Source organism: Trifolium pratense, linkage group LG7, assembly GCF_020283565.1.
Source record: "Trifolium pratense cultivar HEN17-A07 linkage group LG7, ARS_RC_1.1, whole genome shotgun sequence".
Taxonomy (NCBI): domain Eukaryota; kingdom Viridiplantae; phylum Streptophyta; class Magnoliopsida; order Fabales; family Fabaceae; genus Trifolium; species Trifolium pratense.
This window is the reverse complement of record NC_060065.1, coordinates 7,082,797-7,153,384: the sequence shown is the minus strand read 5'-3', so window position 1 is coordinate 7,153,384 and position 70,588 is coordinate 7,082,797. Positions and strand designations below refer to the sequence as shown.

The 70,588-nt window shown below is 33.0% G+C and overlaps 10 protein-coding genes across 11 annotated transcripts in view; 3 read left to right on the top strand and 7 right to left on the bottom strand.

Annotated features, from left to right (window-relative positions):
- Nucleotides 1-2,449, bottom strand: part of LOC123894250 (ruvB-like protein 1) — a 5,481-nt gene extending 3,032 nt beyond the window's left edge. Inside the window, exons 1-5 of one of the 2 annotated variants that reach the window (XM_045944195.1) lie at nt 1,432-2,449; nt 901-1,033; nt 499-687; nt 287-418; nt 29-178 (exon numbers count right to left, since the gene is read on the bottom strand). In XM_045944195.1, the coding sequence (XP_045800151.1) occupies nt 29-178; nt 287-418; nt 499-687; nt 901-990 (561 nt within the window). In that variant the 5' untranslated portion in view covers nt 991-1,033; nt 1,432-2,449. The remainder of the gene's footprint in view (nt 1-28; nt 179-286; nt 419-498; nt 688-900; nt 1,034-1,431) is intronic. The other variant, XM_045944194.1, reaches the window with a different exon arrangement.
- An 8,191-nt stretch (nt 2,450-10,640) lies between these two features.
- On the bottom strand, nt 10,641-15,435 carry LOC123895756 (transcription factor ICE1-like). The gene is made up of 4 exons (XM_045946246.1): nt 14,425-15,435; nt 13,777-13,977; nt 11,806-11,976; nt 10,641-10,724 (listed from the first exon to the last, which is right to left on the bottom strand). Exons 1-4 carry the CDS (start codon nt 15,433-15,435, stop codon nt 10,641-10,643), a joined length of 1,467 nt encoding a protein of 488 aa, XP_045802202.1.
- A 2,680-nt stretch (nt 15,436-18,115) lies between these two features.
- LOC123894249 (vacuolar-processing enzyme-like) lies at nt 18,116-23,089 on the bottom strand. The gene is made up of 9 exons (XM_045944193.1): nt 22,662-23,089; nt 22,154-22,318; nt 21,923-22,079; nt 20,764-20,849; nt 20,477-20,676; nt 20,082-20,130; nt 19,723-19,932; nt 18,747-18,953; nt 18,116-18,514 (listed from the first exon to the last, which is right to left on the bottom strand). Exons 1-9 carry the CDS (start codon nt 22,857-22,859, stop codon nt 18,332-18,334), a joined length of 1,455 nt encoding a protein of 484 aa, XP_045800149.1. The 5' UTR covers nt 22,860-23,089; the 3' UTR covers nt 18,116-18,331.
- An 11,103-nt stretch (nt 23,090-34,192) lies between these two features.
- Nucleotides 34,193-36,673, bottom strand: LOC123895755. Its single transcript, XM_045946245.1, has 6 exons — nt 36,172-36,673; nt 35,861-36,041; nt 35,470-35,740; nt 35,272-35,374; nt 34,988-35,176; nt 34,193-34,854 (listed from the first exon to the last, which is right to left on the bottom strand). The coding sequence occupies exons 1-6, from the start codon at nt 36,619-36,621 to the stop codon at nt 34,615-34,617; spliced, it is 1,434 nt and encodes a 477-aa protein (XP_045802201.1). The 5' UTR covers nt 36,622-36,673; the 3' UTR covers nt 34,193-34,614.
- A 403-nt stretch (nt 36,674-37,076) lies between these two features.
- Nucleotides 37,077-41,238, top strand: LOC123894248. Its single transcript, XM_045944192.1, has 5 exons — nt 37,077-37,228; nt 37,393-37,660; nt 38,067-38,172; nt 40,130-40,273; nt 40,624-41,238. Exons 2-5 carry the CDS (start codon nt 37,410-37,412, stop codon nt 40,885-40,887), a joined length of 765 nt encoding a protein of 254 aa, XP_045800148.1. The 5' UTR covers nt 37,077-37,228; nt 37,393-37,409; the 3' UTR covers nt 40,888-41,238.
- Nucleotides 41,239-42,128: 890 nt separating this feature from the next.
- On the bottom strand, nt 42,129-44,213 carry LOC123894247. Its single transcript, XM_045944191.1, has 3 exons — nt 43,820-44,213; nt 42,860-43,018; nt 42,129-42,710 (listed from the first exon to the last, which is right to left on the bottom strand). Exons 1-3 carry the CDS (start codon nt 44,093-44,095, stop codon nt 42,348-42,350), a joined length of 798 nt encoding a protein of 265 aa, XP_045800147.1. The 5' UTR covers nt 44,096-44,213; the 3' UTR covers nt 42,129-42,347.
- Nucleotides 44,214-45,890: 1,677 nt separating this feature from the next.
- Nucleotides 45,891-51,931, top strand: LOC123894246 (ferrochelatase-2, chloroplastic). Its single transcript, XM_045944190.1, has 10 exons — nt 45,891-46,429; nt 46,565-46,660; nt 47,098-47,392; nt 48,380-48,523; nt 48,883-48,984; nt 50,262-50,365; nt 50,453-50,579; nt 50,746-50,898; nt 51,054-51,154; nt 51,253-51,931. Exons 2-10 carry the CDS (start codon nt 46,596-46,598, stop codon nt 51,566-51,568), a joined length of 1,407 nt encoding a protein of 468 aa, XP_045800146.1. The 5' UTR covers nt 45,891-46,429; nt 46,565-46,595; the 3' UTR covers nt 51,569-51,931.
- A 984-nt stretch (nt 51,932-52,915) lies between these two features.
- On the bottom strand, nt 52,916-57,135 carry LOC123894245 (far upstream element-binding protein 2-like). The gene is made up of 5 exons (XM_045944188.1): nt 56,517-57,135; nt 55,872-55,961; nt 55,709-55,780; nt 55,428-55,547; nt 52,916-54,146 (listed from the first exon to the last, which is right to left on the bottom strand). The coding sequence occupies exons 1-5, from the start codon at nt 56,979-56,981 to the stop codon at nt 53,103-53,105; spliced, it is 1,791 nt and encodes a 596-aa protein (XP_045800144.1). The 5' UTR covers nt 56,982-57,135; the 3' UTR covers nt 52,916-53,102.
- Nucleotides 57,136-61,730: 4,595 nt separating this feature from the next.
- Nucleotides 61,731-65,154, bottom strand: LOC123894244 (NADH dehydrogenase [ubiquinone] iron-sulfur protein 7, mitochondrial). The gene is made up of 2 exons (XM_045944187.1): nt 64,652-65,154; nt 61,731-62,217 (listed from the first exon to the last, which is right to left on the bottom strand). Exons 1-2 carry the CDS (start codon nt 65,044-65,046, stop codon nt 61,983-61,985), a joined length of 630 nt encoding a protein of 209 aa, XP_045800143.1. The 5' UTR covers nt 65,047-65,154; the 3' UTR covers nt 61,731-61,982.
- Nucleotides 65,155-67,987: 2,833 nt separating this feature from the next.
- On the top strand, nt 67,988-69,587 carry LOC123894243 (transcription factor KUA1-like). The gene is made up of 3 exons (XM_045944186.1): nt 67,988-68,354; nt 68,561-68,760; nt 69,060-69,587. The coding sequence occupies exons 1-3, from the start codon at nt 68,078-68,080 to the stop codon at nt 69,372-69,374; spliced, it is 792 nt and encodes a 263-aa protein (XP_045800142.1). The 5' UTR covers nt 67,988-68,077; the 3' UTR covers nt 69,375-69,587.
- The last annotated feature ends 1,001 nt before the right edge of the window (nt 69,588-70,588 follow it).

The following is a 70,588-nucleotide window of genomic DNA, read 5'->3' as shown; positions in this document are numbered from 1 at the left end:
GGAAATGAAAGAAAATAAGAAACCACACCTTTTCCTTAATCAAGGCATCATATATCGTTGGGTCCAACTTTAGTTGCTTAGTTCCTTTCACTGTCTTCAATCCAATTATCACATGGCTGATGCTTTTACCATAACCTCCTGTTATACTCTCAGTTTCTTCGGGAGAGAGCTCAGTCACCTTGCATATGAACAAAAATCAAAAAAATTGATACAAAATATATGTAAAAGAAGACAAAGTGATCAACAAACCATCCCAATTTTAACAAGGGAATCACAACGAACTCACCTCGCCTTCATATACTTCTTTGTTTTCCTTAATACGTAGACCAATAGCCCGTCGAAAATTTTCCATAAGAACCTCAGTCTTCTTTACTTCTGTTGAGTATACTTCCGAACCAACCATTGGGCAGAATGGAACCTACAAAGTGGTATAAATAAATCTTATAGCTACACCGTGACAAAAGAATATAAATATAAGAATGATTTCCAGTATGAAACCTTGGTCCCAAGCTCCTGACATATCCCAAGTGCTAATGCAGTCTTTCCGGTTCCAGGTGGCCCGGCGAGAAGGAGTGCCTTGCCGGCCATCTTCTTCTGCCGTATCATATCAACGACAAGGCCACACGCTTCTCTTGCCTCAGCTTGTCCCACAAACCCAGAAGCAAAAGGCAGTGGTTTTCCAGTGACCTGAACAGTAACCAAACCAAAAATAAAATATAGTAGCTAACTTAAAATTGAAGCATCCAAAACATTTGAGCATAACAAAACTTTGATGTTGTTGGGCAATAAGCAAAAGGGTTTGGTTTCACCCACAACAAGCAAGCTGTGCCCATTAAGGTTCAAATTTAGCGATTATTTTCACAGACAAAATAACTTGCTAAGTTGAGGAAGAGAACAAACCTCAAGACCTAGGCCTTTTATGTGTGTGTGGGTAGCAACACGCTGTTTCTTCGTCGTCGACTGAACCTCTTCTATTTTCATCTTCTCCATCTCTCTCTAGATAAGGTTTTCAGTTTTCAATTTGTAATGGAGACTGAAAGGAGACGGACTCAAAGAATTAGGAGTGACAGCCACATGACCCATATTGTATTCATAAAATTCATACCATACCTTAGAAAATCCCCAAAATAAATCACAATACAAATTTAACATAATTTCACAACAATAAAATACATACCATGAGATACATTCAGCAAACATAATTATACTCATCACAAAGAATTCATACATTATACATACAAATGCGAATTTGTGTTACAGAAAATTCATTACAGTAATAATACATAATAATCAAATAAAGTATGAATAACCCTAAATATTGGAAACAGAGAAACCTAAAAAAACAATTGAAACTAGCAACCATTTGCTTAAAACTAGATAGAAAATTAAATTTTATGAAAGAAAAGCAAGGTTGTTGAAAGTGAATCTTACCACTCGTGGTGGCCGGAACCGCCTTGTCTTATGGCGGTAGCGGCTAGGTTTTAGGGTAGAGAGAAAGAAGGAACTGTTCTGAGTTCAGAGAGAGAGATGGAACGAGAAAGAAAGAAGAGAGGGTGTAAGTTTTGTTGTGGGTCTGCGTATGTGATTAAAAGGAAGGTGTTGTGTAATAGAGGGTTGAGATTGATCCAATTCTATAAGACTTTATCACGTCCATTGAATCAAAATGGTCAAAGAAGAATTTTAAAAACTCTCTACAAATTGTGCGGATTCTAGGGTGGGTAAGTGGATTAGGTCTCCCACCGTGGGCAAGCTGTCTGAACCGTTGGATGAAAAATAATACCATGCACCATCAGTACCATATTTTTTTTTCTCTCTCTCTCCCCATCATCTACTGGCTTTGTAACTCTATTTTCTTTCATCTCTCCATTCAATTGTTTTTGTTCACAGATTAATTAAACACAAAATTCACAACTACTTCTATAATTTGCTATTTCTTATGAAAACTTCAATCTTCAGCACAGGTAAAGCTAACATATACAAGACCAATTTTTACCAAATAAAAAATACAAGACCAAAGTCAAATACAAAGCTTCACAAAACAAATACAGGAAATAAATAAAAATGGCACCCCAAAAGAAACTAAAACACCCAACATCATGAAAAGCACCAAGACAAAGATGATTCCAAAGCTAAAACAAAACACAAAACATTAGTCTTTAAAGCAACACACCACCCATAAACAAGATAGGTTCTTTAGTTGATTTTGTGTTGGAATCAATAGGCCTTAAATTGATTTTGTTCTTCGATTGTTTAATTGGATTTTTCTATATTCACTTATGAGTATTTTATATGGATGTATAGATATAGTGATTGGTTTTATATATATATCCTTGGTTTGAAATTTGAATAAAATTAATAAGAGATTAATTTGGGAGGTTTGTGTATTATTATTTATTTATAGAAAATAAAGAGAGTGTGGATGTGAGTAGAAGAAAGGAAGCAAGATACAAGAACAAGAAATGCAGACGGATGAGAGAAATGATGGGAAGAGAAAGAGAGAAAAGCATAAGGTACAGATGGTGCATGGTATTATTCTTCATCCAACGGTTCAGGCAGCTTGCCCACAGTGGGATACCTAATCCACTCACCCACCCTAGAATCCGCCATAATAATAGGCTAAGGCTAGCGTGAGAGACCAAGTGGTATCTGTCACTAGTGAGAAAGTGACTTTAAACCCTTGGATGTGATAAACCGCTGTGATTGTGTACATGGATGGAGAGAGAAAAATTCGTGCTATTATAGCAGGTGAATAATACTATTACTTATTTATATCTTAAAATTTTTTTATGCATATCTTAATTTATTTTTTTGACAAATATCTTAAACTTTTTTAAACTTTGATTTATTTACGAATATAAAAAAAAAGTTAGTATTATTTTTTCTCTTTAGAATATATTGTTCATAAGCTATGACACCGACACCTCTATAAATAGTGCACAGAGCCTCCTAAAACTCGGAGATCTACTTAGGCACATATCAAACATATCTACAAGCGTTAAAGATGTGTCGAAACAACAATATTGATTAATGAGGATTGAAGACATTACATTTTGATTACCATATTTTTAGTTTTTTCGATAGTAGATCATATCTTGTTTTATAACTTTTTCTAAGAAATAACTTGCTCAAATTTGATTTACATGTATACATTTTGATCATCAATTTATGTTTTATAAATATGTAGCAGTGTCTTATCTTTTTTACATTAGCGGTGTGCAGTGTCATGTGTCCATGGTTCATAGTTCATAACTCAAAAACAACACAATAGCTTGAGTTGGTATTTTTTTTTTTTGACAAACTGAGTTGATATTTTTGAATCTGTGTTTCATGTGATTTTGTAGGTTCCGCCACCGACCACCGTCAACTTTAACATGGTCGTCAATGTCAATTTCATCAGGTTTCGTCGACGCCGTCAACATCGAACGATGGAGGCTCACACTAGAACAAGACAACGCTCTCCCCACTTCATTCGATCTCGCCACTGTAGCTACTGCCCTTGCTGCCGACGAAGTTGCGGTGGTTGAATAGAAGAGAATATTTGTTCGAATAATGCTAGCAACACACTCTTTAACAAACACACTCCAACACACTCGCTTTTATTGGTTGAAATTCACATGGGTCCCATAAAAAAATGTAGACCCATATATTGGTTAAAGAGTGTGTTGCTAGCACTCCTCATATTTGTTCTTATTGAAGAACCAGATCAAAGGTGTTTGAGATTGGGACCATAGATCAAGGGATTGGTCAAAATTATGGATTAGGGTTTAGAATTGGGTTAGAGAGTGGAGTTGCATGGCGAGGAAGAAGCGCAATGAATATATAGAAGTAGAGATAAGGAAAGGAATAAGAAAGATGAGTTTTTTTGAGAAAGAAGAACATTTTCTGTACCAAAAGAAAAGGAAGAAACTAATTCTACGGTAAAAAAGAGTTTGAGATATAAATAAATAATAGTATTATTCACCTGCTATAATAGCAGGGATTTTTCTCTCTCCATGTACACAATCACAGCGGTTTATCACATCCAAGGGTTTAAAGTCACTTTCTCACTGGTGAGATATACCACTTGGTCTCTCACACTAGCATCAATAATAACCCTATGAAAGTTAAAATTCAAAGAATGATTATTTTTTAGAAGTGTTATACAAACACAATAATTTGACAAGTACGAGTTTGGGTTCCATATCAGTACAACACATGTGGAAATATGTACTTTGTTATGTGTGGTCCCATAGATTTTCTTTAAAATAGTGAATATGTGTTTTATATTTGTCAAATTATTGTGTTTGTAGAGCTGTAAAAAATGGTCGGGTTATCGGGCCGGCCCATTAGCCCTATCATTTTACACGGGCCGAGCTTCATAAAAAGGGGGCCGAGCCTTATCGGGCCGGACCTTATCGGGTCAGGCTTTTTCATGGGCCATCATGGGCCGGCCCATAGGCTTTTGGGTCGGCCCCTTAAAGAATTAAAAAAATTATTTTAAAAAATTTTATAATCTTTTTATTGTTATATTTTGGTCCTATTTTTATGCATAAATTCATATATAATTTTTTTTATTATTTTTGTTGTTTTATTGTTATTATTTGTGTTTTGTTCCTATCTATAATCTGTTTTATTCCTATTTTAAAGCATATCATCTTTTTATTTTTATTTTAAATTTTTTTTTTGTGCAATTACAACGAAGAATATAAAATAAATATTCTTTCTATATTTTTGTTTTTTTTTAATTTAAATTACAATGGATGAATGAAAGATATAAAATTTGAAATTTTTTTTTTTGTAATAATAATAATATGACAAAAAAACTTATTGGATTAGAATGAGATTATTTGTTAGAGATTTGTTAGTTTGTTTGATGAGGATAAAGAGAAGGTATTGTTGTTTGAGAGATTATGTGAGAAAATATAGGGATACGAATTATTGAAGATTTAGTTGAGAAATATAACATAAATTTAGTAGAATGTTTTTTTTTTCAAAAAAAAAAAAAAACTATGAAAATTATTGTGTCAGCCCATCGGGCCATGTAGGCTTTTTCTTATCGGGTCGGGCTAAGCGGGCCGGGCCATGAAGTTAACGGATCGGGCTGGGCCGACCCCTTTATTTGACCGGGCCGCTTCAGGCCGGGCCAGGCCGGCCCCTTTGATGGCTCTATAGTGTTTGTATTATCTTTTTATCAAAAAAATATACTCCATTTAAACCAATGAAAAATTTTCATTTAACCACATCATCAACTACTTATATCCAAATAAATTATTACTATTTTGTGCGTTTTATTATTTTGGGTTCAAAATAATTAGTATTTTTGCTAATAATTTTTTGTTCAATCATTGTGCATATAGAGAGTTGATCAATTGTCGAAACTATTTACTAATGATTTTTGTATATTAAAAAAAGTTATTTGAAACATGATACGTGAACTTTTGTAAAATATAAGGGACTAAAATTTAATAGATGTAGGGACTCATCAAAGTCTTTTTTTTTTCTCTACAATAGGGAGGGTTTCATCGCTACACTTTCACCAATCTTATAATTTAGATTGATCTTATAAGTAACTCGCGGCTTCGTAAAAAATAAGTAATATTACTACCAAAAAAATGTAAATTTAGAATATTTTGTATTTAAATAAAAACACAAGTCCATTTTTAAGCACAAAATTTTCTCATTTAACTCTCTTGAAAATCAACAACATTACGTAAACAAGTATTATGAACATTTGTCACAAAATAGTTGTACAAATATCATTGTTCATGAAAAGATTGAGTGTTTAGAAATTTATTCAATTGTTGAAATTTCCATTCCTTGGTTATGGACCAAAATTTTCTGCATAATCAATGCACAAGTACCTAAGTTTATACATAAGTGATTGCTGCAACATTATAGAACTGGTTGGAGAAGCACAGCGGAATGAGGTTGCCACTAAATAAGTTTGTACTTGAACTTTAATAGACCAGTTATTAAGGTTTTTAATGATTATCTATAAGTAGATTAATAAAATCTAAATAATCGAGAAGATTAGAGGAGATTTAGGGTCTGTTTCTTATAGATTTTTTCAAAATAAATTCTTGCAGTTGCAGTGTTAAATCTTTTATATTATCTTTTATATTATAAGCTTGTATACACAAGCAAACTCTAAACCCTAATTTGTTTTCCATGTTTTCCCTCCATTTTATCTTGCAATTTTTATTAAAAAATAATACAATTTTGTCTTGACTAGGATTCAAACCCGTAACCCTTCAATGCAAGGCAATATTTCCAACCATTATGGCAACTATACCAATTATGATTAAAATTATGTGCAATAATTGATAAGCACCATCAATTTTAAAAGTATATCATATCAAAATTATTGTTGACTATATTATTCATCGCGAAATATTTTTATGTCTTTCCTGATCAATGATTTTTTTTCTACCGGATCATAAATTTAGAGAATAATTATCATGTAAGATTTGGAAAGTTATTATCACGTGTAATTTGAAAAGTTATTATCAAACTCAATTCTACTAAATCAATTTTTTTGCAATACAACCAAACACAACCATAGTCATGTCACTAATCACATTCATTATTTTGTTTTTAATATTGCAGATTTAATATTAACCGATGATCAATTGATATAATATGCACTAGCAGACCAATTGTGATTTAAATTATGTCCACAAAGTGTTAAGCTCCATCAACTTTCATAGGAAAGATTTCATACGACAATTAAGCACCATCAATTTTCATTGCACAATTTAAACAATTAAAAACCGATAATCTCTTATATTATAAGCTTGCTAACATAAGTTAACCCTAAACCAAAAAATTTTCCCCTCATTTTCTCTTTGTTTTTATTGCAGCTTTATATTAAAAATATACAGATTTGTCATCGAACCTGCATCTCTTACTTACAATAAAACATTTTAACCGCTAAAACATGTGCTTCAATTATGAAAGAATTTAGGAATCCTAATATGTTAACCCTGTTTTCAATAAATTTGAACGGCGGAATTAATCACAATTTTTATTTATTTATGGATGTCTACTTAAGTTTATGTTCTTGATTACGTCTTTAATTTTTTTTTAACCTTTAATTATCATCAATTTTTGAACCTTTAGTTATCAGCAATTTTTTTTTAATAAGTAAACAAAACGATGGGGTTCAAAAATTATTTAAAAAATATATAAAATATAAAATAAGCACATAAACAAATATAGAATAATTAGTCCATGAAATTCCCTATACTCTTATTGAAAATGCTCTTAGAATTTTTGTATTTTATTTTTTATTATTACATATTACACCTAATTAGACCCATGCACCGCATGGGTCAAAGTTCTAGTAAGCTTGTATACAGAAGCAAACTCTAAACCCTAATTTGTTTTCCCAGTTTTCCCTCCATTTTATCTTGCAATTTTTATTAAAAAATAATACAATTTTGTCTTGACTAAGATTCGAACCCGCAACCTTTTAATGCAAGGCAATATTTTCAACCACTATGGCAAGTATACCAATTGTGATTAAAATTATGTGCAATAATTGATAAACATCATCAATTTTAAAAGTATATCATATCAAAATTATTTTTTGACGCAAATCATGTCAAAATTATTGTTGACTATATTATTCATCACGAAATATTTTTATGTCTTTCCTGATCAATGATTTTTTTTCTACCGGATCATAAATTTAGAGAATAATTATCATGTGAGATTTGGAAAGTTATTATCATGTGTGTTTTGGAAAGTTATTATCAAACTCAATTCTGCTAAATCAATTTTTTTTCCAATACAATCAAACACAACCATAGTCATGTCAAATCACATTCATTATTTTGATTTTAACAATGCAGATTTAATATTAACCGATGATCAATTGATACAATATGCACTAGCAGATATTGAGATGATGTTACGTAGTTGTGTGAAGAGTTTAAAAGATTATCCCCCAATGCTTAGAGCAGACACATCATTAGTTCCTGATATACAAAATAGTTTAATACACGACGAATTGAATTATAACAGACAATCATTAGTCGAGGAACATGTTAGATTGATGTCAACTATGACTTCAGAGCAACGTAAGTATATGACACAATCATGATAAGAGTTAACGAAAACAAACCTGATGTGTTTTTTCTTTATGGTTATGGCGGTACATGGAAGACATTTATCTAGAGGGCCATGTCAGCCGCATAACGCTCAAAAGGTGAGATAGTTTTAACAGTTGCCTCAAGTGGGATCGCTGCATTGCTTATACCTGGCGGTAGAACAACACATTCAAGGTTTTGTATTCTTCTAAGCATTACACTCAAAAGGTGAGATAATTTTAACAGTTGCCTCAAGTGGGATCGCTGCATTGCTTATACCTGGTGGTAGAACAACACATTCAAGGTTTTGTATTCCTCTAAATGTTGATGAGTTTTCAACATGTACCATAGTTCCTAAAAGCCCTTTGGCGCTATTAATACAAAAAGCAAAACTCATTATATGGGATGAAGCACCAATGATGCACAAACACTATTTCGAAGCTGTTGGTCGAACTTTAAAATATATTCTTAAGTCTGTTGATGAAAAAAATAAACACATTTCCTTCGGTGGAAAAGTTGTTGTTTTTGGCGAAGATTTTAGACAAATTCTACCAATAATACCAAAAGGTACAGGGCCAGAAGTTGTTCATGCTACTATTAATTCTTCGGTTCTTTGGAATTTTTGTGAAGTTTTAACATTGAGTAAAAACATGAGGCTTCTCGGTGGTGCTTCGAGTGCAGACGTTGAACAAAGACGATTGTTTTCTGAATGGGTTTTGGGTGTTGGCGATGGAGAAATTGGAGATGACAACGACGATGATTTAAAACTTGACATTCCATCAGATTTATTGATTCCAAATTCAGGTGATCCTCTTGCTTTTATCGTTGAAAGCACATATCCCCAACTTTTACAAAACATGAACGATATAATGTATTTCCAAAATAGAGCTATACTAGCTCCTAAAAATTTAATAGTCGACAAAATAAATTATTATATGTTGGATTTAATTCCTGGTGAAGAAAAAAATATATTTGAGTTATGATACTCCACTCACACAAAATGTAGACGATCAAACAGTGGATGATGTTCATACTCCCGAATTTTTGAACACGATTTCTACATCGGGACTTCCAAATCACAAGTTGAGACTTAAAGTTGGAGTGTCAGTTATGCTATTAAGGAATTTGAATCAAAAATTAGGATTATGCAAAGGAACAAGACTTTCATACCTAGATTTTCTCTCACACCATCTGACGTGAGAATTCCTTTTAAATTTCAACGGAGACAATTTTCTATAATGATTTATTTTGCAATGACTATTAATAAGAGTCATGGACAATTTTTAAAGCATGTTGGGATATATCTTTCGTCGCCAGTGTTTTCACATTGTCAGTTGTATGTTGCAATTTCAAGAGTTACTTTTAGAAAATGATTAAAAATATTGATCATCGATGACGACAGTGAAGATACGACTAAGACTTCGAATGTGATCTATAAGGAAGTCTTCCGTAATATAACATAATTTTCTTTGTATGAATATTTATCCAAAATTATTGTTGAACTATCGTTTAATGTTACTCAACTTTTTTCATATACCTTACATTATTGGAATTATCATATCTTATTTAATCATTATATATATATATATATATATATATATATATATATATTATAGCTAATCAGACCCGTGCACCGCACGGGTCGATGTTCTAGTAATTTTGAGTAAAACAAATTTACAAATAAATTTTTTATAAAAGCTTCAAATGAAAATTTGGTTTGAATAGTTATTCTTAAAATGTTATTTTAGGTATTTGATCATTTTATTGAAACTTTTTTTGGATATCAAAATTTCGAAAAATCATTTAATTTTGAAGCTATTTCAAATAGATTTTCATAAAATTCATTTTTGAAATACAATTTTTTCAAAAAATTATGATTTTGACTATATTTTGAACTTCAATAATGTGGGTTTATGTTATATGATGTCAAAATTAGTGTTTGAATTTAGAAAAAACTAATATAAAAAAACTTGTAATATTTTGAAAAACAATTTTAGAAAATCCATTTTCAAAAATATAAAGAAAAAATCCATTTTCTCAAAGCTGAAACAAACAGGCCGATATCCATCCGACATTAGTGGAGACAAAGTATTCATGAGTAAATATTGAACTTTATTGACACAACCAATAATAGAATAGAAAAATGAGTTTAAGGGTAAGATGGTTGAGGACTTGAGGTAGAACACCTAAAAGTAAAACCATATAAAACTTAAGGAAGTGGAATAACATGATGCTATTAGATTAGATCTTGTGATGGCTTTATGTTTCTGTTTGTAAATTCATGATAATGAAGTTGCTGAATGAATTGTTTCCTATATGAATCTTCGTACTGGAATTTATACTTGAATCTAACGTATTCTACTAATTTAAATGAATGAATATCTTTTATTAGTAAAAAAAAAAATTTGCACGATGTCTAAAGTAAAAGGCATACAAGCATCAAGCATACATGTAACAACAACTCAATGGTCTAGAGATAGTTAATTTCCATACAAAATAATAAGAATCAATAACATTTTCAAACCGCATGTTACATCAACTACAATTGTTCATTTGTAATAATAACTTCACTCACATCATGCCATGGAAACTCAATGTGTTCAACAATACTGCTTTAATTTGCTCAGGAAGCACTTTCTGGCCTTCTCTGTATTGCTGGAAAGAAATGAAAAACCAAAATCAATATAGAAAAACTTAGGATGACAATGAAGAGTTAATAATCTCAGCTAGCACCAATTTCAAGATCAAATATTTGCTATTAACAACCAATATAGAAATCTCATAAGACATTCAACATATTGCTTATTATTTTGCTTAGAAAGAAAAAGGCATAGATGATTTCACTTTTTTTTCATATATATTTTTTAAATATTGTCTCATTAAAATTTGAGGTTCTCTCTGACAAAGTGATTAGACTTGAGTGATTAATAAACTCCACTCAAAGATGGATCGTTCACCTGGGTTCGATTCTTGGGTGGAATAATTATTAGTCAAATTTTATTTATTTTTTCGGTCGAACTTCAAATTATTAGAATCTCATTCTCTTATAAACTGAAAGAGTAGAAAGAAAAGAAGAAGAAGAAAAAAGAGGTTCTCTCCCCTTTAAAAGAGAATGATTTCATATAGAAAGTAAAAAGACTCAATAATAATAAAAATAACAGGACGAATATAAAGAATGACAACAACGTGCCTATGAGCATAGTTCAATTGACAAGGATATTGCAAATTATTGTATGACCGATGTTCGCACCCTGATACTTCCACTTATTCATCTTTAAAAATAAAATTTTAATCACTAGCCTACTTAAAAAAATGACAACAACAACCGTTAAACTTACAAACCTAATGATAAAAAATTATTCGAATAACTCACAATAAAAAAAATTACCACTTGATAGTCAATATTGACAACCACATATATAGGATCATTTAATTTAACAAAATACTGAAGTTACTTGGTAGTTGGTACACATGTGAACTAAATCATTCTTGGCTATAATTAGTTAAGTTATATAAGTTGTCAAAAAAAGAAGTTAAGTTATATAAAAAACAAGAAGTTAAGCTATACATCATACAATATTCAGTACATTTTCCTCGATCATGAGCACATATTGGCATATGAAATGAACTTTGAAAGAATAATTAATGGCAAGTATAAAATAAATACGGAGTAACAAGGGTATATAAATATGGAAAAAGATTATATAAAGCTTGTCAATGAAAAATAAATATATACCTTGGCTTTGAACACATCTATAGAAAAACCATTGAAACAATTTATGACAGCTTGATGCACATCCAGTCCGAGGTTATCCAATGTCATCATAGTCAAATGCAAAATTCCTGATTTGTGGGTGCAAGACACATGGATGTCGACAGTTCCCCCTTCCCTTTCCCTAACCTCTACCTGCGAATTTCGTAAAAACTTAAATTAAAAGTCATTCTTACTGGCACTCTCAACACTAGTTAAGAAAACAAAAAACTAAAATTTTACATTGAAAAGAAAATAGATTGTAATAGTTTAACATCGTCTTGTACCGACTAAAACAACATGGTTTGCAAACAACAAGCTAATACGATAATTAATTTATTGGGCAATCTAATTCATGTAATTTTCAACTTATAACAAGTCAAAAACTACAGACTATGAGTCATTTTGAATTGATTTTGAAATTTCTAGCACACAGTAGACATATGTTGAGCAAAGTGTGTCAACACTTGTCCGCACACTTGTCTTAACAGAAAGAACAATAAAGCAAGGCATTAAAAACAGATACTGAAAACATAAACAACACACAGAATTGTTAACTCAATTCAGCATAACAGCCTACTATGGGAGCATACCAAGCCAGGGATAAAGTCCACTAAATAGTATCAATTCGAAGACCACACAGCAAACTCCTCATTTACGATCTTCTCACTTAATCACTACCCATGCTATACTTTCTACCTAAGACTCACCTAGGTATGAGGTCCTCCTCAACTCCCTCTTCAATCACAGATAGCGATTGGATCAACAGAACAATTCTGAACAAACAGTATGGTGGAGACACACTCCTTTAAACCACATTCTACTCTCGCTTAAAAGCTCTTGAGCAAATCACAAATACAACTCAATAAACACAGACCTAATCTTGCATCGATGAGACACAAGAAATGCTCATAATTAACAATGAATAGACTAAATCCTAATTGACACTTTGACAAATACGGCTTCAGTCAACATATACCACTATTAAAACAGACCATCTCTGTGCTTTGATAAACAGAGGCAGCACCTAGAGAGGTATACAAGGTAAAACACAAGGTTTTACAAAGACACGAAACCCTAAAAGACTACATCTTTGATATTCTGTTTTGATTCCAGTTTCGGTGAGTAAAATAGGGTTAGCACCACCCTTTATATAGCAGAACCTTCGTGGGCCTTGAATCATTAATCTTCTGCTCCAAGAAAACCTTCAGAGGTTATATTATAAAATTAAATCTTTGATTCCTTAATTTTATATATTACTTGAGGTCCAAGTAACCTAATACAACCGCCTTCTGGAGACTAATAAACCACGTGTGCCTTTTTGTATAAGTAAGCACGAAACAATTCTTCAAGCAAATCTTCGAAAAGATTGCATATAAAAATATAACGCTAGTTGGCGCGCAGTCAGACTACACAGGTGTAGTTCCATATGTATGTACATTTGTCTCAACACTTGATGTATGCACATATGTCTCAACACTTGGCTAAAATATGTTTTTGCAAAATGTAGCCAATATACAAAAAACCCAACAGACTTATTTTAAGATCTTAATAATTTATTTATTTTTTGGTACATAGACCAAATTGCAAAACCATCATAAACTCACACATACAAGTGAGGGAGCCGGGATTGAATCTCAACCATGATGTCCGACCTAACAATTTCGACAATTTTTTACCAGTTGAAATATGACTTGTGGACGAATTTATTGGGTCAATCTAATTCATGTAATTTTCCACTATCGAAAATTGCATACTAAATGAGTTAGCTATCCTAAATGAATATGAAAAGAAGAAACCTAGAAGTCTAGAAATAACTCAAATGTTAAAAACAACACTGAATTTCCAATAGTTCAAATCAATATGGAAGGTATTTTGGTCCTTAGCACATCAATTAATAAACAAATTCAATACCTTTGTTGATAGTTCAAATCAACACTATGAGTAAACAAATACCTTTGTTGATTGGTTTTTAGGGCTTGACACATTGCTATGACACAATTCCTCTTTCAGTGGAACAAGAAGAGTTGGTATGGTGGGTGTCACATTGAACAATCCAGGTGAGCTTGGCTCTAATTCACTTTGAAGATTATTAATTTTTTGTTGTAACTCTTTTAAGTAGTCAGCAGCATCTCCAAGTATTGAAGCTTTATCCATCTATTGAAATAAAATGAAAAAACATAAACTTGTATTATCTCATACATGTATATGTCTCATAAGAGAAACTAAAAAACACATGTTAAAGTTTAGATTCATAAGATGGTTAACATTATAATTAGGGTTCCAACAACAATCTAGGTTGTGACAACAATCCAAGATCCTTGTATCAATATTGGAACATGATAATCTATAATATTCAAGATTGTAATGTAACTTTTATTTAAAATTTAGCCGTAATAAAATAATATACAAAAATTATAATAATGATAATAAACTCGAAACCAAATAGTGCTTAGATGAGATGGTGTAAGTCTCTTCTAGTTTAACTAAGGTCATGGTTTCGATCCCTGACTTTTCAGGGGGAGGATACCTCATTTACGTAAAAAAAATAAAACTCAGGGAGAGGATACCTCATTTACAAAAAAAAACAAAAAATTATAATACCTTGCTTATATTTGGCACAATAGATCGAAGCATGTGCATCCTATCACAGAGTTTCTTCCTTCTCCGTCTCTCAGCCATGAGACTTTTTGTTGTCCTTTCCTTCTTCTTATTCTTCTTCTTCACTTTTCGCTCCCATTCATCATCACGATGATTTTCATCACCATCATCATTATTAAACACAATGTTATTATTATTATTGTTGCCTCCATCGTTGTTATTTGCATTATAATCATTTCTACCATTATTCTCCATATTCGCAACATCAACCACCTCATTAGATTCATAATTCAATCCTCCCTCAACCACCTCATTTCCCTCTTTCTCCCTCATCTTCCCAAACTCCTTCAGCCATGTTGAGGCAAATTGCGAAATCGGCAATGATTCAAACTTATTTGTCTTTCCTATGTCAGAACATATCTCATTCGTGGATGGCACAAAATTTGCTGAAAAATCATTGAGAGGCCTCGAGATCTCAGCCTTACTAAAAAACGACGAATTTGAAGGCCCTGGACCACCAAAGGAACTTTCTCCTTCTAAACCTATTGAGCCAAATCCAACAGCATGAGTCATAGGAAACTTGGCTAATGAGTTGGTTTGGGTTGATAAGTCTATTTGCTTCCTATGAAATGGAGTTAGCAAACCACTTTGGGATTCCAAATTGAAAACACTACCAAATGGATTTTTGTTGTCATTGTTGTTGACAGTGGTGGTGGTGGTGGTGCTGATGTCGATATTGTCGTTGGTATTAAGTAAATGGGATAAGTTGGATTTAGGTTGTGATAACAAAGAGGAGGAACCCAAAGGTTGCATAAGACCAAATGTGTTTGGATCTAATGGACAAACATTGTTTTGTTGTTGGGTGTGATTTTGAAGATTTGGTATATTGTTCATGTACCAATCAACTTCCAAACCATTGTTGTTGGCACTAGTTGTATTGGTCCATGTTGCATTGGTTGTGTGTTGCTCTTCTTCCATTTGTTGTTCCAACCAATGTAACACGTCTTTGTCCATTGAAAAACATATAGGGTGATTTGATTGTTTTGGTTAAGGTAAATGAGAAAATGTTAGAGAGTTTTTTAATTTATTTTTTCTCAAAAACGAGTATTATTGTGATTGTGAGTGAAAAAGTCAAATTTTTTTAAATATGAGTCAAAATATTATTATGTGACAAAACAAAAGGGTGTGAGATGCGTGTGTAGGAGAGTTGTACAACGGAGTGTGCTCTCTTTTTCTTCATTTTTGTGGATATGTTCGATTACGTTACTACTTTACAATCATAATATTCACAAGAATATGACCTTTATGGTGTGAAAATATAATGATTACAAAATTCATGATTACTAAATTCACGTTTGATTCTATTATATTTCATATTCATATTATTAAGACAATACATGCATTTTTTATTTTATTTTATTTTTACTTCTAATGATTATTATTGGTATCATAATTTAAAAGTTTATATTAGCGAAATAAAAAATGAGTATAGCATTTTATTCTAATGAATAAAATTTACTAAATAAAAAAAAATAAAAATGCGTAAACTAATATATTATACATTATAAATCTCAGTATACTAACTCCATACCAACTTATAGTTGTGCATACTATACCAACTTTAGGTATAATATTTTTCTTCTAATTTTATTCTCCATGTAAATTATTTTTTACAAATACATATAATATAGAATTGAAGAGGCCACTTATTAGTAGTATATAAAACTTCTTTTAAGAAAATTTATAGGAAATGCTCTTAGTGATATTGAAAATATATCGGTGTTAAATATGAATTAGTAAAAAAGTCTTAAATATGAAAAATTAATGTTACAATTTTTATTTTGACTCAATTCTTTTTGACAATTATATATGTTGACTCAAAAATCAATGCTACATTAAAAAGATAAAATAATACTCTATATTATTTTGACAACTATTTTGACTCAAAAATCAATGTTACATTAAAAATATATAATAATACTCCATACTTTTTATTTTCAAAAGCATGAGTCAATATGAAACAAATCCATTTAGAATGAAATATAAGTAAAAATAAAAATTGACTCTAACTTTTTTGCTTATATTGCATTAGAGAGTATTGTTCAACTTTCATTTATAATTATTTTGACTCAAAAATGAATGTTACATTAAAAAGATAAAATAATCTTCATATTCTCTTTATTTTTGTTGCTTTCTAAAGCACAAGTCAGTTTGAAACAATTTGACTTATTGAATCTTTGGCTTATTTTTAAAATTTGAAGTTGAGTTTACTCAGCCTTACAAAATGGTTTGTAAGATAGAGATTATCTCTACTTTATAAATTTATATTCATGTTATCTCACATTCGATTCGATGTGAGACTTCTTTAACATGCTTCATTACGTTCAACATTGTTGAGCTTGGTGCGCGCGCAAATGTAAACGGTAGGTGACCCAATAGCGAAAATTTGATAATGTGGCCAACGAGTCTTGCAGAGACATTGATATTATTTTAGAATTGAGAGTTGTGTCTAACTCAACCCTACAAGATCGGCTTGTAAAGTTGATATTGTGTCTACTTTATAAACTATTATTCAGACCTTGCATTCTAGAGGGAGTATTGTTTAACGGTTGAGGACAATGTTAGTTAAACTAGTAAAGAGTTGGTTAAAAAATTAACAAGAAATTGTCTCATATCCCATAAATATGTGTCAGCTTGTAATGGAGTCCATAAGAAAAAAATTGTTAGTGTTTCCGTATTAACTCTGGTGATTTCTCAGAGCTCAATTCAACTCACCAAATATGTTTTCTATTATAAAAAAAAAAAAAGAAAAAGAAAGAAAACAAAAAGTGAACAATTAGCAATAGAACGATATATGTATAATTTAAAACAGGTAATTTGGATTTCAGGAAGATAACCTAAAACCCAATAAACCACTTACAACTTACAAGAAAAACAAGTACATCAATGTGGATTAATCCGTTGTAAAATGGAGAAAATGATTGATATTTTGATCGTGTTTATAATTGATATTTTAAGAAAAGTAATTTTAATTATAGTAAAGAAATACAATTCTTTTTTTGTTTTTCTTATAAAAAATATATCAAAAAATTAATCTCTAAATCATTGAGTATAAAAAATTCTCATTTTTTTCATAATCTGCAACAAATGGTCATGAAGATGACTGTGCTTAATATACTTACTAGATTCGAAGGATTTCAAGTCGACCTGCACCAGATAAGTGCAAGAGTGGATTGTCTCTCGTGGATGTGTCTCACTGTCTCTGGTGCCCCTCAAGTGCAATCTCAGTCAATATCAGGAAAGAGTTTGCGTAAAAATTATTATAATAAAAAACAAATAAAGTGTAACAAAAAAACAAATAAAGAAAAGATAATGGGATTTTAATGGTGAGATCTCTCACCGCGCCCTTCCACTGAAAATCCACACCGTAGAAAATCCTTTCTCATATAAAGGTTATCAGAAAAACAAACAGTAATAACCGGTAGAACCTCAAAACCAGTAGAACCTCAAAACCAGTAGAACCTAAAAAGCATAAAATTAAATGTCAAAATACATTTCTACCAAAAATTCACTATACAGGATCAGGTTACTATAAATAAAAATTCACTATACAGGATCAGGTTACTATAAATAAAGCAGGATGGTCATACAAACATGACCTCATACGGTGTCACATTAGACGTTGCCAGGTCCCTTATGGTGCAATAAATCCATCTTTCAGTAAAAATGCAAAAGTTACAGCATCTGTTTTAATTCACATAATCACAAGGTCCCTCAAGCATCCCATTTGTATTTACAGAGGTGTGCAACAAATCATGACCATGTACAATCATGACCATGTACATTATATTATACATTACATTACATATATAACAATTATAAAGCATAATCATCAATATGGAACGCAGAATTATGCGCTAAAACCACTGCGCAGAGAGCTCCAGGGATTTGCTGGAACATTGGTGCATGCTTGTGCAGAGGCCTCGGCCATTTGCTCTTTGTGTATTCCTGCATTGCAGAAATTTGCAAAGGACCTCATGTGTTTCATCCCATACTGAGAGAGAGAGCCACAATATGTCTCGAAAGTCCTAACCTGCATGCATCAACAATAGATTAAGATGCAAACAAACTCTCTGAAATCCAAAAGTTCAAATGTAATCAAGATATGAATACTAATATAAACTATTGGAGGACTTGCTGACATGTAATAATAATGTAACCATGTGACCTAGACAATTTATAACAAAAAGGAAAGCAGTTATTCGATCATATTATTCCGGCATCAAGAAAACAAACTCGACAAAGTGAATTATGAGAAATGGTACCAGTGTTTTGAGGCAGTCCCAGTCATCAACAAGTGGTTGCCCAGCTGGTCTAACACTGGTGAGCACCTCTGGACCCTTTTTCATGCCAAATAGGAGTTTTCCAACAAGTTTTACGCTGTCGTCTATATGCATTCTGTGAGACATGGCTTCCAGAACTTGCTTCTGAGCTTCAACTTTCCTAGGAGAACCCTGAGGAGCTTTGCGGAACTGACAAAGATCAATGAAGATGAAGTCAAATACACAGTATAATAAGCAAAGGTCAAGTCCGACAGAATAATTATCTTTGAGTAGCAACCCTTATTTTCTTGTAATTTTATCACCATTTCATTAATGTCAATTGTCAAAATTTCAAGAAATAAAAACTCCTATAGTAACTACACACAATCATGTTACAAATAGACTGGAATTCACACAACTTTTCCAATTTTATCCAATTCATCTTATTACTATCCTTTTAGATTTCATAACTAGCTAATAAGTTCAGCTGCATCCAAATGTATCTGGTTAGTGGAATTCAATAAATCTACTTTTTTATGGAATACTTGGTAACAGGAATGGCTGATTCCATGGAATACAGTAAATTGGCTGATTCCAATCTAAAGCTTTGGTAGTTTCAAGAATGGGATGGCATTTGGTACATGGAATGAATGCAGAATAGAATCAAGGGGAATCCTCATTCCATAGAATGGAGAATCACCATGATACTAGATTTAATTTTCAATACCAAATGGTTGATAAGTATGACATGTTCCTATTATTACATATCTTCATTAATTGTTACTTATCTCTGCACTGTTTATTAACTTTAAACCTTGAGATTGTGGTTCTCTAAATAAATATATGGTTCTCTAAATAAATATATCCTTACTATGGATATACAGCTCCACATTTAAAATTTGTGAGTCAAATCATGAAGAGGACACAAATAAGCAATTATTTCATAAAATATAAGCACTACAACTGACAAATAGGATACCTTATCCCAGAAATGGATGAGATCTGCATCACGCTGGTTGACCGCTTTTGAAGGTGGCACTAATGAGTTCCTACCCATAAAAGTGAAATTTTCATTAGCAGGATTTGATCCCAAATATAGGAACAGACTATCCTTGCTAAGCCCAATGTCACCATATTGCATCACGTGGGAGCCATAGATTGAATTTCCGTTTGCAGTCCTTTCTTTGACCTGTGAGCATAAGAGCAAGAAAACATATGTCCCACAATTCAAAAACACCTCATACTTTGTTCGACCAGTAGAATTTTAGACCTATAGTTTCATGAAAATAATCAAAATATTTTCCCAACTACTTAAGCAAACAAAGTACAGTATCTTACCAATTCATATTGCTGGTGCAGAGTTTCTGTTTGCAAATTGTGTATGTCACTGTTCAAAAGTTTAGATGTAAAAAACTCAGTACATAAAAGACATTACACCACTGCTCATGGAAAAGTAACTTTCTTCTAACAAATAAAAAAAAAATGTTAAGTGCAAGAAAGAAAATACAAGATAATAGGTAAATACAGTTGTAAATTGTAATATTGATATTCTAGTGTCACAACAGTCACGGCTTTCAACCACACTGTGGAGATCTTCTGATTAGTGATTACCAGTTTTACACCAAATATATCTTATTTATGATGCCAAACTACATTTATAAATAATCATGAATGATGTTGAGTATAAATAATACCAGGTTAAATGTTTACATGTTGTGCTCATATGATCTTACCTGTCTTCCATCCAAGCAACACTGTATAGGTCCGCCAAGCAGGTTTCATATTCTGGGGGAGGACTAGGATTCTCGCCAGGACAATATGTTCCCCAACTGCTTTCTTCTGCATTTGCAGCAGTAGTTGCATAGATATTTAGACCTTCAGGAAGAAGACCCTCAAAGATACTCCCAGATTCGCATGCTTCTAGATAAAATACCTGCACAACAATTACATGAAATAAGTAAACAGCCTTAATGCAGGTTGACACAAAAAAGAAAGCAAATGCCAAGTATTAACAACTCACTAGGCTTTTATAAGTTCCAGCAGCATGCTTCTTTTTCAAGACTTCAATTAGATCAGATGCGTACATGTACGGACTAGTAGGCATCCCTGAATTTCAACCCCAGTAACACCCCCACCCCCAAATAAGGGATCACATAAGAAATAGAAAGGAGTGCATATTTGGTGTGAAGAAACACTTGGTGGCGTTAATATAATACCAAAATGTTAATATAAGAATCACCGATTATAGTATCAATGGCCAAAATAATCAACACAAATTCAACAACAAGGATACTGATAACCATATACCCCATTTCTCTCCATGTTTTTCGTTACCTCTGTTTTTCTTAGGGTACAACTTCGTCCATTTTAAGAAAGAAACCAATGTTGCAGAATTCATTAGTATATTTTCCAATTTTATCATTGTTAGAAAAAATGTTGCATCAGACATAATCTATTTATAGCATAACTAGTACTCCCTCCGGTCCTTTTTATAAGAAACACTTTGGAATTTTTATTTGGTCCTTTTTATAAGAAACACTTTGACACAATTCCATTTGTACCCTTATTAAATACAATCAAATAATTCATTATAATGCTATTGCATTAATTAGAGAAGTCTATTTCCCATGCTAGTCAAAGGTTAGTTTTGGAATATAACATAAAATGTTAGAATCATTAATGAGAAAATTTACCTTCCTTAGTCTGTGTGATTTTGTCAAAGTGTTTCTTATAATAAGGACCGGAGGGAGTATTTGTTTAATAGAGGTTTAGGTTATAAGATAACAAATCATCATAATTGAAATCAATCCATAAATATTTACACTGGTCCACAGCTATGCTGCATAGACTAAGCTCCCCATATCCCTCTTCAAATAACAATCCAAATTAAAAACTAAGGACAATCTCAGACATCCAAAAATCTCCAGAACAATTAGCAAACAATAATCCTAATCTCCATTTTTGAGTTCAAAGCTTTTTGTGGTTAACTGTGCTTATGACGACAATTAAAGACATCAGCTAGGAAAATATCCACAACCACAAGTTCAAGTTTGAGGAAAGTATATTACGGTGTAATGTATAGATGATTGTAAAGTGTTTAGCTGTTTCATTCTATTAAACGTAATAATCAAGCAAAAACAAAACTATATAATAAACTGGACATGGTAATAATCACTAACCAAGCACTCCAGGACCCCCATGATCACTGTAGTATACAAATATATGATCATTGGGGCCACTGTCCACAACCTTCCCACTGCCACCTGTAAGAGCCGACTTATTTCCAAGTAAAGCAGCAAAGAAGTTGTTAACAGTAACATCTTCACCAGTATAATCCTGCCATAAAAGAGTCCACATAAGGAGCCAGTAAAGCTTGAATTGGAAAGAGAACACAGGTAAGGATAAAAAACCTTAGGGACTCCCTTGTAAACATTATTTCCATGTGGACTGTTAATGATAACTCCAGGGCGTGGATTCTCTTCGTTGAAAGCAATGTCATCATACATAAAAACAACAATGTTCTCCTCTTTCAGACCACCTTTCCTTAGCACTTGATATGCGTGACAAACATCAGACTGATAAAATAACAAAGGCTCATCCATCAGTCATCATTAACTAACATTAAAGGTCTGTTTAGATTAACTTATTTGAGCATATCCACTAACATACACACTTGTGAGACTCTTTAGAATAGCTTATGAAAACACTTTATAGTAACATGTCCATAAGTTGTTTTCAGCTTATTATCATAAGCTTTTTTAGGATACCTTGCGAAAACAACTTATACAGTTAAACTATATTTTATCTTTTGTTATATAGATAGATAGCTTCCACATAAACAGATGGGTATGCCATGAAATGAGATAAGAAATAATTGATTTTTCAATCTATACAAAAAAAGGAGAGGGGGAAAATGACCTGATGTCTATAATTCCAGTAGCCATTGGAACCAGCAATTAAGATGGCCCACCTGGTGCCTTGATTTTTATCGTCATCGGAAGCTTGGGAGGGTAATCGGAGAAAATCAAATCCGGTGATGTCGTCATGATCATCAGCGGAGAAGAGGGGGATAAGGGTGGCGATGAGGAGGAGGAGGAGGAAGGTAAAGCGGGACATGATGATGAGAAGATTGGTATGTAAAGTGTCGGTGAGAATTGGTATATAGTATATAAGAAGAGAAACTGTATCTCACCGGATTGATTATGTATAAAACCAAAAATGATGATAATTTCGGATTGGGGAAGAAAAGGGAAAAAGACACAATAGGAGCGTGCAGCGTGTCGTTTGGGGTTTTTCACTTTTTTTCTACTTTCAGTTACATGATCTGTGTCTATCTTCATCTTCATGGGTGGGCCCCTAATAATATTAATTTATAAGTTCTCCCTATCTCGGTGGTTATTCGCGCTGAACTTAATTGGCGCTGAACTTAGTAGTGAGATCACAGTTCGATTCTCTGCAACTGCGATCGGGAGAGACTGAAATCACTTGACCCCAAAATAGAATAAACTGGTGGTGAAAAGCCAAAAAAAAAAATTATATTTTGATAATGTAACAAAAAAAAATTATATTTTGATAAATTATTTTTTCATAAACTATTTTGACAAATTTATGGATAATATATAAAAATTTATTTATTTATATAAATTATTATACATAAACTTAAAAATAAATTGAACAAATTAATGATATTATTGCACTCTTTTTTATTCACTCTTTTTCCTTTCCTTTTTGACCAGTTGTTTTATGGAGAAAAAATAATGTTTTTGACTGGTTGGTAGGTCATTGCGTCAATATCTAAGCAAAAGCTTTTTATTTATTATTTTTGTTTTTGATAAAAAGAAAAATCATGTTAAACAAACATTGTATTGGAAGAAACTAGATTTCGTCTAGTGGTGAATAATTATTCTTTTGATTTCTTAACTATTTTTTAGGTTTAATTTTTGTCCCTTAATTAATAAATATTTTGGTCATTTTACTTATCTTCATTTTTCAAATTTACCCCTTCCATTAACTTTTTGCAGAAAACGTTAGTTTATACACAAGTGTCACTGACGCATCTACGTGGACTTATCTTGAATGTGAATTGAATAAGAAAAAGGTGAATCAAACTCGAATCTTTGCGACATTGAGGTTGGGTTTCGTTTTTGTTTGTTGCAGTACTAGTGTAAGACCCGTGCGGATGCACGGGTTTAATTAAAATATTTAATTAATACATAATCTAACAATTATTTTCAACCATAAATAGTAAAAATTATAAAGGATAAATTTTTTATAAATAAATTAAAAATAAAATTTCCCAAAGGTAAGACCAGATTATTAAAACTAATTGATATTTATATTCAAAGTCCGTACTACAGACACATGTTGCATGAGCATAAATAAATAAACTTTCAAATCATTGAAGCTAATGATAAGTTATCAAACATAATGACAATAAATCAGGTTCAATAACTTTGTCGATAAAACACATCAGAGACATGAGATTTATCACAAACAAAGTATTTCATAATATATATTTATCTTGAATGGAGGTCTTGCACATGATCGTAGATATGATGACCAATATATTCTTAATCCTTTAGCTTCTTTTTGAATCACTTTAGCACATTTGAATATTTGATCACAAAGTAATGATACAATTATTATCTGCACAGACCAACCCAAATAGATAAATTTCAATTCTAACTATAAGTAAATTACAAACCAATTAATATTCATCATCAGGAATAAGGGCATTCCACGACTTAATAAAATTACATACCATATATTAAAGAAAAATACCAAGACCTAGAAAACCATCAACAATTAATCATTAATATCAATCAAACGATACCGCGTCTACAATAATCATCGCAATCTTCACAATCTGCCAGATCTATTTCAACGACCTCAATATAAAAAACAATCTTAAATTCTTTCTCTCCAAATTGTTGTCCCATTGAAATGCAATTTTCAACAATATAGGGTTCAATATAATTAGCTAAATCCTTGCTAATGGGTAAATTGGCCAACCTTCGAGATAAAATGAAAGATAAAATAGAGAGATAGAAAAGAGGAATCTTGAAACTGTATTTATAGATAGGAGATACAATAAAATCACTTTCGGTTGGTATAGGTTGAAGTCCAGCCAAAGGCTGAACAAAAAGCTTATAGAATCCTTGTACATGAAGTTCTATTGTTATTGCTTTTTCATCGGAACTATTTGCAGACACTTTAGTAGTTTCTGCACTAATTGTGTGGTTATAGATTTTGCTAGGAATTTTAAGTTTCCATAGATCTAACATTTGGAGTGGAGTAAGGTTTGTGGGATTATTTGAGGAAGAAGACATTGAAATGGAGTAAGGTTTGTGGAGTAAGGTTTGCACACGTTACCTTGGTGTGAATAATCTCATCTATGAATATATGATTTTATAGAGTATAGATAGGAGAGTGTTAGAAGGTACTCCCTCCGGCCTCGTATCTAAGCAAAAGTATCATTTTTATGTTCATTGAAAAAATGATGTATTTAGTCTAAATTTTAGACTAAATTTTAGACTAAATACATCCATTTTTCAAATAATCTAAAAAAGTTATTTTTAATTACATATAAGGCCGAAAGGAATACGGTATGTTTATAGATTAAAATTAATATTTGCATTGGATCCTGCTCCCTCCAATCTTAAATATTAGTAAAAATTATAACGTATTTGATCAAGTATAGACTAAATACATTTTGATTATATTTAAGATCGAATGAATGAAGTATACGTATAAATATGGCTGTTCCTAGATTTAACCAAACAATGAGGTATGTCAGAATTTTTCTTCTCACTGGGAGCACATGTGGAGTAAAAGTATAATCTAAAGACTCAAAGGAATATAATTATTACCTATAGTGATGAACTGTATTGGTCAAAAAAAAAAACTATGATGAATATCGGTAATTAATGAAATTACTGTGTACACAAAAAATATGGAAACAACAATCAAACCTGCAAACAGTATGGCAGGTAGAATATGTTGCGCGTGGACCGGGATTGTGGATTGTGTGAGACTGTAGTGCCACATTCACATGACTTTGGTTCTTTGTAGCTTACATTTTTCCTTAACAGGTTTTTGCAAGAGAACAAATAGAGTATCTTACTGCTCAAGCATGGCTTACTTCAAGTAAAGAAATAGAACAGAAGGTTTGTAATTACTTTTTGCATCATCACTCGACGTATTCACATCATTTTAATACTTTTTCTTGTACCACATCATTTTAATTAGCAGGTTTCAAAATTGAGCTTACAAACCGGCTTTTTCTTGCCACGTTACACGTTATGATTACAATTTTCCATCTTCTCCTTCACCAGACTAACAGCCTATGCCACATGAAACCACCGTTCACCCACACCAAAATTTCCCCAATTATACAATGGAAGATGCGAAAAACTAATTTCACTAATTTCTCAACCTATTCACAGGAACAATCCCTGGTGAAATAGTTAAAACCTCAAATGGATGTGGGTCAACAGACCGAGACTACCGACTTTCAGAAGACGGCGGCGGAGTATCTAAGAGGATATCAGAATCGAAAGAGCAGAGACTGAATTCGGTGGTGAGAATCAAAGTCGATGTCGACCGAATAAGGGATTCACAGCGGCGGTGAAAGGAATAACAAAGAGATTTAGGATTTCTTTTAAAGCATATTCATTCAATAAAAAAAACAAACCAAATGGCAAATTAGCGTCAATACTATTAATTCAAACGGACACGATTAAAACAATGGTACACCGACTTTTCCAGGTAAAACTCACACAAACCCGGTCCTAATGCATATATAAAAAGGCAACCATCATATATAAAAAACCAAAGAATTTAGTTTTTTAAATTTGAGTTACCCTATTTAATATATAATTTTTTAAAAAATCAGTGATAACTAAATTTCAACAGCGAGCATAAAGTCCCTAACTGCATACTCGGATAAACTAAACCAATTACCATTTCGATGTATTATATATGACAAAATGACACAAAAAAAAATTATATATAAATACTCCATCCCATCTTAATTATAAGCAAATTTTAAGCAAATTTTCACTTTTTAATTTCAATCAATAACTAATATATTCAGCCTTAATTATAAATCACATACAGTATCAAATATATCTAAAAATAAAAAATTTACTTATAAAAAAACCCAAAATAACCAATGTTTAACTAAAAATATAAATAATTTTTCAAAAAAAAACTAAAAATATAAATAAGAATAAATAAAAGACACAAATGTGGCTGAATATATGACTATGAGTTATTACAATATAAATTGATTGACAACTCAGAAGATATCGTCCCTATTTTGGTATAAACCAACTGAACACACAATAGGGGTACCCAATGTTTAGTAGTGCACAATAAATAGAAAGATATATTCATAGATATCAAACAAACAGTATGTTCCATAATATGACTATATTTAATTAAAGGGTGGTCGAAATAATAATTAACCATGTGTACTATTTCTATGAAAAAAAATAATTTTTCGTTACAATGTTAATCACAAGCTCAAGTTTAATTGAAATATAAAACAGTCGAAATAATAATGTTACAATAAATTTGAAATAAAATATAAATTCGAGATTAAGAATAGGAATATAAAAGGAATAATATCAATACTATATCCGTCCAAACATAATTGTGACAATTTGATCGTGTGCACTATTAATAAAAAAAATTGACAATATTTTTTTACAAATATATAAAGAACAATATTAACATATGAGATATTGTCAGATTTGTCTCAATGAGTACCGTCAAAATATATCTCTTATATAAAAAAATTATAAATTATTGAATATTTTTGTTGAATATATTAATTAATTGATTTCAGTTGATGAGGGAGTTGATAAATTCCATGCCCAATTGGAGATATTAATTTCAAATATAACTTGCTAAATTTTAAACAAATTATTTAAAACAGGTGTGTGTAAAAATATTTTACTTATAAGAGATAAATTATTGAATATTCTCAATAAGTATAGAACATGAATTTATAAGAATCAGAATAAGAATTAGAATAAGAATCAAAATATAATTCAAGATATATATCTCTTATAATTAAATAAAATGAGAAAATAGCTTATCTTTAATTAATACATAAATCAATATTTATGTTCAACGAACACCATAATTTAATTTAAGAAACAACAAAAAGTTACAACGAATTTTTAAATACATCCCTACTAATAGTACATAATTCATGCTAAGATTTAACAAACATACTTTTATTCGACAAACAACACAAAATACGAAAAACAAAACAAAATTTTAAACATATCCTTACTGATTCTACATAATCCAAGCTATGATTAGCAAGAACAAAACAATTAGAACCATAAAAAATGAGTTAACTTTTCCAAATTCTTCATGGTGGAAAATCACGAAACAGATCCAAGTAATGGTAAGAATAGAAGTCATTAGTAAAAGATATTTTGCCATTTAGAAAATAGAAGGGGAGTTTTTTTAGATTGGTATATTTATGAATGAAATTGAGGAATTTATAGATAAATGTTGATACTATTCAACCGTACAGTATAACTGTTGACGGGCGTTGTTACCGTTGTGGAGTTCGACTTATATTACAAAAATTAATAAAACCGACAACCTACTGTGAAGCGTGCTAGACTGTACCAAGGAGCGTCGGGAGACGGGAAAACTATTCATGATGTACGACGTGTCAATAAAAGTTATTTTTCAATATTTTAAATGTAAATATTTTTGTTTTTCTTTATAAAAACAACAAATTTCAAGTAATAATGCTAATTAAACAAAAATAATAAAATAATATAATACTATTTTATATTTAAGTTGAAATGATATCATTAATATTGGATAAAAGTTAACCGATAACAAAGGAAGTTGAAAATAAAAACTCATATAAATAACTAAAAATAGAATCAAGAGATTGTGCGCATTTTACTGAAATGCACTACAACATGATGCTAGTTCATACATCAATTTTGTAAACGTGAGCCATGTTATTTGGGTTGACGACATCAAATTTGAAACGCAATGTATCACCTGCATGGAAATTATTGATTTTACAAAAATCATTCCAAGCGAGTCCAATAGAAGTTGTCACAAATGGATCTTCGGTAGATGCAACATCAAAAGAAATAATAAGTCCACTGTCACAACTCACAACGCACAATTATATTCTGAGATTTGTGAAATCGAACGTATCCTTCAAAGTGGTTGAATATACTCTAACATGTGAAAATTAAACAAAAAAGTTGTAAATAGATACACAAATCATTAAAAATATATTTAAAAAAAAAAGCAAACAAACAAAATCTTACCAGATAAGGCTTGTTTATGGTATCGTCCGTTAAACGAACAGAATAATTCCAAGTAGATCCATATCTCATTGAACGACTATGATAAACAGGAATATCAAAGTTATATTTAAGAGGACTAATCGAAATTAAACGAAAAATATCATTGCCATAGTATCCTAATTTGACAAATTGATCTCCATAAAACTCAAATACATTTGGCATCTCCTTCCAACCAAATGTAATAAGAGGTTGAGAAATACTTAGATTTGAAGTTACAATAAGGCTTTTGTCGACAAAATTAGATATCTCCCAAGAAGAACTCAATCTTTGAGAAAACTTGTCCATGAATTTTGGCTCAATTTCACCAAATTCCTACAATCATAGTAATAATTAAAATAAGCCAACTACTCCACATTAAAAATAACACAGAATAATACACCAAGCAGTATAACCAACAACCAATTACAATAAATATAAAATTATAAAATAACCTGATTAACTAAAAAAAGAGTGATGAAAGATGCCTTTGGTAATACATCAATAAGGTGTTCATATTTATTATCCATTTTTTATGGGATTGATGAAAGGGGGATATAATGAATATCATACATAATATGACATATTTATAATGAAACTTTGAAACATATAGAGATAAAAATAAAAAAAATAAAAATTTGAAACATATAGGACCCACTAAGGATGACTAAAATTCAAACAATAAAAATGGAATCACCCAAAATATTTCCTTTGTTGAAATTGGTATAGTTGAATGGAAAAATATTGATCTGCTAAGTCGTTGATTGGAATAAATAACACTGTTTATGTCAATCAAATACTATTGAATTATATATATATATATATAAATTACACCGGTGCAAAGCCAATGAAAACTCACACACACAAAGTGGAGTGACCAGGGTTCGAACCCCGATCCCGACGTCCGACACTAGCAATTTCGGCATTTCTGCCAATTGAGCTAGGATTTGTGGACCACCAAATACTCTCTCTATCATCTAATTAAAAGAAAAATTATCATCATAAATTCATTATCCGTGTTTCCGTTTTTATTTCCTCGATTTTTTTTATTAGCTCATAAAAACATAGCAGAGCTTAAATTATGGAATTTCCTACTGGTTTCGTAGTGTTAATTCGTTTTTATTTTACTACTAATTAGTATTCTTTATTAGTTGTCTCTTCGTTTTTTTTTTTATGAACTCTCTCTTATAAGAGCAATGAGTTTTATTTTCATAAAATTTAATTTAAATACAATTTTAATAAACATGAAATAAAAGAAGGTAATTATCAGCTATGGATGATTCAGAAAGGCATATGACAAATTTAATAATTTTTCTTAAAAATAGTCATGGGACAAACTAAAGCACGAGGTTTGGCATTCCTGTGATTCGAACTTGAAAAACATAAGTCATGCTACCAAAATAAGGAAGCAAATAAGGAAGTAGTATAATTGCGATTTTAATGATAAAATATTTGTTTAGTAATAGATTTAAACATTTGGATCAAATGAAACCAACGGATGAAATTTGTTGTGAAATTAATTTTTAAATCTTGGTGTCATTCGATCATAATCTTGTATATATAATCGATACCAACAAATATCCCATAAACGAAACTAAAATCTACCATGGTTAAAAAAAAAAACCTACAAACATATATAAGTAGCTGAGCTATTAATGATCGATCAAAACCAACCCCTCTATGTATGGAATAGGATTCCGTGCAGTAAATTTTTCACGCAGTTTCACGCGGTTTCGGATCTCAGCCGTCCGATCATAAATGAATGGTTCAGATTACAAACAGTTGATTTTATTAATATATAATCTGGAACGTCTAATTTTAATCTAACGGCCGAAATCCAAAACAACGTGAAACTGCGTGCAAAATACACTGCAGGAAATCCAGATCCCTCTATGTATCCTAGAAAATATCCAAAATGGTATTTCCCTTAATAAATTTGTTATTTGAGAGTCTATTTGGTTCGAGTTAGATGAAGGGGGGAATGTAACGTAAGAAAATAATCTTGACAATTTTTTTTTATTAAATCAATTTTTCTTCAAACAGCCCTGAATGTCAGTTTTTAGTTTAATATAAAAAAGAATAGAGAGTACGCAAAGCTAATTTTTTCAATTGAATAAAATAAATAATAATACAATTAAACATAGATACAGTTTGATCCTACTCATTTTTCACTTTTTTTCTTCTCCTTATAAGTAGTAAATCAGTAAAAAATTGTGCTCGAACTAACTTCTCGTTGTTTTATACTTCTTTATTTTATTTTTCTAATTCTTCTAAGTAGAAATAAGGCCAAATATAATTTTTTACTTCTCTATTTCTTTTAAAGAGATGTAGAAAAGTAAAAAATAAATATGTCAAACGGGGACATTACGAAATCAATAATTACTGTTAAGTCTAATTAAACATAATTACTTATTAATCAATTAAATCATTTATCTGTCTATTAATACTCTCTCCAAATAATGATTTTGTTTAGCAAAATTTAGCATTCCTATAACGTAATTATAAAAATAAAAAAAGAAAACCCAACAAATTTTATAGAACAAATCGGAAAAAAAATCCATATCTGGAGAAATAATAAAGCTGTATTTGGCCTTCCAACCATATTCTCTTGAACATAGTCGTACGGTTCTGATTTGTGGATGGGGTTCACGTGGGCCGTGATGTATAATGGCCAGTTTAAATGTAAAAGTTAACAATTGTTTGTTATCTCATTTTAGTAATGTTTCTATATAAAATAATATTTGTTTGGAATGTTCCAATAGAATAAAAAAAACATTAAACATTTTTATACGAAAATTTTAAGTTGGTTTATAAGATGAGGTGCGAAGAAATGAGATAAAAATATAAATCAAAGTTTTTATGAGAAATAAATGGAATAGAATCAGAATAAAATTAGAGAATCAGAATCAAAATATAATGAACATAATTATAAAGAATATATTCTTTTTAAAATAACTAAGAATAATCATTATCATATAAATAATTTTTTTTTATGAGAATATAAACGGAATAGAATCAGAATAAAATGGGAGAATCAGAATCACTTAAAAAGAATATATTCCTTTAAAATAAAGTAATAAGTAGAATACATTACTTGACAATAATCAATTCATCCAAGCATAATGAGCAATCCAAGCTAAAATTAATAAGGGTATGACGGTAATTACAGCAATTATCAGTAAAAAGTAACCTATTTCTTCAACTTTGATCACATCAATAAATAAAAGTAGAAAAGAAAGAAGAGTGATGACGAATAGTATAAGCTTAGACATCATGAAAATGCTGAATGATATGTGATTACTGAAAAAACATATATCTTTATATAATGAATAAAGTTACTGTTAAATGATAAATCGTACCGTTGGTGAATAGTAAATTTACCGACATTGTTACTGTTTATTACCGTTGTAGAATGTACAGATAAATCAATATAATATAAACATAATTATGTTGGTTTATCTGTCCATTCTACTAAAATTAAATATAATTATGTTCCAAATACTTCATAATTAATAATAAAAATAATAAGGAAGCAAGTGATAATAAGAAAAGAAGTACCCTAATAAAAGATATTTTGCCATTAAGAAAACAAAATAAACTATTTTAAATATCTCTAAATTTATTAGATTGAAATGAAATATATTGTTACTATTTAGTTGTTTCTTATTGTTTTATTATGAAGAGTATTTATACTCTTGGTTTTTTTGTATTGACTGTATTTTCGTCCTTATTATATATATTTTATATGCCATTCAAAAAAAAAAATATTGTTACTATTAAGGGATGGATGTTACCGTTGGATAGAACAATTACCGTTATAGTCTTTACTTTAAAATCAGTCTTATTTTTTTTGGTGAGGAAAAGTCTTTAATTGGGGTATGACTAACACATAGCCTAGGGAGACTAAATAAGAAGAAATCATATCATCAGACAAGCAATGTAGATTTACTAATTAACAATAAACACATGAATTTTATAATTTATAATGTCACCATATCCCATATAATTCAAACTCTAAATAATTAAAAGGCATGTGGCAAAAAAATTATTAATTAAAAGGCTTGAGATAACATGTGATATCCTTTATCACACTTATTTTATGTGGCTATCAGTTTTGAAACGAACAAAATCTCCGGATTTGAATCACAGTGCATAACTCTTTTGAACAAAATTTCAATAGACTTGGCAAGTTGCATCATCAGATTCATCTTTCCCCTCCACCTTCTCTTTTTTAGCTTCAGCGGAACAACACATCCACAACCAGAAGGCACTGAAGCCAACCTTTCCTCATGAGATGCAACAAACTCAGCTAAATCATTGCCCTTAATTTCATACAAAAAAAAAAAACTCAATCCTATCATCTTCTACTCTGTTCCAACCTATCCAAAGATGTCCTTCATATGATTAATTATACCGATTAAAAACTAAATTTTGGTTATAAAATTTTTTTTTTAATAGAAAGATGAAATAAGTGTGATGCAGTACAGAGCATCATAACATCTTTGATCCAACGCAGAGTATTCGGTCGGTTGGAATATTTTCCCTTTACCATTTCTTATTTATGGGCTAAAAAAAAAAAAGAAAAATCAAAGTATAATATATCACAGTTTACAATTGCAGCAAACAATTGGGTCACAGGAAGTAGAATTAAACACTCAGTGGCCCAAACCTTATAACAAAAATCTCATGCAATTTTTCAAATCCCACCCACTGTTTCTCTTCAACCTACCATGTATTTCGAAATATTAATTCAGTGGGAAAAATTATTTATGTATTTATAAAAAAAAATTTAATTTATATGCACAGTCGGTGTAAGGTTATTTTATACATGCGTCAAATAATATACGAACATATCGTGTATGGTAATTAAAAATATGTGATGTGTCATATTCACTAAATGATGTGGCAACGCGTAATAAGATGTATGTGTAAAAAAAAATTACACCAACGGTGCACAACAATTAAACTCTTATAAAAATTCCAATGTTGTTACCTTTCATATTAAAATTCAATCCACTTGAAAGGAATTTAACGTGGTAATTAAGTTTAAAAATTAAGTAAGATTATCTACTCTATTGGCGATAAAATCCAGTGCTTCGGAATAAACTTTAGCGCTGCTAAAAGAATAGATGATATTATCTATTTTATTAATGCATTGTTGGGACAGCCTGACCAAACATTAGATGCAGCAAAATATAACTTACACAAGTACATCCTTTAAACATGACCAAACAACCAAGTTGAATTAATCCTACGCACATAGAATGAAAAATATGACTAAACATACAGCCACAGTACATTGAAACATTAGATAATGTGACATATACTCCCTCCGGCTTTTTTAGATTCATTGGAAAATGAATGTATTTAGTCTAAAATATAGACCAAATATATTACTTTTTCAATGAATCTAAAAAAGTTATTTTTGTTTACATATGAAACAGGAAGAAGTATTAACACAAGATGTACCAAACTATAACATTTAAGGAGTACACACGTCAACCAAAAACTTTTGGCTTAAATCATACTTCACTTAATTAGCATTCAAAGATGTTCCTTTCACCGGTGCACTCACTAAAGGCATACGACAATTTCTTCCTAGCTTTGATCAAATTTGAGGTAGAGAATGATCCAGTGGTAACACAAGAAAAATTTGATGGAGTTTCTAGATCAATCAAAGGCTTCTTCCCTTTAGTGATAAATTTCTGCACACTTGAAACTAATACACTATCGTGCGCCTCCACGTCAAGTTGGGCAAATGGATCAATATATATCGACTGCATTTAAATAGGAGCATGAAATTAACGAAAATTAGGTTACAACAGCAGGGGTTGAATGTAACAAAATCTAATTAAGAATATTGTTTATCTCAAGAACTAAAAAAATAAAGTTTTTCCAAATTATAACAACCTTCGTAGGAGTAAAGTTATTGCCAAGCTCATGGAAACGACGAACAGATCCCTCTTCATCGGTCATGTTTATGATTTCTACATAATCTTCAAACCTATACTCTGATCTAGAAGTCTTCCTAGCTATGAAAAGAATTTCTTTCCCCTCAAAAGCCTTGCTTCCATAATGAGCCAATGCATGTTCTATTCCCTATAAGAATGACCAATCGAATGCAGTTAGCATTGGCACATAGATTAATTACAAATTTCAGACGACTAATACCAATTTTTAAAAACAATTCTAACCAATGAACTATGATTAAGGCAGTGAATTCCTCGAAGAGGAGAATGTGTCGACTGAATAAGAACAGTTGATGTCCCATCGTCAATTGCGATCTGTAACTTAAACCTAAAAAAATATAAAATTAAATTAAATATATCTATACATTTTATGATTAATATCTACTATAAATAAGTAAAAAAATAATCGTTAACCGAACATACATCGAGGATACACAGAAAACGTGGATATTGCATTGGACACAGAAGTAACATCCAACCCATATGTCAAGAAAATTTCCACACTTGCAAACGGGATACCACCACTTATTTATGTGAAATATACCTACAACTCGAGCACATAACACGAAAAATCCGGACTCCTGTGTATCGATAAATTCACGAACAGTTTTGTGTGGATAAAAACGATCAAATGGAGTGATATCAGTCACCACGACAGAATTGGAATGTTTCCCATGAATAAGAGAGTATACACCTCCAGAATTTGATAATCTATGATAAAAATCAATTCAATAAATAGCTTTAATAAAAAACAGTATATAGAAATAATAACTAAAAAAATAAATTAAATCATGGAGTTCAACTCATTAGGCACCATTTCCATCTATCAGCACCATTTCCATAGAGTTCAACTCATTAGGCTTCATAAAAGAAGAAATTGCCCACATACGGAGGACACGAACTTTGAACTTCCATGAATTATGCCCAGGAAGAACATCGCACAACATGTCAAATTGGGTTGCCATTTCGAAATCGAATTGGATGACTGATTCAGCCTCAAATGCAATGGAAGAAGAAAAGAAATTATGGATATTTATAAGTGAGAATCACAAACAATAACACACTGTTGAGAATAGTCTTATTCAAATGATTATAGAGAAAAGAAGAATCAGAATATATTCTTACCCAATTGCTAGAAACAAAGCCGCATAGTATTCCCATAATCAGAATCAATTTACGCGCGCAAAGCTTTTGAAAAACGAATCTAAAACACCCTATTAAGCTGGAACAATCGCACATGATAAGCTGGCAGTGTTTCTGTGAGCATGTTGGTGTGAAAGCTCCTGGAACGGCGAAGAGAACGGCTTTTTTGCCTTTTGTTAGGTCGGAAACTGTTATGGTTTGGACTTCGCCGGCGGGGTCGAGGTATGAGAAGGTGGATTCGGGAAGTTTGTCGCCGACGGAGATGGTGGCGGAGATTTTGGATGAAGTGGAAAATCGGAGAGGTTTTGGGTTGAAACGGTTGAGTTTGAGGGGGAGGGTAAAATTGGAAGAGAGGGTTTTGGTTTTGGGAGATAAGAGTGATGTGGTGGTGGAAGAAGAGAGGAGTCTAGAGAAAGAGAGAGATGTATCCATTGATGAGAATTTTGAGGTACAATCTAATAGTAAAAACCCTATTTTTTCTAAACAAACAGTGGCCCAATCAAGGAGAGTTCAGTATTTTGAAAACTGGATGATTTTTGGCTGAAATAGTTCTCGACGAATGGGTTTGCATTGTTAATATATAGGATAGTTTGTTTTCTTCAAGTTGTTTAATAGGTTAGTGAGCATAGATTCCGACAGGGCCACTTGCGTATAAACTAACATTTTGTGCAAAAGGTTGATGGAAGGGAAGAATTTGAAATACAAGTCAAGGGATTACTTCCTATGGTCCTAACATGAGTCAGATATATTAGATTCTCAATGAATCTAAAACGTAGATTTTGTCTTATATTTAGGATCGGAGGAAGTAAATCTAACATTTATTAAGAGACAAAGAAAACAAATCTAATAAATAGTTAAGAGACCTAAAGAGTAATTGAGCTTTAATAAAAAAAATAAAACTTTTTTGGGCTTGTACCAAAAAGGAAGGGTACTAAACCGTAACAATGCTTGAAATGCAAGAATTTGAAGTAATTCCACCGACTTACACTGAATCAGTTCCATCGTTTGTGTTGCGATTCTTTTCTGAAACTCTGCAAAGGTAAAAGAAACTCGTATCCCTCTATTTCCTTTATTCATTCATTCATTCATTCTGTAATCTGTATCGTTGATGCTTCTTCCGTATTGTATAAAATTCAGTAATAGAACGTTAGAATTGCACTTATTAGGGTTTGAACGTGCATTGTCTGGATTCCCTTGATGCAGGTCAGGTGTTTGATATAATGGAGGAAGGAGATAACATTCGCGATGCCATGTATGAGGATGTTGACATGATTGATGTTGAAGAAGGAGAGTTCGTGGAGTCCAATTCGCAAAATTTTATTAGTGCTGGAGATATCAATGAACCAAACCAACAAACTCATAGCGAGAACTCAAAGTGTGGAGCTAGCAAGAAGAAAAAGAAGAAGAAGAATAAGAGAAAGAGAAAGGGTTCAGGATCAGGATCAGGATCTAATGGCATGAACATAGACAGGTAGGTTTAACATTCTACTGCTTTGTTAGTACAACAGTTATTCAACCTATGCAATTTGTATGGGAAAGTATGGAGAAGAAGTCTGCTGTTCAAATGTATTTCGTTACTCCAAGCTTAGCTTTAATGCTTATTTATTGGTCTAGCCTCAAAAACCTTATTGACGGCGTTGTAAAATTATTTACCTTTGTGGCCCAATAGAATTTGGAATTCAGTTCTAAGGGTTTTGCTTGCATTCTTCTATTCCTTTTTTATTTAGTTTAAAATTGTATGTACCATTGTTAATTGCTCGTTTGTTTTCACAACCTCGCCTACCTTGAAGTGAATTGAATGTAAGCATAAGGTTATTGTTTTGTTTGTCCATGTAACAAATGTATATCAGCCTTCTAACAAATTATGTGCTATACAGATTTGTGTTAGATACCTGTCGCCGTTTGAAAGAGAAAAAGTCATACATGGTATACACTGCTGCGGGTTGTCTTGGAATCTCTGCATTAAGTGATATCATCAAAGAGGTATTGGAACCCTATTATGCACCCAGTTTTGATTTAATAAGCAAGTTTACTCTGTTCATTAGTTTATCTTTAACATTTTCTGTGAAATTCCACTGCCACTTGGAAGTTGGAAAACAATTCTATGACCCACCAAAGTAGTACTGTTTCAAATGAATTAAATAATATTGGTGATACTGTTTGATAGTATGTGGTATTGGTCTACTTGAAGATATTACTTACTTGCAGGATGTACCGATCCAACCATCTTGTTTTTCTTTCATCAAAAGCTGCTGAAGGATTCCTGTGCTGCAAATTGCTATCTATTATCACTTAATTTCTTACCCAGGCATCTTGTCTTAGTTCCCACTCATTTTCTCCATTCTTCTTCTTACAATGAGTTCGTAATTCTAAATCTCTCCCTTTCTTCTTCTGATTATATGGAAGTTTTTGCTTCCCAGATTGATCATCAATGGTGGTGTTAGTTTGACAGGATAACTGAGATATTGTTCTCTGCGCTGTTAACAGTTGTTAGAATTATCTTTATTTTCTGGTATGTATTGTGTTAGCCACACGGAACACATTGTGCGATGCTTTCCACAACCTTTGTTTTAATCTTACAAATTACTAGTATGTCAAGTTCATATGGTCCTATGGCAACTTTCTGAATATTTCTAACCTTGGCTTCACTCACTTGTTCAATGGCCACTCATTTAATCTCCTGCTGGAATATTTTTTGTATCCTTTGAAATAAACTGTTATTTTTGTGATCTATTTTACCTCTCTTGAATGGGAATATGGCTATGGTATGGAGCAGATATAATTTGCTCACTTGCCTGCTAAAGGAAAGGTGAGAGTTAAGGTTATTCTATTTGGACGAGTCTTGAGTTAGTTGTGCTTATCCACTCTTTCAAGTACCATACAGCCGTTCATAATTTCTGATGTGTGTAATTTTGTCCCTAACCTTGCAGATTTTTCTTCCAGATGCTAGTTTGCTCCTTCCAATCCTCTGCTTGATCTTTGGTGTTCCTGGCCGAATCGCTTCATTATTTACAAATTGTCAATTGTGAAGGTTGATGTTCACATTTGTTACTTCAATTTTTCAGACCCTGTTCATACGTACAGAATTTTTTTCACTTTTAAACCCATAATGGATTTTCTATGCTTGTGTTCATTGGGCTGGTGAAGGGGAAACTAATGAGTAATGACTATTAAGTCATTGATGTAGTCAATTTTGCCCACTAAAATGTAGCAACCAACAATTTCAGAGCTGAAATTGGATATCTTTTATGTAAAGAACATATTGCCTGATTATCTCAATGACATTTTACTTATGAAACCATCTTTCCTTTGCTTTTTGGTGTTGTACCATTTATTTTTGTAATTAACTTACATTGCTGACTAGCTAAAAAATAAAGAAACTATGGTACTACTAAGATTTTCCTTTAAATATGGCAGGTGTTTTCAGAAGACTAGTGTTTAGTTTAATTGGCTTTACCATCAAACCTAAATGTGGGATAGTCTCACTGAAAACTGTATATAACTTTGGATCTAGTTTTTTTTTTTAGGATGGGAAAGCCATTGACTTTTCGTCATCTGCTTACTGGAATCTGCAGCTTTCTTCTGTGCCAAGATTTCTGAATCTAAACTAGCATTATCAAGCAGTGGGAACTGGGGGTTTCATTGGCTTCGCTGAAATTTTTGGACATTATACCAATAAAAATATCATCTCCACTCTGTTTTTCTTCTTTTTGTATTTGATATAGTGACTTTGGCATTATATTTTATTATTGTACATGTCATATACTTCGCATGGAATCATGGTGCATAGTACCCACTATCCATCATGTATATATTACGTATGCATTAGACTTGCTTACTTAGTGTCATAATGAAAGGACCTGTTTTTTGTTTTATTGATTTTGTCAATAGATAATATGCCCAAGTTGATACGTTGTAAATTTGCATGTGGAGGTCCCAGGTTTATGCAGTACAGGCTTGCGGGGGCCAAAAGACTGCTGATGGTAGACGATTCCGTAATGGGGGTGGCATTTTGTGGAACATCATAAAAGTTCGGGATCCAAATGCCTACAAAGAGATAATGAAAAAGGCTAAGGAGTTTGAGGTATGTGAATAATCTTTGTATTTTTGGGTGGGGAGGAACCTAGGACTTTATCTTGTCTTGTTGATTTGTGGTTGGTGACGACTAAAGGTTGGGATTCACAAAAATAAGATTGCTATTCTGTCATCTGTCATGCATGTATAATTGTATATAGTAACTATTAAGTAGGCGTTCTTCGTTTCTCTATCCAAATAAATTAAGCTTTTCTTTGTTATAAATGATGGTGCAGCTCTTTATTTGTTATATCTACATGCTTTTGCTCAAAAATAATGTTATCTAGATTCTTCAAATTGTTATTTGCTTCTAAATAACTACTTATTTAAGTCGTTGCCATCTTGTTTATATTAATGCAGAAACAATTCAGGAAGCCAAATGTTAATCAACTAAATGTGGCAAAGAAAGAGGATTCTTCTGAAGGAGTGGCCTTTTCATTTGCTGGGAGTGACCAGGGAAATGTTTCGGACAGTGCCTTTCTTGCATCAGAAATGCAAAATCAACATGAACCAGTTACTTCTAAAGAAAAATCTACATCTGTTCATGATAGGTTAAGGATACCCGTTTCCTATGACGATGATCTGCTCGGAGAAAACCCAGTCAATGATGCAACCTGGCTCTAAAAAGAAAGTGGCCTTCGTCACTAGACATGTTCTCCGTCTACGATGGAAGTCTACCGAAGCATCTCTTTCATCTCTCTCAGGCGAAGGCGCCATTCTTCTTTCCTGCCGACCTTTTTGCTTTTTTTAAAATGATGGATGAAGTGATGCACTTGCCTCAGATAGATATCGATTTATGTGTTGATAACTGAACTTGATCACGTTCTGAATTTATGAAAAAGAAACAGAACTGCAAGTCTTTTTTACTTGTCATCATAAAATTAGGAGTTTGAAATTACTTTCCTCATAATTGTTACGTGCTCAATGTATAAATTATGTTGCAGTTTCATCATTTTTCTAATCACCACATCAATTGGTGCACAAGAATTAGTCGAATACAGGGATTTTACTTATTTTTTGTTGATAGACGAAATGGTAAAACCATTGAAAATTCACACACACACAAAGTGGAGTGACCGGGGTTCGAACCCCGGTCCGGACGTCCGACACTAGCAATTTCGGCATTTATGCCCGTTGAGCTAGGATTTGTAGACGTCGAATATAGGGATTTTAATTTTATACAAATTGCAATGTAAAAATTATATAAACAATGCATATAAATAGTTTTTAGACGCAAACAATTTTTTTTTGACAATAATTTGGTCAACACAGGAGTACATTGTAAATCAATTTTTGTGTGTAACAAAAAAAAAAAATCAACTTTTGCGTCTTGAAAATCTATTAATCTTAGAGGGAAATACAAAAATTGCATTGGAGAGATTTGTCTGCTTATTTTTATTCCTCTGCCATCCAAATTTCTAAGGTAAAAATGCTAACGTTTCAGTCAAGAAGTTCTTTTAGAAATACAGTTGTTTTGGTTTTGCAAATGAAACAGTGTTTACGTAGCCTCAGTGGGATCACAGGTGGTACTGATATAAGATGCTAGATTTCATGCTATCATTTAGAATAAAAAGACAATTGGTACTGATAGCATGAAATTTAAAATAAATGTTAAGATGCTAGACCTCATGCTAACTTGAGATTAAAAGACCAGTAGGAACCCAAACCAAACACAGAATTGTCACACTAGTAAAAATTTTGCATTGCAAACTTTTTTTTCTCGACGCAAAATTATGGTCATATTCTACTATCCTTAATTCCTTTGAGAGATAAGATGGCAATACAGCTCCTGAATTTCAAATGGAGGATTTGATTGAACCCCTCCCAGAGAGAAATTTTGATGTCAGCACAGCAACAAAACACTCTGGAAAACAACTTCGGATAAAAACACCAGTTAACTGACAAATTGGCAATCCATACAAATTATTTCACATAAAAAATCAAGTTACACATCATTTACAGAAAACTACCAGGACTCACAAGTCAGATATTGCTAACTCAAAATCCTGGTGCAATTCTAGAAACCAAACACATTAAAACCAGTAACCTAGATGATATAGGAGAACAATTAAACACTGCCATTCTCACTGGCTAGATACTGGAACTGGAGAGTTATCTTCAATAGCCATTGGCTCCACCTGAGGAGCCTTCTTCGCAAGTGATTTAGGTATGTCAATGTACTCTTGGACACAGCGCTGCTGAGGATGCGACAAAAGAATTAACACATGACGGAAAAGAACCCTTGCTAACCCTTGTCCACTCTCCAAGATATAACCCTCGTATTCGGTAACATGTTCAAGAGCTTCCACCAGTGTATCATAGACCTCCTGCGGGCAATTGTCAGGTCCTGGTTTGTCATGAAGGTACATGACATCCAAAGTGAAGAGCTTTTGGTTCACAGGCCACTGATGTTGCGGGCGCACATTTGATCTGCAGTAGAATAAAATCTAGAAAGGAATAATAGCAAACATATTATGATTCATGACAAAATGTAATGTAACCAAAAATAGTTTAAGACTTCAAACCAAACACATGATAATAGATTTACACAAACCAATAAATATGAAAAAAATCACTGATGGCAGCCACCACTCACCACTCTTAAAATGCGACCCTGCATACGAGATTTTCTAGATTCATGAGCAGCAAGTCGAAACAAAGAAGTAAGGTCTGGTTGACTGCTAGATGTAGTAGCCGTAAGCCCTCGCATTGCTGCAATTGTTGATTCAATTTCACTGCTAAACTCTTTCCTCAGCTGTAATAATTATCAAAATGTAATAACTTCAATGAAATAACTAAAATGTAACCACATTTGCCCGTGTAGTATTCTCGGACAACATACACTCCTTTAATGGAATAATGAAAATGTTCACAGCAGGGACGGATCCAAACATTTATCTAACAAGGGGATAAAGTATTTTTTCAATAATAAATAGTATATAAAGATAAAGAACAAGCTAAAATGTTGGTCACTGGATATATGAAACTCTGTCACTATAGTCTCTAGATGTATTAAAATTGCAAACTCATTCATAATGCTTCTTAGTAATTTTATGGACTAAACTGAGCAACGAAAAACACATGAACACTAAATTGACTACCTAAAAACATATTTGAAAACCAAAACAACTTTTTTGGATTTTTTTTTTAAGAAGCTAAATTAGTCCACCCAAATTGGCACAGAAGCACACTCCCAGGTCCCAAGCCAATACCACCGGACCAACCCAAGTGGTTTGGTTGCAACTTTTTTGGATCCTAATTTCATTATATATGAAGGAACTAAGATAAAGGCTGCAAATAGAATCATATAGTTTTTTTTTTTTTTTGGATCCTAATTTCATTATGTTATATATAAGATAATTACACATGAACAAAAAGTAGATGGACAATAAGTTGCGCCGCAGATTTCAGAGATATGTTTGTAATTTCAATACATTCAAAGACTATAGTGACACCTTACACATTCAGAGATCACAATAATTATTCACCCTAAAGCTAAATCACAACGAAATTTTTGACAACATAAAATGAGAAGAATTGGGGTTAGGTTACATACCCATGTAACAGAATTAGAGAGAGTAGCAAAAGCAAAACGATGTTGAGGATTGATGGTGAGTTTGGCGTTAACAAAGAGAATGATAGCTTGTTTAATGGCATCTAAACGTGCGAGGGGTCTTCCATTAGGTCCAGTAGCACCCTTCATTTCAGCCATAGATTGAGGATCAATATCGACACATAATAGTATGTCTTCGTTGTTTATTCGTGAGGGTTGTAGAGTGTACTTGTTGCGTCCCTCGCTTCTATTGCTCCTTTCTCCTTCCACCATTTCCATCGATTTTTCTCTGTTTCTCCCACTGACCGTGCTCAAGAGAAAATTCTCTTTCAGACAAGCTTATTTAGTTATTTATACTCGCGCTCTGTAATCTTTTTCTCACTGTTAGACCATCCTCGGTGTTTTCAACACTCAACACTATTTTTAACACTCATTTAACTTTTATCATTTTTAATAGTTTTTTCATTCAATACTCTACCCCACCACTTTCTCTATTCCACTACTTTTTATTTCATATTCTTATTTAAATTTATATTTTTGTTTTTATGATTACATAAAATTACAATTATCGATTAAAATTAAATTAAAATAATTAACACTTAACGATTTATTTTTTAGTTTTTTGTAATAAAAACAAAATTTATTTAAATAAGTTATACGATACAAATCATCTTAACTTAATTTAAAATACAACACACAAGTAACGTAATTAGTACAATACAAATAATTTAAAATGCAATGCAACACACAAGGTTTCCTTTGTTTGAATTCAGCCCATTCTTTTTCCACCACCTCCGAGGTTTCCTGACTTTTTTTTTTACCCTTTTTATTAGCTGTCTCCCTACCCATATGACGAACACTAGATAGTAGATCCTACAGAGTTTGAGCCAGATGCATCACTCTCGTGAGATCTCTTAGATCCATTACTTCTAGATCCTAATTGACTACTATAACGTGGTTGATCACGGAGAGTATTCCATTCTTCCATTAAAGTGAATCGAATATTCTTCCCACATGTGTATATTTTCTGCGCTTTTGCCAAAACATCATTCTCAGACCAATCGCTTCCTTGGAAACGCTTAGCGCCATCATAAGCGCCAATCCATTTACCCGATATTTTGTTCATATAATTAAAACAGTTTCTGCATGCAACTCCATCACGCGGAGGATCGAATGAGCAATGCTCATTACAATAGTCAGCAATTTGACCTCAATATGTTTCACCTTTCTGGTTTCTCCCGACAACACTGCTTGTTCCAAATTTGATTCACCCACTAATTAGCACCAACTTTTGTTCAGTGTTCCATGCTGGTTGCTGGTTTTTCTTGCTCTTATGAGTTGAATCCTCATTAGCAATAGTTATTTGTGTTGAAAATTCGGGAAATTCAGGTGCACCACCACTCGGAACATTTTCATTCACCATTGACATATAACCATTAAACGGGAGTGTTTGAGATGAATTTCTCATCATAAATCCATAATATGGATGAAAGTTTGGAACAGAGGATGACTGATTGAAATTTGGTGCAAAACCAAAATTAGGTATGTTTTGAGGATGTTGGTTGGAAAATTAATTTGTATTTTGAAAATTGTTGGGATTTGGTAATTGTTCGGATTTTGATAATTGTTTGGATAATTAGAGAATTTTGGCTGTTGAAATGATTACTGGGATCCATTTTACCAAAAAAAGACTAATACTTCAAGATTAACACTAATAGAAAGATAATAATAAGATTAATATAGTGAAAAAATCGAATTTTTTTATGTGTCCAAATCAAATGAACTAAGTCTCTATTTATAGACAAAAAAAATCATGAATTTTGGTAAAAATAATAATAATAAATTAATTTGCAACGAAATAATTGAGTTCAAAGTATTAAATGGATAAAAAACCAGCCAACCAATAGCAGACAGCCACGTGGCTGGATCTTATCAACTTAAGACTCTCTCCGCGTATTTCGATTCGCCACTCTCCCCCTCACGCGTGGGGTACACACGCTTGCTGCAAGCCACACAAAGTCTGCTGCGTGTCCCCTCGCGTGTCCTGCTTTTCAGTTTCAACTGTGTTGAAGTTTTTCCTTGTTCGTACCAACATGCATTTTCCTTTAGTTTATAAGTTGGAAATGATTATTGGCTGGACAGAATGCAGTTCGGGAGGAATTCGGGTGAATTTCTTTCGTGATAACTAGCGTTCTCCATGTTTTTAATCTATGTCATCCATACGAGTTTAATGGAGGATGACGTGAATATACCACGTGGCTATTTATGGGGCGTTTGATTCATCCGATGGCGCAGATAAGAAAGCCTGAGTTTCCCGTGTCAACGTTAGGGATCTGGATTTCACTATTACCAAACCAATCTTTATGTTTAGGTAGCTGGGACCCAAACTCAACCAAACCAGTTTGGAATTTTCTCTCGAGTCAACAAACATTTTCCAAACCTACAAAAAGTAGCAATGAATTAATTTTCCAAAAAAGTAAGAGATGCAAATCGCGTAGACGTAGCATTTGAATACATACAGTTAGTTACAGAGGACGAAAACGACACCACCACCAGGTCCACCACCGTACTTTCAGAATTTACCGACAACACCTCGCCGCCTTAATTTTAAAGGTGACTTATTCGTAGCTTGTTGTTATTGACTTTTCTTTGATTTTGCTCATTCTTATTCAACACGCCAACCATTTAATCTATTACTATAATACTAATAATCTAATTGTATACTCTTTCACCTAAATTCCCATTCAGCTTTCTCTCTCTTCGATCTCATAAAGAAATTATGAACGCAGCAGCGTCACATTTTTCCGTTCTTCCCAATCTCAACTGCCAAAGAAAATTTTCACTGTAAGCTCACATACTTATCAATTTTTTGCCTCTATTTTATATGTTTATCGTTCACACATTCTCTAAACCCTATTTATTTTCTTAGTGTGCTAATTGCTAATTTCATTTTTATCAATATAGGCCAAATCACATGGATTTTAGATGTATCAGATTAAATTCAATTCAATTGTTTTTGTATATGCTATAAGCTGTTTTCATAAGATATCTTTGAGAACTTATAACAATAAGTTGCAAAACTCTCATGAAAAATGTCAACAACTGTTTATATAAGTTCTGTCAAACAGTCTCACAAAAGTTATGTTAGATAAGCTCGAATAGGTCGATACAAACAGACTCTTAATATCTTTCTATTAGAAACAATTCAACAATCACTTGTTTTCAATTTACCATTCTAATATAGTTTTTGCTAATTAAGATACTTGTTTTGTGATTCTCAGGTCATGTTCTGATATTCAAAATCTTAACCGTGTCGCTTGCTATTCCGATTGTAACAAGTCTACATCTCAGGCATCTTTGTTTTTGTGTCCTGGCTCGACAAATAGAAGAATTGGCAGCACAAACTTAGTTTGTCGGGCGTTTTCTTCTGTTGATACAAGCACTTATAATGGGGTTGTTTTAGAATCGCCTTCTCACACTGTAGAAGAAAAAGTTGGTGTTTTGCTTCTCAACTTAGGTGGACCGGAGACGCTGGACGATGTTCAACCTTTTCTGTTTAATCTGTTTGCAGATCCTGTATGTCTGTTGTTTTCGCACTTTTAATTTACTTATTAGTTATTAGTTCACATTCATATAATTTGTATTCTAATTAACGGGTGTGTGGGATGGGGGAATGGATGGTTTAGGGCTGAGTTGCTTTGGTGAATATCAGTTACTGCCTTTTTGATTAGCAGGAGGTTTTTTTTTGTATTGAAAATGACCACTCAACTGACTGTTCTGGAGGCTTAGTTTGTTGGTTGTACGCTTGTGCCTTGGTACCTAATTGAGGCTCATGTAGAGTTGTGTTTGTGCTGGACTTAATGGTTTTAATGTTGGTTTGGATGCCCTAAAAACAATTTAAGTGAAGAAGAGTGCTGCCATAATTTAGGAGGATGGGTGACGATAATGTCAATGATCAGGACTAGTCATGCGAGATGGTTGTTGGGACAAACATTACTAAAAGCATGTGTGTGTATGGTGTTATATAGGAAGGAATAAGGTGGTTTGTTTGTTTTATATGCGGTGAGTTTGTGGTGAATTATTCAATTTCAAAGTGGTGTAAAACCTTCAAGGATGCCTTGGGATCTTCACTGAAAATTGTTAACAATTCTCGAAATGCTAGAGATTTGTCTTGGGCAAGTTTGGTGGTAATTTGTTTGCACTAGAATATTGTATGATAGAATACATAGTTGTGCGAGGACACTCACTATTTTTCTGCTACAATCACGTGTTTTCAATTTCTTGGTGGGTGCTGCATGTTGGTTGCATTCTAACAGTAGAAGCTAGGGGTTGGGCATGTTTGTGATGTTTTGGAGAGATTTGAGAATCAATTTATTATATTTTATTGATTAGGTCGGTCTGTTTATATTTTATAGAATATAGTTTGAACTGTTGTATATTGATCCACTGGGTACATCTTTTACTAGTGGTCTATCTTCTCTTTGGAGAATTAATATTCTCTTTTGCCTTTCCAAATAAAAAAGAGCTTGTATGCTAATATTGTTACTTTTTGTTTTCATATAGGATATTATTCGGCTCCCAAGGTTGTTCCGGTTTCTTCAGCGACCGTTGGCAAAATTGATATCTACACTTCGGGCTCCTAAATCCAAGGAAGGGTATGCTTCTATTGGAGGTGGCTCTCCTTTACGCAAAATTACAGATGATCAGGTGCAATTCAAATTCTTTTTTGCGCCTTTCTTATTTTGGTTTTTCCTTTATATGTTGTTTGGCTATACAACGCTGTTAAATATGCTTGGATCTCATCCCCAAAAGCTAGCTCATAGGGTGAGGTTGCCCTCACATATTTATACACTTCACATCCCGGGAACCTAAGCAATATGGGACTTCAAACAAACCAACAACACAACTACATATTCCAACAAATTACTTCCATTTTTAAAAATTATTATTGATATCTATGTGTCGTTGTTTGGTGTACGTCTTGGTGTCGGTGCTTGCAATTAAAATGGCTTTTATGGTTTAGACTGGAAATAACATGTCTTTTATGGTTTCTTATGATCCCGTAGGCACTTGCAATTAAAATGGCTTTGGAAGCAAAGGGCGTCTCTTCAAATGTCTATGTTGGGATGCGGTACTGGTACCCATTCACTGAAGAAGCTGTTCAACAAGTAAGTCCTTATACTTTAGATCTTTACATGTTTTAAAAACTAGACTGGAGATCGAACAGGTGTGACCTTCGGGTCATGGTTTACTTGGTTCAACCATTAATTAATATATAAGTAAATATAATGCTAAACTTCATAGGTAATTTATGCAAATCATAACTTATATAGTCACCAGTTATACTTATTCACCAAACAAATACTATTATAAATTTGTGATGGTTGTAGCATGTTGCTGTCAGCAAGTTTACATATTCACCAATAATACTTCTGCAACATTGCTGGTTTGGATTCTTCTAATACGGGCATTGGTGCTGTTGTGGGTGTCACGTTTTATGAAGGGGGGATATTTCGCACTAGTAGCATTTTCCTTAATTATTAATGTATCTTTATAAACTACATATGAGTGAGGAATTAAAAAATTTCATGCATAGTATTGCTTGTTCAATATAAATGAACTTACAATTCTTGTCTGCCGACAACCCTGGCATAAGGGCCACCAAAACATTCTAAACACATGCTCCATGCACTTCCAACAACAGTGAAACATCATCAATTCAATCGAGTTATAGAGTGTGTGTGGAAGAGTGAATGATGTGCATGAAGTTGTTGGAACCGACATTGGTCTAACAGTTCTCCTTAACCATCCAACATCATTGTGAGTGTCAGGGACCAAGTGAAATTGAGCTTCACAGTGTGAATAATTAAGCAATCAGGAATACACTCCATGTAATAGTGGGAAGAATTAAAAATGCCACTTAAAAAATGGAAGAAAGGAGCAGGCAATTATCTGTTGTGGCTTGTAACTATGTCTGTTGTTTAGTTGAGACATGGAAATTAAGCTTGCTTAGAAGTCCTGCATAGAAATATTTTGAAAAAATATTTTGGAAAAAAGTGTCAAGCTCATATATAAAACTCCACATTTCTGCTCAAATCAATTCTTTGTGAAGAATTAAAAAACTAAATTTTGAACAATATTTTTGGATCACGCGGTTTTCTTAAACCGGTTCCGGTTTAACGGTTTTAAATGGTTCAATCGATTTTTTCTGGTTCTTTTAGACTGGTGGTTTTAGTTATCTGATCGAACCAGACTCAAGCTTTGTTCAAACAGCCGGTCCGTTTACTGATAACATTTCTATTTTATATTATGCTCATCATTAACATGGTACCTTTATTTAAGTTATTTATACAGATGAGTAGTCATTATTTAAATTGTTTACTCTGAGCTACAATATATCACCTTAGATTTGGATCTTTAGTTAAAAGCTTGTCTTCTGTGATAGATTAAGAGGGATGGAATAACAAGGCTCGTGGTGTTACCCCTTTATCCCCAGTTTTCTATATCCACTACTGGGTCAAGCATCAGTGTTCTGGAGCAAACGTTCAGGTACTATTTAGTGGCACTTTGTGAATGCCCTTATCCCCCTTACATGATTTAGAGATTTCTTATTAACTGATGTTATTTAATTTTCAGGGAAGATGATTATTTGTCTAGGGTCCCTGTTTCCATTATAAACTCTTGGTATCAAAGAAAAGGTTATCTCAAGTCAATGGCTGACTTAATTGAGAAAGAACTCCAGAGTTTTTCTGAGCCAATGGAGGTGAATTTTATTCTTTTATTGAATATGTTCAACATGGTTCTTGTAACCTCTATAATTGATATTTTTTTCCCTTAATTTCTATGGGTTTGTTATCAGGGCTTACAAAATTTAAAGGTTATATGATGAATTTTGTTCAAATCTGAACCACGTCATATCTATTTTTCAGGCGATGATATTTTTCAGTGCCCATGGTGTTCCTGTCAGTTACGTTGAGAATGCTGGGGATCCATACCGAGATCAAATGGAGGAATGCATCTTCTTGATCATGCAGGAACTGAAGGCTAGAGGAATTAACAACGAGCACACTCTTGCTTATCAGGTTTGTTTTGAACTCTTTCAACTTGCTTTTCTACCATCTTTTTATTTGATCAGAGCTGGAGATATGCAGATTAATTAATTTATGGCTTGTATTTTTGCTTTTGTTGGGGTTATTTATTTTTCTGTATCTTACATTTTTGTTGGATGAATTTCCAGAGCCGAGTGGGCCCTGTACAGTGGTTGAAACCATATACAGATGAAGTTCTAGTTGAGCTTGGCCAGAAAGGTGTGAAGAGTCTTTTAGCTGTTCCAGTGAGGTACACTATTATTAATCTTTTACTACGACAGTCTTTTAGCTTGATTTACAATAAATATACCTTTCTAGAGTAAAAAATAATTCCTTCTTTTATCTCAGCTTTGTGAGTGAGCACATAGAGACTCTTGAAGAAATTGACATGGAGTACAGGGAATTGGCTCTTGAATCTGGCATAAAAAATTGGGCACGTGTCCCCGCCCTTGGTCTTACCCCTTCCTTCATTACTGATCTGGCAGATGCAGTGATAGAAGCTCTTCCATCGGCAACAGCAATATATGCCCCAGCCAACACCTCTGAAGATATGGATAATGACCCAGTAAAATTCTTTGTCAAGATGTTTTTTGGTTCAGTTTTGGCATTCATCTTGTTTTTCTCACCCAAAATGATATCAGCATTCAGGAATCATGTCATTTAGAAGAGTACAGCCAGAATTTGATAGGCAAAGCATAGTTGTTAAAGCTATTGGTAACAAATTTGTATACATAGTTTTTCCCTTGGTTTTACTCCTTTCCACATATAATGTTTACGTCATAGAGTTTTGAAGAAGCAAAAGCAATTGTGTTTACTTGATAATAATGAAAACTTGCACGTCAATTTGGAAATACACAGAAAGAACAACCTGGATAATTTACTTGTATTTATAAACAAAGAAGTTATAATTTTTTGTTGTTCTTGTAACGATTTTAGTACAACAATTGTATGTAGTAAGTTCAATAGCGCATGTATGCACAGGAACATATTTTGAAATTGCGATAAAAATTCAGCATCATTGCCTTGATGAGTGAGCGCATTTTTTAACATAATTTCTAAAGGCAGCATTGTATACAAATGATCAGTAAACCGGGGAAATGCCAATGTTCCATTAATAAATTCATACATCTTCTCGATTACGCATAGATTTTAAGTTTAAAATTTCAAGAGATGTTGAATAGCATGGTATAAAAACTCTTAAAGATATACTATATGACAGTGACATTGATTTATGAAGCTTATTGTTCAAGCTTCACTTGGTAAGAATAAAACACTCATTAAACAGCTATTACTCTAATGCAAGTGTCTTGCCCCTCAATATAATTGCTGGAATCAGCGATATAAATCGCTTGCTTTTTGCAATGTATGTATTCATCTTTTGAAATTCTAATAGAAGCACTTACATGTCTTTCATAATTTATCCAACGATTAGATAAAGGATCCAAATATACAGTTCCGGATGTGGAATTTGAAAAAGAAGTTTTTCATCCAGATGTCTACTTGAGTATTATTTGACTTAATTTTTCACATTTGAAGCCTAATTCCAGAACGAATATTATGCGCCATATGGTGCAAAAATGACGTCCGGGTGTACACTTTCGAAGGTAGCTTAAGGAAGCATATGGGACTAAGTCAAGCCTAAAACCAAAAATGCAAATATCATTTGGGCTAGGATATTTGTAAGGCTGTAAGAATCTAAATTTGACATCAACTCATTTTATTTAGATGAAATCAAAAATTAAACTCTACTCATAAATTTATCAGAATGTTTGACGCGGCAAAATTTAGATGAAGTGTCATATGAAAGTAAGAGTTGTCAACAAAACAATTTGCACCTTGGATTCAATAATTTTTATATAGATAGATTATAATGGATACATACACTCTATGGTTGCACCAAATTCTGCAAATAGAACTTTGCAGCTCCTTTCTAGGTTAAGGCCAACTCCCTTTTGCTGGTCTACCATATATGATAGAATTCAAATGAAAAATATAAAGCTCAAAACCATACTGCACCAGTAAATATAATAAATTGAAAAGACAAAATACTAGTCTAACATCCAATTCAGTACAATTTGTTAGTTCCTATTCAACCTTTTTTAGAAAATATTCGAATACTAGAATAAGTCGCCATTAAGACAAACAAACAAAAATTTAATCCCCCAGCCCAAAGGACAATAATAACCATCACAAAAATATTAACTCTTGGGCGACACTTTAGCAACCCCACCCTGTTGAACAGCCTGTGCAGTTACTCCATCACTAGCATATGCTGGAGCCTGAGTATAACCAGCAGCACCATAAGAACTGTTTCCATACGATGGTGGAGTCTGGCCATAGCCAGGTTGGCCACCTTGAGGAGCACCATATGATTGAGAACCATACCCTGCTTGGCCACCTTGAGGAGCACCATATGATTGAGCACCATATCCAGAAGGTGGGGGCTGGGTAGAATATGCTGACTGACCATAGCCTCCCGCTGTGCTAGGTGACTGTGATTGACCATAAACAGGTGGATTTCCACTTGGCTTTTGTGATGGAGGGGCACCATAACCAGACTGTGGTTGATTGCCATAGGTCGCTTGGGAGGCAGGAGCTACCCCATAACCTGGTTGAGGAGTTCCTTGTTGGTTGGTAGCATAGCCTTGCTGGGGAACGGTAGAGGGTTGGGAAGTTTGGGTTGAATCTCCTTGTGATGCATAGTTGGAAGTGTGCCCTTCTTGAGTTGGGTTACTCCCACTACCATAGCTGGGAGCTGAGCCATAACCTTGTTGCTGATCATATGTTGGTGGCTGAGCATACCCTGATTGTTGTTGCGCATTATATGCACCATAGCTTTCCTGACCATAACCCTGTCCTGGTTGGGTATAACCAGATGAAGGTGGTTGACTGTAATTGTAAGTAGACCCATCAGCTTGCTGTGCAGGGACCCCAGAATTTTGCTGTTGCTGGGGTTGTTGATTGTAATAATCATAACCACTTGCATGAGTAGACTGCTGGTGTGATGGTACCGTGGACTGGTCCCAATTGGCAGCGTATCCACCAGCTTGCTGGGGAGGGTAGCCAGGGTATGGAGGCTGTTGCATGTTATACTGAGAAGGGCCAGAGTATGATCCAGGTTGCCCATAGCCATAACCAGGTTGTTGCGTGGGAGCAGCAGGAGGAGCCCAGCCAGATGGTGGTCGGGATTGGTAACCTTGCTGAGTATAACCACCAGAGTTCCCTGAATTTCTGAGACGATTCTGCAGAGAGAAACATTACAACCATAAATTAAAAAAGTGAACTAACCCAAGGTGGTGCCACAACATAAAAGTATACAAAGCAATAGATGTACACACAAAACTGGTAAAAGGTGCATAAATAAAATTAACATAAAAAAATATAACAGAGTATATGCAGAAAGGAATCTATTGAGGTGCAAAAGGAAGCACAAGACAAATATACAGTCTTAATTGCCTTGATAGAATACACTATAGTGTCATAAAATATACAGGAACTCGTTTCAATTGATGCCATTAAAAGTTAGTCTTGATTTCAATAAGCTGATTGTCAAGACATCAAAATCCAAATATACAGACTGTAAAGACTAAAGACAACTTCACTAAGCCCCAAGTACATAGAAACAATCCTCTAAACCTATCCTCTCAGCCTAATCTAACAGGTCAAACTAAAAGAATTATAAAAGAAAAGCATATAAAACCAATTAGTTAGTGCCATTTTTTGAAAGTAGGATAACAAGCCCTTGCAAATAGCTTTACTTGATATGTAGATGAGCAAAAGACCCGGGGATAAAACTATGCCAAATGAAAGTTGAGCACAGGACCCAACGATAAAAACTATTTAAAGTTCTTACTAGTAACTAGTAATCAACAGAAAAGCACAAATAGCATAGTTGATAAGAATTTCAAACAAAAAAAATCTAATGTCCAGGACTAACGACGACACTCCATAGATTCAAAGACAATAATGAGACTTACTTCCCTTTGATGATAATAAATAACTGGGTTCGAACAACACCAAGGCATGTTGAGGGAACACCATGTTGGTGTCAACAATTGTCAAATAGACACTATACACGTACAATAGTCAAATAGACACTATTATGATTTGTGACTATTGTGCAGGTATAGTGTCTATTTGGTTGGTGTTCCCTCAGCATGCCTTGGTATGGTTCGAACCCAGTTTTGATATTTATTATCATCAAAGGGCAGTAAATCTCATTAATGTCTTTGTTGGTCTCAGTTATCACGGTTACATTTTGCAAGCTTATGCAAAGACATCGTAGATATTCAAGCACCTTGTTTTTACAAAAGGCAGATACTAAAAATGGATAAAAAAAAATTGTAGGGGCTAAACTCGAAAGGTTCATGATTTTATAAGAACTGCAAACATATTTAGCCCTAAAACAAAACATGGTTATAATTTATAAATCCATAATTTTTTTACACTTAAAAGAGACTTGGCACATTCCAAACAAAAAATGATAACTCAAATAAAACAAAAAAATTGTCTCAATAACATACCTCACCCGCAAGGATTTGATTAACCAATAGCTTTGCTGATTCAATTTGCTCAGGGCCCCCATCAATTTTTAATGTTCTTTCTGTTGACGTATCACCCGGGGGAAGATGCAAAGGTATCACCTGAAGTAAAAAATAGACATTAGTCAAAAGTTGTCCTATGAATGGGAAATCCGATCCTGAGAGGCGGGCAGTCAGCTGTTAACATCATACAGCTTTTAACCTAATCACATGTACAAACTATATATCAAACAAGCAATGAAGACAAAAGCACAAGAGAGAACCTGAATCCGTGCTCCAGTTGAAGCTTGCATGCTCTTAATTGTTTCTCCTCCTTTACCAATTATAAGGCCAACCTAATGATGGACACAAGAAACCACATCAACGTGAATAAACAAAACACTGCAGAAAAACATGCCTGTGGCTGTACATATTTCGTCTCCACACCTTATTGTTTGGTATTTGCATCGCAAATTCATCACCCCCAGATTGTGCAGCCATCCGCCTAGTACCACCACCAGAAGCCCCAGATTCAGCCTAGTAAAGAAACAAGTCTTATCAGTAATATTTCATTAACAGGTTACAGTTACATTTATTCGATAATCAATTGGGCAAATTTATCATGAAACAATTCATATTACAGTTACAAAATCAATAGAAAACAACTCTTATCGGTGATGTTTCTTTTACAGGTTACAGTTAAAGCCGTTCAGACATCCTTTGAGCAAATTCATCGTGAAAAACTTCATATTTAGTTACAAAATCAGTTCAAAATAACTGCTAAGAATGATGTTACACTAATTCCAGCATCATTTGAACAAATTCATCAGGAAAAACTTCATATTACAGGTACAAAAACAGTAGAAAACTACACTTATCAGTGATATTCCACTATTAACACCATTTTAGCAAATTCATTATGAAACACTTGATAATGAAGCTACAAAATCAGTTCAAAACAACTCTTAACAGTGATGGTTCACTAACAGGTAACAATTACAGTGATTCAAATTTCAACAGCATGATTTGACTAAATTAAACTTATCAGAAAACACACGAAATAAAAAATTATGAAATAAGTTGAAAAGAAACCTCAGCAAGAACATCATTGATGAGTTTCTCGGCAGAAGCAACAGCATCAGAAGTACCAGTAAGTTCAACCATCCGCATCGTAGAATTAGGGTCAGCATCCATATCACGAGTAACTTGAATTTTAGCACCAGATTGTAACTGAAGATACTTAATAGTTTCACCACCTTTACCAATAAGAACACCAACCCTACCATTAGGTATTTCGATCTTCTTACTAGAACCATAAGAAGCTGCTGAGTATTGAGGCTTCAAATCATAAGAATCGAATCCAGATTGTGGAGCACCGTTATCAGATTTAGTTCGTTTGGGATCGAAGGAAAGTGGTGGAGCGGCGGTGGCATTGAGGAGACGAGCGGCGGCTTCTTGAGCTTTTAGTTTGGCGTTGGCGACTTCGAGGTTGATGTCGATGGCGTTGGGTTGGTCGTCGTATTTGCGTTTTAGGGTATATTGTGCTTCCTCCGCCATTGTAAGAAACCCTAAGTAGTAGAGGAACAAAACGAAAACGCGATGGGAGGGAAATTGAATTAGGTTTTGTAGAACTCGACTGTGCGAGTGAAATTTATAGTCACTGATACTGCGTTGTCGTTTTGTACTAGTGCTTACTGATTAGTCATTAGTCAATACAAGAGTCACACTGATATTGGTCATTTAAGAGACTAAGTAAAAAGAGACTCAGAAAATTAAATAGTTTTTGTTTTTTTTACAAGAATTAAATACTAGTAGTTTTAGTTTATTTAATTTAATTATAAAAGTTAGAATGACATTAATAATATTCGGTTTAAAAAAAATATCACATGTTATTTAGATATTTTTTTGACTAATGTTATTTAGATGTTAGTCGATCCTAAAGCCGAATATCGAGTTTTAAAAAAAAATGATAAAAAAATATTACAATTAATTAATTCTACGGTGATTTTTTTTAAAAAAAAAATTGGGTATCTTTTTTGTGCAGTTATAAAGACTAATTTTACAAATTTTGTGGGATCTAAATAGAAGATAAACTTTTAGTATAAATTTTATCAGTGTTGTATGTTTAAGCCAATAAATGAATTATACGGCGAGATTGAGATTTTAGAAATACATTATTGAAGTCAATTTAGTGATCTCACAACAATGATTGATTTGACGGTATAAAAATATTAATATTGTCTGTAAATTATTTTTTACACATATAAATTCAATTGAAAATATATAAATAAATAAACAAAAGTAAAAGTAATAAGGATTTAGTGTTATGCATAAACACGTGAGCTAGACAAAAATACATGAACATTGTATATAGAGAGAGGCACAACCATTATTTTGGATTTATGTTTAGTGGAAACTTTCTCATTTTGAGCTTCTATTTCAGCGATTCATCCCCAAATCAGTTTTCAAACCTGTCATCTTCATTCATTCCCTCTTCTTGTATCCTATCTTACTTAGCCATAAAAGGTAGGAAGAGAGAGGATCAATGTTGTTTATATGGCCATGAGACAAAGGGCTTCGTTTGGTGGTGCTCCACCAAACTTGCGAGCACAGTTGGTCAGAGTCAGAGATGACATTGGTGGCAGTTTTGTCTAAGAAACAAATGTTAGTGTGGCAGAGTGGCACAATGGTGTTGTTTGCTGAGCTAAGGTGGTACCCTTCCTAGTAAAACAAGTTTCAAGTTTTAGAATCCAAAATAGATTTTGAATTCTAAAATCCAACCGCGTAAATCCTAATATCTCATATATCATATATGTATAGTGGACAAACTATAGATTCCAAACATGTAAATTACATGTTTGAGTTCTAGAATTCAAATTGAATATTTTTTGAAATTCAAGGAGGCAAAAAGAAATTTGTGATAGTAATTAAGTATCAATTAATAGTTTATTTTAAATAATAATTTATCTTATGTCATTTTATTATTTTAGTTCTTAGGGTTGTATTTAAAGGCATTGTGCCTCACTTTTAAAAAGGCAATAAATCAATATTCAACAAATTATCTTCTTCTCTAAAAACCTTTCTCATTCAATATTATGCTTTGCATAATCTCTCTTTGGTACCGGATTCTATTCTAGATAATTGGAATCCCTACTCTTGAGACTTGATTCTACCGGCTTGTCCATAGAATCTAATTTATCCGTTACAATTGGTATCACGAGCCTTCGATTCGGCTCGTAAGATGGGTTCAAAACATAATTTGGTGAAAATTTTGAGTGCTCTCGATGTGGAGGAGAAGATGGAATTGGGTTTATGTTTTGTATGTGATGAACCTTTTACTATTGATCACGCATTGAAGCATAAAAGGATCCGATTCAAAGTGATAGAGATGGACAAGGAAGTTGATACAAAATTTTCTCAGAAACCATCAACCCCAAATAGCAATATGCTGTCTACCCACATGTGTGTACCTAGACAGGGTTGTTCATCAGTGAACAGCATCGAAGCACCACAACCATCGAAACTTGAAGAAGTTAAAGGGATTGATGAAGATTTCCAGCAATCTTCCATTGTTAAGTTGCAAACCCCAAGCTTAATATCCACATTCATGAACCAGGAGATTGCCACTGATTCAAATCCTTCTATCTTCGATCCATCGTTCTCCGGTGATGACGCCACATATAAGGCACTGGTTGAAGACAAAGTCGCCACAAATCCAGACTCATCTTTCTTAACCGACCTTAGCATTGTTCCATCGCCGTCACTCTCTCTGTCGGTTAGTACAGAGGAAGATTTCACAGTAACTCAATATCCAAGTATTGCTTCTTATAGGTTGCTACAACATACCCTCCAAGTGTTTGATGAAATGCCCACAAAGCATTTGAACCCCACATCGTTGAACCAACAAGAAAATATGAAAGCATCTGTTCTAGTTATGGTACTGCAACTAAAAGTTCCTCCAAGCTCTCACAATCTCAAATGTTTCGATCCCGGTGGGTCGTTGTCGTTCTTGTTCTGTCGAGGTGTTTCCTTTCGTTTCTGTTTCTAATGAGAACGTCACCGTCAAGTGCTTGTCCATTCTCTTCAATTCTGTCACAAACATCTCAGACAATAACCCAGTTGCTAACGATACTATCGTCGCTGGGACAAGCTTCAGGATGGCCATGGGTACAAAAAATCATCATAATCCAAAACAAATATTGGAGAAAGAACAAATCAGCTGGAAAAGCTTGTTCACACCATGCTGAGGAAGGTGTCTCGACCTTGAGTATCCCACTTGTAAAGAATGGCAACATCATACACATTCACTCGGGTATGTTTTATTTGATGGAAGGCATTTATGCAAATACACTTTTCACTATGTTTACTGAAAAAGAACGGATAGTTTTTGCTAAATCGTTTATCCTTGCATTAAAACTATGGAGTTCACTGTCCATGTTCAGAATATATACATATGAAGAGGATATTTTTATTACTCGAGTATATAGAATAATTAAGGAAGTTGCTATCACATTTGATGATTGGTCAAAATTCTTTGAAGATATCACCTTATCATACCTTTTTATGATGAATTATCACTATAAGTTCTACAAATTGAATGGTACTGTGCTTCGAAATATGTTGGGAGATTCTTGGTTAAAAGCACTTGGACAATATCAAGAATTTTGTTATGAAAAGGGCAAACTAGTTTTTGATCATACTGTTACTATGAGAGAAACAATGGCGGTATCTTCTATTGGGATTAATTATGCCACAATCTTTGAAGTCTTAGGAACACATGGAAATGAAAATTGTGTGGCACTAGTATTGTATGAGGCCTTGTTGCATAAAAAAATTGAGTTCTCTACTAATATTGCACAAAACCTAGTGCTATTGTTGTCTACACCTATGAAACAAGTTGTTGGAGCAATGTTTGTTTTATTAATGCATATTAAGTGTTATTCCATGAGGAGGCAGGAGCTGAATGTAAAAAGTGTTCTCAAGTATCATGAAAATTGTTCTAATGTGGACAATGTTTTGAAGAACCTTGGTACACTAGTTATGAGTGTTGCTGCTATTGTTTATGAACAAGAAGCCAATCATTACCATCCTTGGTTTTTATGGAAGATGGATAAGTTTATTCACTATGTCAACTGTGATGTATGTGTAAAGGCAACTCTTTCTACTGATATACCACTTCGTGATATTGAAACTGTCTATTTCACATCTGCCACTACCCAAAGATTTTTGCTAGCCCATCAAAGAAGAAAATATGCTCTTGTTTTGCACAGGAAGATGGTCTACAAGGGTATTTTTCATGCTCCTAAAGTTTTAACCAAGTTGAAGAATTGGCTTCCAGAGTATAAGTATGGATCTCGAAAGTTGGCTGATAATGTTGATCTTGTGGCTATTCTACATAGGAAAATGATCGAAAGGGGAAGCGTTCATGTTTCTTTAGTTCTACTCAAATGGAAGTCTTTACCTCCTAAGCATGGTACTTGGAAATTTTCATCCTTGAGGACAAGGATGTTTGAAGCGGAGGGTATTGTGACAGTAATTAAGTATCAATTAATAGTTTATTTTAAATAATAATTTATCTTATGTCATTTTACTATTTTAGCCCTTAGGGTTGTATTTAAAGGCATTGTGCCTCACTTTGAAAAAGACAATAAATCAATATTCAACAAATTATCTTCTTCTCTAAAAACCTTTCTCATTCAATATTATGCTTTGCATAATCTCTCTTTGGTACCGGATTCTATTCTAGATAATTGGAATCCCTACTCTTGAGACTTGATTCTACCGGCTTGTCCCTAGAATCTAATTTATCGCTTACAAAATTAGTCTAGTCTCTTTGGTCAGTTATGGTCTTGTGGATTGAATTCTTTCAACTTAAATCCAACCAAACTTGGGCTTTGCCCTATTTTGTTAATTGTTACCAGGAAAACAACCAACTTTGTAGAGTGCTCAACCCTAGTATTCACTTATGCAGACAATGAATGCAAATCAGAGAGATGGAAGTATTTACAAAATAGTAGTATGAAATTTGTGAAGAGACAACAGCCGTTGCATAGTTAAAATACGTGTATCGTGTACTAATGTAGTATGTAATAAAAGGAAATGTGATTGTTTTTATCTCTATTTGTCGTCATCATCCAGGGGTCTGAGACTAAAGGCTGCAGTACCCAAGTCCCAAATACAGTTCTTTAAACTGTTGTTTATTGGGCACGTACATCGGGTGGGGGAATAAACAGAAGAAACCACCAGTTCTCATTGCAAAATATATTCAGTGTCGCACCATTAATCAGGAGTAAGCAAGATGGAAACTTGTCAAAACATAAACATAGTAACTTATGAGCCAAACATAGTGGTTTGTTTAATCCCAGGTACATAAGAAGCATTTATAAGAAACATTCAAATTCTCCGAGACCTTAAGCCCCCAAAAAACTCCACATAGAACATACAGAAATAAGGTAACATATCAACAGAATATCCACCAAACAAAGGGTGATTCATAGCAAGGTAAAACAACCATGAATTGCTTATTATAAAATAGCTTGGTGCCAAACTTAATCGACCTCACTGTGTCCACCAATGGAGGAAGTCCTTGCGCCTATTGATCTTCTTCTGCAGTTGGAGGAGTCCATAAAGTAAAGCCTCAGCAGTTGGAGGGCAGCCTGGAACATAAATATCAACAGGAACTATCCTGTCACATCCCCGGACAACTGAGTAAGAGTAGTGGTAGTATCCTCCTCCATTAGCACAACTTCCCATGGAGACAACCCATCTAGGCTCGGGCATTTGGTCATAAACCCTGCAAGAATTTGTCACCAATGACTTGAGAAATGCATATATATAACTGACTTGATCAACCAAGTCCTAGACCGAAAATTAATCAATTTCCAAGGCAGGAATTATCACCGGAAACATGGAATTTCACGGGTAAGGAAAGATAGAAAAAGCAAATTAAAATTAATTACTAATTACTCATGCTAATCAAATGAATGAAATTCATGACACCATAATAACCAGGCACTACAATAGAATTGACAACCACAATTATGATGGATGTTCTTCAATATTGCCAAGAGTAATTTGGAAAAGAATCCTCTCATTAAAACTTCACATAGCATTGTCAAAGTGAAAGTTCTGTACCTTTTTCCTCTTTTTTCATATATGTTTAATAGGTAGAGTACTGTCAAAAATTCAAAATTGTAAAGATGGAATGATGGATAAACACAATTTTCATATGATAAGGTCGCCCAAAATTATAAAGCAAGAGGATCCATTCCCAAATCCCAAGTAATTTAGACCTCAAAACAAATTCACATTCGAAATAAAAAAGTTGCAGAATACAAAATATGGAGTAATGATATATTGCTAGTTAAGGATGGGCAACCTAAAGTTTTTTTTTTTTTAAGGAAAAGCAAAAATAGTATCATAGAATCATATTGAAACTTAAAAGTGACATGCATCATACACTTTCTGTAACAATCAGACCCAATTGAACATTTTTGTAGAGACAGAATGTTCACACTTCACACCCCTCGCATACAACGTGAGACAAGACAATCATTATCCTGTGTCCACATGTGAACCTCTTCTGAGATGCAGTGACATTCAAATTCAATTGAAATGATTTCTACAACAACATTCTAGCACATAGAGAAGAATGTCTGTTGGCCAGCCCCTATGACTTAAGTGTGTATTAAACAGCTGTAGAAAGAAATTAGAAGCTTGCAGGGTGGCAGTGAGAATAAATATAAATGGGGAAAGGAGAATGAGTTTGGGGGAGTACATTGCAGTTGCAACGTGATCAACATTTATGCTATAAGCGCATAATTAAGTTATTAAGCTAAACAAGACCTAAATGAAGAGGGCAATTTAATCTCAGAAATAATTTAATAGAGATATGGGGAAACAACAAATATGCCACCTTTGTTGAATTTGAACACTCTTCATATAGATATAAAACACACATTTGTAACACAGTTCAAGAGTCTTATAAGTGGAGCAAAAATCTGGGCAATGATATATTGATAGTTGATAGATAAAGACGAGCAACCTATAGTCGTGTATCGCAGAATCATATTAAAATTAAAAAAGTGACATGCAACATACTTTTTCTGTAACAATCGAACCCAATTGAACATTTTTGTAGACATGGAATGTTCACATTTCTCACCCAACATTTAATGTGAGACCATCACTATCCACATATGAACCTCATCCAAACATGCAGTAACACTCAATTTCAATTGAAATGATTTCTACAATAACATTCAAGCACATATAGAAAACTGTCCAAGTGTCTGGTAGCCAACCCCTATGACTTAAATCAATATTACTAGGAAGAAAGAAAATCATAGAAGGGGATTAGAAGCTCGTAGGGGGGCTATGAGGAAAATATAAATGGAGAAAAGAGAATTAGTTTGGGGGAGTGCATAGCAATTGCAATGACCTGTGCACTTGGCAGGTAAGAAGCAGACCCATCAAAGAGTCTGCAGACCACGGTCTATGTCTTTATGTTTTTTCTGTTCGGTGCTTATCTTCTGTATTTTGAAAATATTATTTGACACTATAACAAAATCAATACTAGCAGAAGAATGATGTTTCAGGAGATTTTTTCAATAAAACAACGAGTGCTCTAATTCCTTTTCCCTAGCTATCATTAGTCTCCTACAGACAAAATATACTGAAGTAACCTATGACAAGATCATTTGCTTCATTAAAACCAAGACGGCAAATTAGTCTCAGAAACACTCAATTTAATAAAGATAAGGAGGAACAACAAATATTCTGGCTTTGTTGAATTTGACCATTCTTCATAGATATATATCACACATTTGTAACAAAATAAGCAAATCAATGATTTTCTATGTTAGTTTCTTCGGTAACAAAAATTGATTTATACGATTTTGTACAGTTGATTCTACCTAACAAATCTAAATTAATCTATGTTTCTATACATTCAAGTAAAATTGAATTTAACAATAAATTGGATGCTAAAAATCGATTGAAGAGGCAAAAACTTGAAATTCCAGAACATCTCAACGTGTCAAAATCAATTCTACAGACTCAATTCTGACTCCTCGAAACGTGGAACCAAACATACAAATCTATTGGGGCATATAATTTATAATTACGCGAATAATAAAGAGTATTGAAAATCAATTAGGCGAAAAAATATAATATAAGATCATGAATGTAAAAACCCTAGAAAAAGGGGGGGGGAAAGAAATATATACTTGCGAAGAGCAGGTGCCATCTTATTGGTAAGAGTACCAGCAACAATCATGCAATCAGATTGACGAGGACTAGGTCTGAAAATGATACCAAATCGATCCAGATCGTAACGAGCACCACCAGTATGCATCATTTCAACAGCACAACAAGCGAGTCCAAAAGTCATAGGCCAAATTGAACCACGACGAGCCCAATTCATGAGATCATCAACCTTAGAGATCACATATTCGGCAGTTTTGGAAATGCCGACGGGAGAAGAAGCCGATGGAGGTGGTGGTGGAGCATAAGGTGTAGGTGTGGTTGAAGATAGAGATGGGAGAGTTGTGTGGAGAGAAACTACACGTTGTGGTGATGCTAATTGAGAGAAACGTGAAGATGTTCGAGTTAGAAAAGCCATGGCGGTTTGTTGTTGCAGAAATGGAGATTCGTGACTCGAGAGGCTTTTTCTTCTTCGTTCTCTTTTCTTTCTGTTTGTTGTTTATGGACGGATACAAATGCATCAACGAAGCTGTTTTTGTTAGTGGACGTGGTGCACCGTGCTCCATCACTATATTTTTTGCAAACCAACCCCTAAACTTTTACAATATTGTTTCAATTTTATTTTTTTGGAACAATATTGTTTCAAATTTTGAACAATAAATCATCAATTTAATCCCTAATTGACACGGATAGGTATTTGTTTTTGGATCGGACTATTGAGCTGAGTTCACGTTCCTTGGCTCAATATCACATTGACTTATATAAATATATCATACTACAACGTTTAAATGATCACAAATATTTGGTCACTTCATTTGGTCACACTCATATAAAAATATATATCATTTAATTATTTCAAAACTAAATATTATTTAATTATCTTTTCTTTCTACCTTTTATCAAATATGTATGCGTGGTCAAATAGAGTGTCTAAATCCTTGTGACCACCCAAGTCTTCCTCGCCACAACCTTACAAGGTATGTCTCATTCTATCCTGTCTAACTCACCTCAAAGCTTATACTAATTCAGGGCGTTGAAGTGTTCAGCGGTACACCCCCCCACCCCATCGCAATCATCTCCACCTCGGATTCAGGCCTCCACCTCCATTCACAAAGCATTTTCTTCCATCGATTCACAATCACGGTGAGCCCTCCTCAATTTGTGAATTATGTCCAGAACAATTTCATAATCGAACTTGAAAATAATGCATCCATTTTGATGACAATTTCATCACACCTCATGTCTCATAACAATTGTCATTTGTCTCATTTGTAGGTCTTGTTGAAAACTCACCTTGTTGATTTTGCTAAAGACTTTTGATACAGACCCCTTGTTTTAGCAGTTACTTTTTTCTTCTTAGACTTGTACTCAAGTTAAAGTGTAGTATAATACTCGTATCTAATAGTAGATTATACTAGTAGCATGGAACAAGAGACAACACATTAGTACTTAACTTATTGAAAGATGAGATATGTAGTATACTAGTATAGTGAAATTCTCAATGTTGTTCGCGTTATATCTTAAAGTCTTGTATAAAATTGTATTTGTACACAAATGTTGAGGAGTTGAGGAGTCACAACAATATTTTATAAATTAATAAGTATACATCAATTTCAACAATATGTTAAGGATTAAGGATTGGTATGTAACATTGTTCTTGTTCGTATAACTATGATGAATTGATGATAATGTGAGTTCATCAATCAAAATCAGCTAATTTAAAAGCAATGGTTGGTGGAACCTGCAGGTTCAAGCACGCGGGTCAATGGTAACAAAAGGAGCAGCCATTTGTAATTAACTTAACAGTTTGGTAAAGTAAAGCTTCAAAATTGTTGTTTATGGAATGACTAAAAGACTAAAAGAAACTATAAAGTAGTATTATAGTATGTGATGAAAAGTGATTTCAACTAAATGTTGAAACATGACGCAGAGATTTTAAAGAACCAATGAGAAGAATGAGTGATTTCCAAAAGGAAAAAAAAGAAGAAAAACAACAATAAAAGAGAAAGAGTTGCAATAAACCAGTGGCTGAAGAAATCATGAGGAAAGGAAGGTCCTCCTTACATGGAGACACACGCACGAGTGGAAAGAAAAAGTGACCCTTAAAATGTTAATTTCCAAACTTTTATTATCTACTGTTGATCGTCATATATACTATACTAGACATATTTATAGTAGTAGTGGTCTTGAGGAGTCAGATATCATAATATAAACATGAACTTATTGGGCAGCATATACTAATGATCCAACATGAAAAAATCCAACTTAATGATGTTACTAACTTATAAAGTAAGATTCCGTAAAAAAAAACAACTTATAAAGTAAGATTATTAATAATAGATTGGTTCATGTGGTAATGTATTTGAACCGTATTCAAACTTTAGAGGTTGGATTAATGACCCTTGCGTATGAAGAATATTCGGTTGAAAGAGGATAATTCACTTTGTGTAACTTGTGTTGTCTGTCCAACAAATTCTTCGATTCAGATTAATCACCGCTATATGCGGTGGAAATTTTGTATCCATAATTCTATAATATAGTAACAAACTTATGACTAGAGACTCAATATATATATAGGATAAAGTGACATGATTAATTTAGGGTAAATACCATACTATCTTTGGTAACGATGTTGGTCCAATTTTACCTAAGCCCGCGATTGTATAGTGCGTTCAGTTCAATTATATTATCATAAAAAAATTAAAGTTTTTAGACAACTTATATTTAAATATTATAGTCTAGAGAGACATGTTCGTTTATCGGTAACTATGAGTCATACTCAACATTATCACTTTTTTTCTTGTCAAACACAATCGTTTTATCTCTCTTATCCTAACCACCAAACGGCCTCAAAGACTTGGAGGAAATAAAAAACCACGATGAAAAGAAATCGCATTCTTAAACTACAGAAATATTCAAATTTACTGTTACCTAATGTTGATGATGCATTACAACATGATATCTACCAAGATAATTCTCTGTCCCGCATTCCCTAATGTACCACTTGAAAAAATAGCTGGATTACAAATTCAGGATAAACTTTTCATAAGTTTACCCGATTGATCACTTAATAATTGAAAGAAAAAAGCAAAGTACTGATATTTCTTTCTTTAAATTCTATTTTGAAATGCAACAGCAAAACCTTGGGTAGGAAAGGTCCAAATAATGAAAAACCATGTCCTTTATTTGTACTATACTTTCCTTAAATGTACCTTTTTACCTACACTTTACAATAGTGCCACCAAAGATCGCACAATAAAATTAACATAGATTGTGCTATCTATTACTTTTGTTTTGTTTTGTTTGAGTCTTAATATAATACTATGGGATGTTATGTTATGTTCTGTAGTGTGTGTATATATATGAGTGGTGCTAGCTTTGTTGGTAAATACATTGCACTTTGCACAAGTAACATATATGCTAGGGATATTCTCTTGTTAATTTAAGAAATGAGAATAGCTAGGAAATGTTCATATTGTGGAAATTTAGGCCATAATTCAAGGACTTGCAATAACAGTCTCAGTCAAGACCAATTTCATCTTTATTCTACTTCACCTTCATATTTTGCTACTAAATGGAGTTTCAGAAAGAACTACCTGCTATCATCACAATCATATTCCTCTTTATCAAAATCATACTCCTTGCCTACACTGTTTGGTACAAATGAAAATTCAGATAGTTACTTAGGAAGTGGACATATGTCAACAATTGGATCCAGTAAAAAAGGTTATAATTATACTATAGTCGTCACATGTCTTACCTTACAAATCAGTTTTATATGGTTGAATTCGACTAATTATAATTGTTATACATAGATACATATAATGTTAACTGTCGATTTGTTTATCGGTAACTGATACTATACTCTAGAATTGTGATCAATATTGCATGAAAATTAAATTAAAATAATGTGTACTTTTGTTTGTGATCAGGTATGCCTTGGACTGAGGAGGAGCACCATATGTTTCTTAGAGGACTTGAGAAGCTTGGGAAGGGTAACTGGAGAGGTATATCTAGAGATTTTGTGACAACAAGAACACCAACTCAGGTGGCAAGTCATGCACAAAAACATTTTCTTCGTCAGTCTCAGAATAGCTTCATCAACAAAAGAAAACATCTTAGGCTCCTTAAGGTGAGTAAATTAAAATATCTCTCCAGGTGAACACTCTACTATACATCTTATTTGAATATGCACTCATACACCGCTGAGGTGAATAATTATGATAAATTCAAAAATTAATAAACACAATTTGTGAACCTATCAGAATTATCCATCTCAGCAGTGTATCAGTGTATATCTAAATAAGATGTGTACGAAAGAATTCATCTTATAAAAATTGGTTGCATTATATGTGTGCTTTTAATTAGAGTTACACAATATTTTCAACTTCTTTAATATTTACTATCTTATTCTATAACAAATTTTGGCAGGTGGGGTGTGAGAGTAAAACTAGATTTGAAGCATTTTCTGAACAAAGTGAAGCAATTGTTACATTATCAGGAATAACTAATCTGACAGAAAATGATATCAGTTACATAAGCCAACTAAGTGGAAGTAGAAATTTTCTTTCTCAGTGGCTTTCTCATCCTCAATATTCGGTGCTGAAATTGCCTACCTCTTCAACTTCAACAAATTGTACTTCTCGGAGTGTAGCACCTGATTTAGAACTCAAGCTTGCAACTCCTATGCCTTTAGAGGTAACAGAGGCATGCTCTGTAGGCCCTTTAAGCTATAACCATTATTGACTTCAAAGAGTTGTGCTTATTTTATTGTGTCACCACCTTATTCAAGCAAATCGTGGTGTAGCATTGATTTTCATTAATAAAAGTAGAAAATGGAAGTATGTCATTACTATTTAAGGTCATTAACTCAACTCTAACATGCCATATATTTGTACACCATATGTCTCATTTATATATGCATGTTAACATGTACAATGGGCCTTATTTTAAAGTGTGATAGAGGGCGCTGGCTAGCATGAGAAAGGGTGGTAGGTCTCCCACCATGGGAAACTACCCTTTACCCTTAGATCATGAAGGTCTACCATAAACCATAATAAAGTGTCCATACCATATTTTATCCTCTTTCACCAAAATAATTTTTGTATCATTATCAAAATCATCTTTTAATTTATATATTATTATTAAATTAACTATATGTTATTATTGATTCAAAAAAACTATATGTTATTATTAAATTAATTTTTATATACCAAAATTTATTTTAATGTAATATATATTTTACTTCAAAATTTACATGTGCAATAACAAAAGTGGTAAAAAAAACCTAAAAAAATCGAAATTAAAAATAGAGAAGGTTGAGAGATGAAACACAAATAAGAGGAAGTTTCATTGTATTAAATATTTCATTTTATTAATTTAATATCTCATTTTTATACTATTATTAAATTAATTTTTATTTACTGGAATTTTATTTTCAATTTATTTTCATTGTAGTGGTAAAATTTTGCAAAGTCCAATGTACTCTTGTGTGTATTTACTGGGCTTTTTTTTTTTTTTTTTGTATTCACTTTCTCTCCTCTTTTATTTTACTCTAGATCTGTTTTGCAAGACCAAAAATTTGATTTAGGATATGTTTAGAAAGACCAATAAATTAGGTTTTAACTTATAAATTATAGACTCATATAACTAAGAAAGAGCAGTGTGATGACGATAATTTGACCATGAGCTTATAGATTATTTTTCAAACGTGATTTAAATTAGTTTATCAGCTTATAGCTTATCATTGTTCACTGGTAGAAAAATAACTTTTTTAGACGGAATTTCGGACAGATTTAGGACATTGTTTGGACAGATTTGGGACGGAATTTTATTTTCAGACGGATTTGGATTTCAGACAGACTGGACCCTGTCCAAAAAAGCCTCGTGGCTAATTTTTTATTTCGTCCCAAAATCCGTCCGAAACTTTTTCAGACAAATTTCGGACTAATTAAAGACAG

Bases quoted from the DNA above. Each gene is read 5' to 3' on its own strand.
- LOC123894247 (XM_045944191.1), bottom strand. From the start codon at position 44,095: ATGGAAATGGTGGAAGGAGAAAGGAGCAATAGAAGCGAGGGACGCAAC. The intron at 43,019-43,819 runs GTATGTAACCTA...TAATTATTACAG, and splicing joins TCTCTAATTCTGTTACATGG to CTGAGGAAAGAGTTTAGCAG. The intron at 42,711-42,859 runs GTGAGTGGTGGC...ATTCCTTTCTAG, and splicing joins AGGGTCGCATTTTAAGAGTG to ATTTTATTCTACTGCAGATC.
- LOC123894243 (XM_045944186.1), top strand. From the start codon at position 68,078: ATGAGAATAGCTAGGAAATGTTCATATTGTGGAAATTTAGGCCATAAT. The intron at 68,355-68,560 runs GTTATAATTATA...GTTTGTGATCAG, and splicing joins AATTGGATCCAGTAAAAAAG to GTATGCCTTGGACTGAGGAG. The intron at 68,761-69,059 runs GTGAGTAAATTA...AAATTTTGGCAG, and splicing joins AACATCTTAGGCTCCTTAAG to GTGGGGTGTGAGAGTAAAAC.
- LOC123895756 (XM_045946246.1), bottom strand. From the start codon at position 15,435: ATGGACAAAGACGTGTTACATTGGTTGGAACAACAAATGGAAGAAGAG. The intron at 13,978-14,424 runs GTATTATAATTT...TTATTTCAATAG, and splicing joins TTGTGCCAAATATAAGCAAG to ATGGATAAAGCTTCAATACT. The intron at 10,725-11,805 runs GTATATATTTAT...ATTTCTTTCCAG, and splicing joins TAGATGTGTTCAAAGCCAAG to CAATACAGAGAAGGCCAGAA.
- LOC123894244 (XM_045944187.1), bottom strand. From the start codon at position 65,046: ATGGCTTTTCTAACTCGAACATCTTCACGTTTCTCTCAATTAGCATCA. The intron at 62,218-64,651 runs GTATATATTTCT...AAATTCTTGCAG, and splicing joins ATGGCACCTGCTCTTCGCAA to GGTTTATGACCAAATGCCCG.
- LOC123894249 (XM_045944193.1), bottom strand. From the start codon at position 22,859: ATGTCCCGCTTTACCTTCCTCCTCCTCCTCCTCATCGCCACCCTTATC. The intron at 19,933-20,081 runs GTAAGATACTGT...TTATGCTCACAG, and splicing joins TGCACCAGCAATATGAATTG to GTCAAAGAAAGGACTGCAAA. The intron at 18,954-19,722 runs GTATCCTATTTG...GATCTTTGTCAG, and splicing joins TCATCCATTTCTGGGATAAG to TTCCGCAAAGCTCCTCAGGG.
- LOC123894245 (XM_045944188.1), bottom strand. From the start codon at position 56,981: ATGGCGGAGGAAGCACAATATACCCTAAAACGCAAATACGACGACCAA. The intron at 55,962-56,516 runs GTTTCTTTTCAA...TTTCTTTACTAG, and splicing joins TCAATGATGTTCTTGCTGAG to GCTGAATCTGGGGCTTCTGG. The intron at 55,548-55,708 runs GTTCTCTCTTGT...TTTTTACTTCAG, and splicing joins CAACTGGAGCACGGATTCAG to GTGATACCTTTGCATCTTCC.
- LOC123894248 (XM_045944192.1), top strand. From the start codon at position 37,410: ATGGAGGAAGGAGATAACATTCGCGATGCCATGTATGAGGATGTTGAC. The intron at 37,661-38,066 runs GTAGGTTTAACA...TGTGCTATACAG, and splicing joins AATGGCATGAACATAGACAG to ATTTGTGTTAGATACCTGTC. The intron at 38,173-40,129 runs GTATTGGAACCC...TGGAGGTCCCAG, and splicing joins TAAGTGATATCATCAAAGAG to GTTTATGCAGTACAGGCTTG.
- LOC123894246 (XM_045944190.1), top strand. From the start codon at position 46,596: ATGAACGCAGCAGCGTCACATTTTTCCGTTCTTCCCAATCTCAACTGC. The intron at 46,661-47,097 runs GTAAGCTCACAT...TGTGATTCTCAG, and splicing joins TGCCAAAGAAAATTTTCACT to GTCATGTTCTGATATTCAAA. The intron at 50,580-50,745 runs GTGAATTTTATT...TCTATTTTTCAG, and splicing joins GTTTTTCTGAGCCAATGGAG to GCGATGATATTTTTCAGTGC.
- LOC123895755 (XM_045946245.1), bottom strand. From the start codon at position 36,621: ATGGATACATCTCTCTCTTTCTCTAGACTCCTCTCTTCTTCCACCACC. The intron at 36,042-36,171 runs GTAAGAATATAT...ATTGCATTTGAG, and splicing joins GCTTTGTTTCTAGCAATTGG to GCTGAATCAGTCATCCAATT. The intron at 35,375-35,469 runs GTATGTTCGGTT...ATATTTTTTTAG, and splicing joins GTTTTCTGTGTATCCTCGAT to GTTTAAGTTACAGATCGCAA.